The sequence below is a fragment of the Syngnathoides biaculeatus genome, chromosome 23 (genome assembly GCF_019802595.1).
Source record: "Syngnathoides biaculeatus isolate LvHL_M chromosome 23, ASM1980259v1, whole genome shotgun sequence".
Lineage (NCBI taxonomy): Eukaryota > Metazoa > Chordata > Actinopteri > Syngnathiformes > Syngnathidae > Syngnathoides > Syngnathoides biaculeatus.
In genome coordinates, this window is record NC_084662.1 from 4,871,541 (window position 1) to 4,932,488 (window position 60,948).

Below are 60,948 nucleotides of genomic sequence, written 5' to 3' on the forward strand. Positions count from 1 at the left end.
AGGATACTCAAAACATTAAATTTATGAATTGCAGTTCACATTAAATACAGTGCAGTGAAAATGTATTTATCCTTGGCACTTTTTGCATCTTCCACACAAAATGGTCTGAAATTATCAAACCAATTTTAATATCACTCAGACTCCCCCAAAAAACACAAAATACAGTTTTCAAATGACAATTCAATTTATGAAGGCACAAAAAAATCCAAACATTTCAGCCCCTCTGTGAAAAGTAATTCCACCCCCCCTCCCCTTGTTAAATCACAGTCACCACAACTAAACACTAACTAACCACAAATTTGGGAAAGGTGAGTTCAATATCACAAGACACACCCGAACCTGATTCATCCATAGTTGTTGAATCAATAAATCATGTAAATAGAAATAGAATAAATAAATGGAATCTGTCAGAGAATGTAAAGTAGAGTACAAGATGCAAGTGTGGAGGCCATTACATCTGGTGTAAAAATGGCACACCATTTAATAAAATGAACATTATGGCAACAGTAAAGCTTGGTTGTGGCAGTGTGATGGTCTGGGGCTGCTTTGTTGCCTGGGACAACATGATGTGACTGATGGAACAATGATTTCTGCTGTACATCAGAAAATCCTGAAGGTGAACATCCGGCCATCAGGTCCTGCCTCAAACTCAAGCGTTCTTGGATCTGCAGCATGACAACGATCCAAAACACACCAGCAAATCCACCTCTGAATCGCTCGAAGAAAATATTAAAGTTTTGGAGTGGCCAAGTCAAAGTCTGGATTTAAATTCAATTGAGATGCTGCGGTGAGACCTTAAATGGCAGGGTTGAAACAATTCTGCAAAGAAAAGCTGGCCAAAATTGATGTAAAAGTCTCATCGCCAATTATCACAAATGCTTGATTACAGTTATTGCTGCCAAGAGTGGCATAACCTGTTATTAAGTTCAGGGGGAAATTACTTTTTCACAGAGGGTCAGAAAGGTTTGGATTTTTTTGTGCCTCAATAATTTAAATTGCAATTTATACATTTGTAAAAACTGTATTTTGTATTTCCTTGGGTTGTCTCTGAGTGATATTAAAATTGGTTTGATAATTTGAAACCTTTGTGTGTGACAGATATGCAAAAAAAACAGAAATCAGGAGCGCTCCAAATACCTTTTCATGACACTGTAAATCCGTAAAATAATACAATTAAAATTCAATTAAACTATCCATCCATCCATTTTCTTTGCTGCTTATCCTCATGAAGGTCTCGGGGAGAGCTGGAGCCTATCCCAGCTGTCAACGGCCAGGAGGCAGGGTACACCCTGAACTGGTTGCCAGCCAATCGCGGGGCACAGAGAGACAGACAACAGTCACACTCAGAATCACACCTCGGGGCAATTTAGAGTATCCAATAATGTTGCATGTTTTTGAAATGCGGGATGAAAACAGGAGTGCCCAGAGGAAACCCACGTAGTCACGGGGAGAACATGCAAACTCCACACAGGGGGGTCCAGGATTGAACCCCAGACCTCAGAACTGTGAGGCCAATGCTTTGCCAGCTGAGCCACCGTGTCAATTAAACTAGAATCCAAAAATTGTTGTTTCATCTGATTTATTTGTATTATTTACTCCTGTGATCCTCATAAGGATAACCAGCTCAGAAAATGGATGGATGAATGGATGATTCATCCATCCATCCATTATCTTATCCTCACGAAGGTCGTGGGAGTCCTGCAGCTAATACCAGTTGTCATCGGGCAGAAGGCAGGGTACACCCTCAACTGGTTGCCACCCACCTCCTGAGTGAGGTGACGTGTCAACTCAAGCGAACCAAGCATTTTGATTGATTGTTAAACAACAAGGAAAACATTAGATTGTCATGAAAGTGCTACTTATTCCATTATGTCCTCAATAATTTCATCTGCACAGAGATTTAATGTTGAAATCAAAGGAGTCTACTTTAGTGGAACTATAAGCCAGCTGGAGCTCAATTGGTGGAGTGGTGATCCAGTCACCGAAGGATTGCTAGGTAGAATCCTAGTTCCAATTTTCAGCATGTCGAACTGTCCTTGGGAAAGACAATGAACTCTAATTTACTCCCAGTGGGCCTGGTTGTGCCTTGTATGGCAGATGTTGCCCATTGTTGTGTGAATGTGAGGCTTTGGGGACTGTGATTTTTGTCAATTAAGGGCTGTCTTTATAAGTGCATTCCATTTACCACTATATTTTAATATAATCAGACTGTGAAAATGAATGGCACAGTAAGTCTAGTAGTTGCACTATGCCTCACATCTGTGAGGTTTGGGGTTTGAATTTTGGCTCTGGCCTACCTGTATTGAGTTTTCATGTTCTCCTCAAGCTTGCTTTGGTTCTCTCTGGGTTCTCCGGCTCCCTCGCAGATTCCTGAACTGCATGTTAATACTCAAAATTGTCCATTGCTGTGAATGTAAGTCTTAGTGGTAGTTTTTCTATCCGTACCTATCTCTTTCACAAAGTCAGTTGACATAAACACCATCTCACCTGACTCCCACATGAGTATAAAGTGGAATAAAAATTAAATGGATTCTGGGGTTTTTGAGGACCCAAGTACAAGAAAGTAGGGAGGCAAGGCTGGAGTCGCAAAAAATGTAATGATGGTCAGCTTCTGTTGGCCTCATCAAAGTTTGATCTTCAACCTTCCCTGGAGTGGTTGACGTTGTGTTGTGGAGTGTTTACCCTGAGAATCATTAAGTCAGAGGCCATAGTTCTCAGTCACAAAAGGAGGTGTCCACTTCCCAAGTAGATGAATTTTACTATTTTAGGGTCTCTTCAAGAGTGAAGGGAAAATGAAGCACAGGATCAACAGACAGATCGGTGCAATGTCTGCATTGATGAGGCCTGAAGTAGTGAAGAGGGGGGTGAGTCAAGAAGCGAAGCTATCGATTACCCAGTCCATTTATGTTCCCACCCTCAACTATGGTCCCAAGGTGTGGGTCATGAGCAAAAAAGCTCTGATCACTGATGCAAGCAGATGAGACATGTTTCCTCTGTAGGATGTCTGGGTTATCCCTCAGAGATTGGGTGAGAAGCTTGACATCCAGGCTGAGTTCATAAAAGATTTGCTGCTCCTGGTGAGTTGCCAAATGAGGTGGCTCAGGTATCTGGTTAGATGCTTCCTGGATGGCTACTCATGAGGTGTTTCAGCATATTCCACTGGGAGGACCCCTTATGAAAGGCCTGGGACCTGCTGAAGAGACAATGTTTCCTGATTGGCCATTGAATGTTTCAGAAATTATCTGAAGAACTGGACGGAGTGACTCGGGAGAAAGTCTGGTTATCTCCACTTCGGCTCCTGACCCTGGATAAGTGGTAAATGGTGGATGAATGGATGAAGTACTACAATTATGAATGTAATATTAAATATAATTATGAAAAATCAACTGTTAGTTTCCTTTTAAAATCGCTGATGTTCAGATTTGTAAAATGTTGCTCAAGATCACACTGTGACCACAGGCTGTCCTAGTATTATACAGTAGATTTTTTTTAGATAATTCTTTATAGAAAAGGTTAAGGAAAAGGTTTAATGAATGAGCAGTTAGCCACATGAATGTGTTGACTGACAGGGATGTTTGCACTCATCACTATGAACATTGATTACAGTTTATCCAAATTAAAAGGCCTTAAATCAGAGTTCACTCTGTATATTAGGATTGTGTCTGCTTGAACAAAAAAATCATTATTTTAGGTACGTTTTTACAGTGAAATTGGACTACTGACACCTCCCATTAATTGGCAAAAACTGCTCTACTATAGAACAGTTGGGAAATTGTATGATCACAGCAACTGGTGAATTGTCTTGCTGAAACCTATTTATTCACCCATCCATTTTCTATATTTCTTGGCGTCATTACTGATGTGGGTAAGGGTAACAAATCTCAACATACTATAATTTCTCATATATAAGCCACAAAAACTTTCCAAATGTATTTTCAAAAAGTCAATAGAGCACATTATATTTAGGGATAGATTAAAAATAAAAACAAAATCACAGTGTATAGTTCATACAGTTAGATAGGGTGGTTAAAAAACGTACACATTTTGATTCCGATATGATATTCAATGTTTTATGTTACACACACATATATATATGTATATATATTACGGTAATGTGCGCCACCAACCTGAGATTGACCTGCTCAGATGCCGAAAATGTTTCCAGACAAACGCCATGGATGGCACATAGGATGACATGCTGGGATAACTTTTCATGATGCAATGCAGGAGGCACCGGAACTGGATCCAGTCATCAATGATGAGTCCCACAACGATGCACCAAAGGTAGCGACAATGGATCTTTTTCACAATGGAGATGAGTCAGATGCTTCTTTTGAAGGCTTGGCCAAGGATGAGTAATGTAGTGGATAAACTGCACTATGCACAAATCTTTAATGCAAAAAAATGTTTCTGCACAAAGTTCAAGTTAAATTGTGGTAAATTGTTTATTTAAGGCTGTAATACATGTCATCAACAGTATTGATAAAATGTTATGCCATCATTGAGCATTTATTGGTTGGTTGAGGGATTCTGTTCTGACAATTACAGGGACCACACAAGCGTGTCCTTTGGCCTGTCCCGAGATAAATATTACCACTATGCACACGCACAAAGATTATTATTGATACTTGTACAGACAATTTTTTGAAAGACAATACAAGTACAAATAATAAAATGGCTTCGGTTTATTTCTGAAAATATTTTTCGGAGCATTTCATAACCAGAGCTATTAATTATAATTAGGGTGGATGACTTCGTAAAAAAAAGGTTTCACACACTGCCTTAAACGCAATTACGGGTTTTGAGAAAGTGACCGAAACATCCAAATACACTTTTGCGAACAATTGAACGAATGCATGGAAGGATCTACGTTGTGCTTCTGTTTCCGCTGCATGAGCATTATTGACTGTGCACATACAATAACAAAATTGTAAGATGAAAACCTGAGTCAGGTTGGCATCAGGTGAATATCTGTTACAGGCAGAAGTTCTCGATTACAAAGCTTATAGTGTTTGTAACTTTACTTGGTAAAATAAGTTCAGAAATTATTGATTATTATTAATGTATTTTCAATCAAAAATTATATTTACAATATTTATGTTATTTATTGGCGCAGCTGTAGATAGTTGGCCTCACAGTTCTGAGGACTGGGGTTCAAGTCCTGGCCCCGCCTTTGTCGAGTTTGCATGTTCTCCCCGTGCCACTGTGGGTTTTCTCCAGTCACCCTGTTTTCATCCCGCATTCCAAAAACATGCAACATTAATTGGGGACTCTAAATTGCCCAAAGGTGTGATTCTAAGTGCTACTGTTGTCTGTCTACACATGCCCTGCGATTGGTTGGCAAGCAGTTCAGGTTGTACCTCGCCTCCTGCCCGATGACAGCTGCGATAGGCTCCAGCATTCCCACAGCCTTCGTGAGGATAAGGAGCTAAGAAAATTGTTGAATGGATGTTATTCTTTGAATTGTCACATCTCTTTAATTAAATCAACAAACAGTAAATGTTGGCGTAGTCTCATCAAAATAGCAATCAGAATGAAGTCTCAACTGCCAGGTGTAAAAGACAAATTAGAATAGTTTAAAAAAAGGGCATCTGGGCATGTTCAACCTAAATTATCTTGCAAACCCAATAAAAGAACATAAAATGTTATGTAAAAATAATGATGGCATGGGACCTTTAAAAAGAAACTAGGCCTGGCATGTGCAAGTTCAACCCAGCCAGCACGAGTCCCCCCACACAATCACCCTTGACGCCCCCGCCCCTCCCCCAATCACCACCTGCAGGGGGGATTTTACCACGCTTGCGTTACCTGTTGCTGCCACAGTTGCTTAAATAACCAGACAGCACCTCGACTCCCATCGCCCACACCCTCAAGTGCCACACGCTTAAACTTAAGAATATAAATAATTTGCCACCACTGGCGCAAACGTGTCGCGGCAGACAGGAGCCCCGCACATGCACACGCACATGCACACGCACAACCACATGCACAACCACATGCACACATAACACCGCGGCGACTCGTCGCTGGCGTGCAGCCGCCACAGTCAAGTGGACTCGCGCGGCTCCCCCCCGCCCGCCTCTTAGACACGGGCGGAATGGCTTGAAATGAGACGAGAAGGATTCTTTTTGGAAAGGGTGATGAAGGATGAACTAGTGACTGTTCGACTGACGGTGTGACTCTCCGCGTGTCTTGCGGCGAATTGCTGCAATGCTGTCTTTCCAGGTGTGTGTTTGTACGTGCACGGCGTTATTTCTCTTCCGAATTGGAGCGAGTCGGGAAACGAGAGTCTGATGTCACACGTGCTTGATCGGAGGAGACGGGGCATCTGCAAGCTGGATTTTGTGGAGGATGCTGCGGCAAGTGATACACAGAGGGCTCAAGGCTTCTTTCTACTGGTTAGGCTTATTCGTTAGCAGACACCCCGTTTTCTTCCTCACCGTGCCCGCGGTTCTCACCATCATTTTTGGATCTACGGTGCTAAGCCGATTCAAACCGGAGACGGACCTCGAGTTGCTGGTGGCGCCGACGCACAGCCTGGCAAAGATTGAACGAAGTCTGGCCAACAGCCTGTTTCATATCGACCAGTCCAAGCACAAACTGTATTCGGATTTGCACACACCGGGCAGATACGGCAGGCTGATCCTGCTGGCCAAGTCCGGGGGAAACATCCTGGAAGTGGCTGACCAGGTGCTGCAAGTTCACAAGCAGGTTCTGGATTTGCGGGTCAATTACAAAGGATTCAACTACACGTTCGCGCACCTCTGCGTGTTGAGCCACAGAGACAAGCGCTGCCTCCTGGATGATATCATCACCATCTTCGAAGACATCAGACAGGCTGTGCTTTCCAACAGCACTTTCCACAAGGTGCCCGTCAGCTACCCCAACACGACGTTAAAGGTGAGTTGGGTGCCCTGCAGCGCCACTAAAGCAGGCCCCTTCTTAACCTGTACTACCCTCTCGCCTCCAAAATATACTTGAGAGAGCGAGAGAGGGAGAGAGGGAGAGAGAGAGAAGAGAGAGAGAGAGAGAGAGAGAGAGAGAGAGAGAGAGAGAGAAGAGAGAGAGAGAGACTGATGGTGCAGAATTCAAATCTACGTGCAGTGCCACGATTTCTGAATGGATGCAGCATTTCGTGGTGGGCTGCATTGCTACGTACAGTGTGGCCACGAGGCAACCCTCTCCATAACCCAAACATCTGGAGGACCTTTTCTAGGTCTTCGCCCTTGCGTGTGCTCGTGGTGGTGAATTGTATCGGCTCCACTGGGTCTTCAGCTCTGCACACACGTACACACGCACAGGGATATCCTCTTTCTTTTTTTTTTATGCAGTGGTTCCCTCTTGCCATCTCCTGGCAACACATGCAGCATGACATGACTGCAATAGCTAATATAGACTCCATTAGATTTTTTTTTTTTTTGCTTTGTCCCCTTATGCTACACGCATGCAGCAATGCAATGAAGTCTGAAATATACAATTTATAACAATTAGTAATCGTCTCTATAAAAGACAGATTTTCAGAAGGCAGGAAGGAGTGAGGTTGCAGGGTGACTTGTGCGTTACTTGCTACAGGATTGTGCAAGCATTTCTTCAATCATATGGTCATTTTATTCACTTGTAGTTACCTTCACGACACATCTGATGTGGAAAAATATGAATGAGACAGTGCTACTTTCAAGTATGTGGTGGATTAAATACACGGCTGCATTCTATGTACAGTATGTGAGTAATGTTCTGATGATTTGAACAATAACGGAAAAGATGCATACGCAAAATAATCTAACTCAGCAATTTAGCTGTCTTGATTTTCGATGGGTAAACGTGTCCCATGCTGAAACAGTCCAGATGAGACCTATTTTCAAAGTATTATTGATGAGTCAAAACATTAGGGAGTCGTAGTCAAGGCAATCCTTATTCACATAACATATTATTGTGACTCACTAAAATGTTTTTCTTTAGTGAAGACAAAAGTGCATACCAGTAAATCGAAGCATCTTCGTAAAAATTACGAGTTGCACAATTTATGTGTTATACTTCAAAATCGAGTCTATAGATGATCCTACCTAGATGTTAAATCCATTCAACTTTTGTCTTTAAACAATCATAAATAATAACAGTTAAGACGGGCACGAGTGAATGAATGTCACCATGTTGGAATTGGAGCTTCGAAGATTCTCACACATTGAGAAAATCAGACATATTTATTCATACCTCAGAAATAAGACCATTTCTTTTTCTGTCTGTCTTACATATCAAAAATTGTAATAGTCTTCAGAAAATGTCACAGAGCATAACCCCTAAAACTGAACTGTAAAGACATGTTGAAATTAAAAGTTTGATTTTATTTTTCTTGGAAACGATGTTGTCCTTTTTATTGACAACAGATGCCAATAATTGAAATGTGCATAAGTAAAATTGACAAAAAATCTAAATTGATTGATATTCAAAAGAAAATTCATTCAGCCAAGTCTTTACATTTATGGCACAAATTATATGAAGATTAAGTAGGTTTAATAACAATCCATGCATTTTCTGAGCCACTTATCCTCACGAGGGTCGCAGGAGTGCTGGAGCCTATTCCAGCTGTCATTGGGCAGAAGGCGGGTTACACCCTGAACTGGTTGCCAGCCAATCACAGGGGACATAGAGACAGACAACAGTCACACTCACAATCACACCTGGGGGCAATTTAAAGTGTCCAGTTAATGTTGCATGTTTTTGGGATGTGGGAGGAAACCAGAGTGCCCGGAGAAAACCCACGCAGGCACAAGGAGAACATGCAAACTCCATACAGGTATAGTCGGTATTGGAATCGCGGTCCTCAGTACTGTGAAGCCAATGCTCTAACCAGTCGCCCCACCATGCGGCCGTGCCGCTGGTTTAATCACCATATGTTCTTCTTTTGGTCATATTGTTTATCAGTTGTTTATTAACAAAATCATTTGTAACTTGTGATTTGTGCGTCTCACACAATGGCATCTGATTGTAACTGTTGTACAGTGACAATTAATTATTCTTCAGTTCGCTGGCGACTAGTCCTGGGTGTCCATAAGTCACCAGGAATAGGCTCCAGATAATTTGCGACCCAAACGAGGACAAGTGTTACAGAAAATTGATCAAATGATTAATTGTCCTTCTGGTTGGGAATGTGATCATAATCTTTTGTTTTGGAATTAATCATTTTTTAAAGTCTCAGCTATCACAATCATATTGTTTTGACTTTTTGCTTGCCCCAACATGAGTCACCATAGCAAGTCACTCGCGTTATCTCCGTTGCAGTTTTTGCAGCATATGTCCATTCTAACGTACTACTGTACTTGCATTTATGAGGTTGGGGCAAGGAATCAAATTTGCGCTGTCGGCATGAAAGGCACAAGACCAGTGCCTCCACCTTGAAACAATAATATTCAAATTTTAAATTGGTGTCGTCTGTCTACTTTTGTATTTCATTGGCAGACCAAAAATTGATAAGAATATATAAATAAATAATTGTGTCCTTCTGCTAGTCAGCTAAAAGAAAAAAGATAACTAATTTGGTACATGCAAAGCAAACACATGGTGCACTGGCTTACTGTAATATTGCATTTGATACTGTCATGATACTGTCCGTTCCAGCGTTTTCATAGACTTGTGAAACATTGTTAGTAGTGATCTTATTACAGTTGGCTGTAATGAAAATATGAGAAAATACTCCAAAGACAGCATTTATTTTTGTAAGGTATAACAAAAAAAAAAAAAAAAACAAACAACATCACCAGTAGCTAATATACATACATCCATACCTTGCTTATATTGCATCATGTAATTTCGCTGAAGGGCAGCCATGGAGCAGCTGTGGAGGATTGGCCTCACAGTTGTGAGTACTGGGGTTCAAATACTGGCCCCGCCTGTGTGGAGCTTGCATGTTCTCCCCGTGCCTGTGTGGGTTTTCTCCAGGTGCTCAGAAAATGGATGGATGAATGGAATTTTGCTGAATCATGAAACGTGTTTGTTCTATTTCTGACTTAAGTGGTCTTCATTTTCTTTTGAATTAAACATTATTCATTTTCATTTTTCTTCCTAAACCACATCAAGAAAATCTTGACACTCTTTGTCGTCATAAAGCAACTATTTACTGTGATTTAGATTGTGATATGCTATTGTTTATTATTAAATGTATATTTTCCATTTTTTAATCTGAATATTGAAGACAATTTCCTACACACAAACTTAAAAGGGAGTTTGTAGTTCTAACACTGCTGGTCCATATTCACCCAAGTTTCTACCAAAGCCACGCCCCTTACAGTTGCTATACTGGTAGCATTACTTATTCGTGATAGAGTTACCATAACATGTAATGTTATAATTTGGAAGTTTTTTGGACTGGCAGGAGAATGGATTACTGATTAGAGCATCTGCCTCACAATTATGTGGACTGGAGTTCAAATCCCGGCTCTGCTTGTGTGGAGTTTCCATGTTCTCCCCGTATCTCTGTGGGTTTTCTCCAGGGAATAAGGTTTCCTCCCACATCCCAAAGACATGTATGGTAGGTTAATTGAAGACTTTAAATTCTTTTTAAGCGAGAATGTGTGTGGAAATTGTGTGGTATGTTTGTTGATACAGTATGTGCTTTGCAATTGGCTGGCAACTAGTACCCTAACCTCTTCCTGAAGATTCCTGGGAAAGGCTCTAGCACTCCGCGACCCTTGTGAGGATAAGGGGGTCGGAAAATAGACGATTAGATGTAGTTTATGTGAATCCATCCATCCATGCATCCAATGTCTTCCGCTTATACGAGGTCAGGTCAGGGCAGAGTATCTTTAGCAGCAAATCCCAGACTTCTCTCTGAACAGCCACTTTCTCCAGCTCTTCTGAGAGGATGTCAAGGCATTCGTAGGCCAGCCAAAAGATATACAGTAGTTTCTGCAGAATATCCCAGGTCGTCCCCAGGATTTTCTCTCGTTGGGATGTACCAGGAACACCTCATAAGGCAGGTGTCTTGGAGGCATCCTAAACAGGAACCTCATCTGGCTCCTCTTAATGCGAAGGAGCAGCGACTCTCCTCTGAGCCCTTACCAGGTGACAAAACATCACACCCTATCTCTTAGGGATGGCTCGGACACTCTGTGGATGACATTTGAGGAGGAAATTCATTTTGCCCACTTGTATCTAAGATCTTTTTCTTTTGGTCACAAACCACAGTTTGTGATGATAGGTCAGTGAAGGAATGTAAATCGACTGGTACATGGAGAGCAATGTTCCCTCGAAGCTGCATACCTGCGAAATTGTGCACTTGTAGCGCACGCACAGTGCACATGAAAATCGATCCAGCGCAGTGAACAACAGCCTGACTTTTTTTTTTTTTTTAAACATGGCAGCAAGCGGTCTCTAACAAGATGCTGCTCGGCCACACCATGCCAAACAGTCTACTTTCTTGTTTATCTGACACTGGCTACCTCCTGCTCTTAAAGGGGTACACTCATAATTACAGACACCACCCACAAGTTGTGCTTTATTTAGAAACACAGTCTGGGCAATGTAGAGCAAAGACGAGTTACACATGCTGCTCATGTCTGCTCAAAAGAAGAAAAAGAAATGCTGTTGCTTTAATGAATGTCGGAGTATGTGAATAATAAAATAAAATAAAATAAAACAATGAAGAAAAGTGATCAAACTGGACACGATTTTCTCTTTTTTTAGTAAAAAAGGTCTGGTCTGAAGCCAAAGTAGAAAGTACAGGATGAGATGTTGTATAATGTTAAAATCCCACATTACCCTACCTGATAGAGGATGAAAGCACAGACAATAGAGTGCACAAAAAGCTAATTTTGTAGTTTAAAAATAGGAGACCTCATTACATTAACCTTAATACTGTTTGGTAGCATTATTCAGCTTTCAACATGCATTGCTAAAGATATTCTGAAAACAATAATTCAGTTTTACACCAAGGTAAACAGACGGGGATATAATTGTTGGTTAAAAATAAATAAATGAAACAAAGTTGGAGGCAACATTTCAAATTTAAAGTTCATAGTTGGCTTGGTTAGCAATTTTTTTTTCATTTGTTAACATTCTCATAATAAGTTTGCAAAAACAGAAATAAAATTATTACAATTTTGTGATGGTAATGTAAATGCTGTAATCTGAATCTTTTTAATGAGGCATGTGATGCCAATGGATAACACCGATCTGACAACAGTGCATACGCCTGATGTTGCTCATAGTGGTCAAAGGGACTGCTCACCAGTTTAGCGTGTTTCCTCAGATACGTCAAAAATCAGAGGGAACTTTGATGGAGAATTTCACCTTTTGGCTTGCTCCTTCTTCATGAAATCGGACTGATACAAAGTCTGCATCACTGCAGATGCTGCACCAATCTACCTGTCAATCTTCCGCTCCATTCTTCCCCTCACTTGTGAACAAGACCCCAAGATACAGCATTCGAAATATCCCACTTAGCGGAGGATCTCATCCCCGACCTGGAGAGGGCATTCCACCCTTTTCCCACTGAGTACCATCATCTTGATTTAGAGGTGCTCATTCTCATTCTCATCCATCCATCCATCCATCCATCCATCCATCCATCCATCCATCCATCCATCCATCCATCCATCCATTTTCTACCGCTTCACTGGGTCAGGTTGCAGGGGAAGTAGCTTCAGCAAGGATGCCCAGACTTCCCTTTCCTCAGCCACTTCTTCCAGCTCTTCCGGAGGGATCCCAAGGCGTTCCCAGGCCAGCCAAAAGACATAGTCTCTCCAGCGTGTCCTGGGTCGTCCTCGGGGTCTCTTTCCGGTGAGACATGCCCGGAACACCTCACCAGGGAGGCGTCCAGGAGGCATCCAGATCAGATGCAACAGCCACCTCACCTGGCTCCTCTCAATGCGGAGGAGCAGCTGCTCACACTGAGTCCCTCCTGGATGACCGAGCTTCTCATCCTATCTCTAGGGCCATGAGGAGGAAACTCATTTCAGGTGCTTGTATCCGGGATCTTGTTCTTTTGAAAGAAATTACCAACAATTATAAATAATTTCTAAATGAAAATATAACGTATACACATATTATATCTAGAAATATAATCAGTGGTGTGGTCTCAGTAATGGTTTTGGTAGGTTGCAGGACGGCTAAAAGTTTGAACGATTCACCTCCATGAAAGGTTCCTTTAATCTATGACCATTAATAATTGATAATTTCAGCAGATGCTCTGCTGATTTATTTCTCATGTCATTTGTGGTTTCAGCAAACGCAAAGGGACCATGCACACACGACGATGTTCACGTAATCATGAAATGAAGCATTCACGTGTGTGCTTGCAAACTAATTCAAGGGTGCCTCAGACACACAAAACACCAGATATTGGTTGTAATAGTTCATAGTTTTTTAAAATTGGCCTCTGAATCCCATGATGAAGTAATCCTCATTTATTGAGGTGAAGAAAATCTGCTCAAGAAAACCCTGGAATAGATGAAATCAACAATGTGTTATCCAATTATTTAGTCCATATTTATGTACATTTCAAAGTTTTATAAAACTATTTTGATACTTTAGAAATGTCCATTTATTTATGTATTTGTTTGTCCACAAGATAGCACCATCAACATAGTTTGACGAGCACATGCCTTTAAAAGGTCGGTGTGCGCTGATTGACTGAGACAAAAGTCAACGAATTTACACATGCAATAAATGGGCAATTTGTTGGCATGAGGCAATATGCCGAATAGTGACTGTTGATGCACTGTAGGCAATGTAAAATATCATGCTTCCCAAAATTCCCTGTGATGGTCTTTAATTACAAAGTGTTTAAAATCTATCAAGGTTCAGGCGAGAAGTAGGAGAGACCCAGATGCAGATAGGACAGGGAAATGAGGTTGTGAATGGATATTTTCTTGTCACCAAAGTAAACCAAGGAATTTATACTACAACACTAGGGATTAAGTATTCTAGTGTGGAGAAGCCTGGCAGAGTGGGCTCCAGGAGATGAGCACGGAGGTGCAGGGATCCGGAGCAGATGGCAAACTGAAGACACAGAAAATCAGAATGAGGCTGAGAAAATGTCTCAAAGCAAGTCAAGATAGGGGGACTAGGCCACGAACGTGACAAGGTGCATTGATAGTTTGGCGACGAGTTAGAATCCCACGGTGTCTTAAAAGCAGTCGGGTGTAATTAGGATAACAAGCTGCAGCTGCTGTACTCCCACACGTCAACTCCTGTAAAAAGACTCATGACGCATCCAAACACACACACACACACACACATGCACACACACACACACGCACACGCACACAGGTCCCAGGGTGCTGGAGCAGCAGCCCTGCCAAAATCCAGCTAAACATTGCTCTTTACTTGCATTTGTTCCATATTGGTTTCCCAACTAATTCCATACTGTTCTCTATTATTATGAGGATGTGCCTTAGCTACACTGTACATCAGGCTCGGTTAATATTTGTGAATTTATTTCATGAAACTCTCACTGTGTCGTGTGTTAACCAGTGGTGTTCAGTTCATTTTCACCATATTATTAAGCAACTTGGTAGCTTACCAAGTGTGTGAGTTGAAATGCTTTCTGTTTAACTCATATCAGCTCTATGTTTACAGATGCAAAAATGAAGTATCCAAAGAAAAGAACACTGTACATTTTATGAAACATGGAGGACGCTGGGTTATGCTTTGGTAAAAAGGCACATTACATATGGTTAGTAGTGTTATGGCATTGTTAAAATGTTATCATGCATCACCATTTTCTGAAGCAATCATTTAACCATAGAGAGCATTTGCCAATATCTAACACAAAACAAATTAAACATAAGATGAAGAATAGTCAACCTCTTAACAAAATCAGATATGGTCAAGTGAAGTGTGATGTTAGTCTGGGGTTTCATCCAGCACACAGACCACAAGCGACCATCTTGCCACCTGGCCATCTGAAAACTAATTGAAATTTACCGATTAGTTTCCTCCAACAAACTGAACACATGGCAATACTCATGTGTGATTATCTGCTGATAGCTGTTAGGGCATTTTCAGAGACTTACAATTGAGGTCTGACAAGTACGCATGTTGACATTATACAACCTCATTAGCATGGTCTTTTTTTTTTTTTACATCATGTCATCCATGGAGGTGAAAAAAGTAATTAGCCTATTTTGACATGAGTAGAAATAACTGATAAGGGGTTTCAAATGGAAAGTAAAAGTAAAAATGCATAAAAATAAGTACTCTAATGAAGTACAGATACCTGAAAAATCTGCTTCTCACACGACCTGCTAGTATATTACACTCAGGTCAATGCTTGTTTTAGAGTGCGGCCCACAATTCTCTTTAAATGAATCATACAACAGAGAGTGCTATGCAGTTTCGGCAAGCAGCAGGTCAGTGACAGTTTAAATACTTGTGAGTAGAGGATGTGACTGAAAGATGGGAGAGTGGATGAGGCAGCAGCGCTGGCTGGTAGCTTTTAGGGTATGAAGGCCAATAAATGTCAGGGTCCACTGTCCATGTGCATCGAAGGCAATAAAAGCAAGTCAAGAGCAAATGAATGACTGGGCACTCAGTGGCAATAGCATGTGCATGATGCAGGTCATTCCAAACATGTTGCCTTGAAAAAGGAAACACAACTATTTTGTTTTAGAAAAGTGTCAAATATGTTGTGCAGTGAACATACTGACCTCTGCCTAAGGCAAAAGGCAGAAGGCGAGATTTTAAATGGTGAGTAAACTAATCAGCATACAAAAAGCAAAAATACAAAGAGGATCCTGTTTTTTTCCCCCTTTTCAATAGAGCTATTGAGGTAATCAAACGTAGACTTCAGTACAGTTCTGTCACTGGAAAGGACAACCACAATGGTTATACCTCTCTGATAGTGTAAATCTAAACTGTCCATTACTATTGTAAAGGCAGAATATTTGATATGTCTTGAATTGGATAGCATTTTATGCAATTGGTCAACATATTGTAGCTGGTTATTCTTCAATTCCACTTGTGCTCAGTGCTGAGGCGAATATTCCTTGCATATATTTACTGTATTCTCACACAGCTGGGGAGCGGAAGCTCCAAACTATCAGTGCAAGGGTTAAAAAAATATCTTTGTTCCTCTGAATGTTGTTATTTTAAATGCTGAATCTTGGATCCCCAAGAAGACAGCAAATATTAAGCAAACAAACAGGATTTACAGTATTAAACCAAACACGCCAATAACAAGCAGTACTTTGAAGCACATTCCCAAGAACACAAATAAACACACAGAATTCAATTAACACAACATTATAGGTACTAAATAACATATACTGTATTTTAGAGATGTTTTCATAAAGGGACAGACAATAAGGAGAGCGACATGACAGTAAATGGAACATGAGCAAAAAGAAAAATATATACCATAATACATGTCCTCATTCTGCTTCTGCTGAATCTAAATACCCAGCTGATCGTTATGATCAGCAGGTGCGGCACAGGAGACTCCACCCACCAGCACTCACCAAGGAAACAGAAAAATAGCCAAAACATTGGGAGAGAAACACAAACATAATAATATGACTATTAATATTCATTGTGATCTGCACACAATCCAACACCCTTGTGTCAGTTCCAACTCCCCCCCCCCCCCCCCCAAAAAAAAAGGAAAACAATACCCGCAGCTTTCACTTTATCCAGGACTCTACAGCATTGGGTCTCAACCACTATGCTACAAATTAAAAACATTCAAATTGTAAGGAATATATAGCGCACCATATTGCCGGTTAAACCTAGCTGCTCTGCAGTGCGGGACCCATTGAACCTGAGCAATTTTTTTAAATTGCCCAAGATCTATTGCGCTGTTGGTTGTCACAATAGACGACACAGTTATTCAAAGATATAATTCTATAGAATACCAGCTGAAAAGACCAGAAAAGATCGATGGGTTGCCGGTCAAACAAAGCTCCTTGGGAGTCGCTGAACCGGATCACATTTTTCCCAATGCCCGAGACCTATTGTGGTGTTGGTTGTCACAATAGACGAGACAATTCTTCAAAGAGCTCATTCCATGGAATACCAGCTGAAAATATGAGAAAACATTGATGGATTTCGGCAATTAAATGGGATGGATCGTGCTCAACGAAATACACATGCCTGTGTAGTGATCATTAAATTTCAGGTAGGAATTATTCTTCTCAATCTCAAATAATCAAGAAACATTTATAACGCTAAGTTGACTCATTTGAGAACAATACGTATTAAAAAAAAAGCTGTCGCAAAGAGGTTTATGCAGGTTTACATGTGGCCACAATACGCTGCCGTGTATGGAGGAGACGACTCCCTGTCCTCATGTTTTTATTCAGTCATAGTTAATGGATGCGAGTTTTTGTAAAACCGGGGGTCATTTATTTAAATATTCGAATTTGTGTTGAAAAAATCTGAGTGGCTCCATCAGTATGTGGGATTTATTCCTGATTGCGAACAGATCCAGCAATGAAGTAATTGTATGCGTCCAGACGTTTATATGCTTTCAAACTTTTCTGTGTAAATCTCGACGAATTACTCACCAGATACATGTGTATATCCAGTTGTCAAAGACAAGCGGAAGCCGATTAACAGTCCAATTTCTTATTGGCGAAAACATCGACTTCAGCATTAAATATGGGTTCTCTATGCCAAGTGTCTCTAATTTTTCCACGTACCTTTGTTTTATAACACCTTCTAAATGTCTAACGGTGTCAGACATTGTGCTATAAGGCATATTTTCTTTTCTTCTCAACGGAAATAACTTGCAACATTGCTTTTTTTGACCAGCAATATGGAGATGCCATGTGATTTTATGACGTAGGTGCACGAGCTCTATACAGTATGTGCAACCAACATCCGCATTCGCCAAAACAGTTTTTAGTCTATAATGTGTTTTGTTTTCCACAAGGTGTCATCATGGGCTACCAAAGATGATAACATCCGATATTAAGGCTTTCGTTCATGTTTACATAGATCACATATTTTTATAAATAATTGATACATACCTATGTTTAAATTTTCTCCAAAGACACGACCCCTAAAGAAAATAAAGCTATAAGGCTTTTAAACAAGTAGGACTTCAAACCATCATGTCATGAAATCCCATAACCTGTTTTTTGTGTTTGATCACGTGGTGTCTCGGATTGAGCGGGTTATTGATCTACTACAAATGTGAGGTGTAATGACTGGTGGAACAATTAAATGTTGTTTCTCTAGATGGCAGAAAATACAATTACCGTGTATCCACCTTTATGTTCCCTGAAACAGGCCCATATTTCAAACAGTATATATAAATTTGTGAAAACCGTATTTTCACGGCTATACGGCGCACCGTATTAAAGGCATCCTCAGATGCGGGTGAAATTCCATTATTTAACACACGGACAAGACGCACCGTATTATTAGGCCCAGGCAGGGTGGTGCTCGCAAGACAGTGAGGCCCAATAGCACCTTTATTTTTGTAAGCAGAATAACAAGGCTAGATTTTTTTCCCTCCACTACAAGCGGTGGAAGCGAGTCTTGAGTCAACACACCGTCTTCATCCACCGTTTCACACCAAAAAAAAAATCTTTACACCACAGTAAACACAACAGCACAACCAGCAGACCAAAAAACGATGAGCCAAGAAATAATTGACACAAAACATGCACGTCAAACGTTATTTACATGCACGTTTAGCGCTGCAAAGGATATAGCTATATAGCAACATTACCTTAAAGCATACGGGAGCATTCATGCACGCTATTTAAAAAGGTACCGGATAGGAAACCGAGTTCAGTGGTACACACTTTACTGACATATATATCCATCCAACAGTGTAAATCGTGAGTTCAGTTGTACTTTTCGTGAGTTCAGTTGTACTTTATTTGAGCATTTAACTATGTAGCTATAGAGTATAACTGTATAGAGATAGCCGAAACCATACGGTAGCGTGTATGCACGCTTTTTAAATACTTCAATAAAGTATAACCGAACTCGTTTCCTTTTTGAATAGCGTGCATGCAACCTACCGTATGCTTTAAACTAGTATCGCTATATTGTATAGCTACATTATTAAATATATTAATAAAATACAACCGAACTTATTGCGTATATGATATATCCCACGTTGTTCACAACTTCACTTTGCTAAACCTGTTCATGTCAATGTCCAGCGAATGTTGTTGCTTTTCTTTCACAGCGATTCTTTGTTCTTTGATAATTAATCCATTGCTCGTGTTGTTCTTCCAACTTGGGCCACCTCATCTTGTTTCCACGGAAATTCAGCTTGGTCTTCTCAACTTGGCAAACTTGGCTCGCTTTCCCACTTCCTCAAGTAGAAGCAGACAGATGGCGTTTAAGCTTGCTTGGCACCATGTCGCTGTTGGATAGCTTCTCGCCACACACCAGGCATAACGGAGTAGGTGTCGTCTCATCCCCGGTGAAAGTAAATCCAAACGAAAGATAGCTTTCACTATATTGCCTTGAGCTCACCGTCTTTGCTTTCTTTTTCCCACCACTTATACTAGGGCCTACATCTGGGTCAGAATCTTGTCCAGGGCCCACTTCGGAGTTTGCAGTTGTCCTTTTTGAAAACTTCTCCATGACTGTCACCACGGCCTCTCAGGTGCATCACTAATTCTCTTGGAGGAACGAGGCAATCAGCTACGTGTTGGCACACGGACAAATATTACATTACTCTGCCAGCCTTTACAGCACGGACACTGGACAATGACATAATATTTGCAGAAAATTATTCATAAATGTTAATTAAAAAAAGTGATATTGGATAATTTCTCACGGCACACCTGATGATCTCTCACGGCATACAAGTGTGCCACGGCACAGTGGTTGAAAATCACTGTTCTGGAGGGCTGGATCCAAAAAGTTTGGATGGTTTAAATAAAGGCTGTCCAAATTGTGAACATTTATTTTTTTTAGCAGCCCGCTGCATGGACTGAAATGAACATTTCACTTGCGGTCCTTTATAACCCCTATCGGAATCAAAATTATGAGATATTTTTAAATTGGAAATATTTATATATTATTCTGGATGTCCAGCTATCCATCCATCGATTTTATGCACCATTTATGCTCTCTAGGGTTGCAGGCACATCTTTTTATCTCCACTGTCTCTTCACCATGCCTTACAGTGCTGTGACTGTCTTTCTTTATCTTAATTATTCTTCATGCTATATGATTTATACAAAGTTTACTATGTAACAGCACATTGTGGTAGCTTCCTGTCATGTCCTGGCTGGGCGTGGCCAGCTGATTGGGAGGCGGACACCTGCGCCTCATACAATATCCTCTGCCAGATTGTCGCATCTCATGCCCCTGTTCCAGCACTCCCGTATCTCTGATCATGACCCCTTGTGTACCGACCTCCACCTGTTCTCCGACCGACCCTGTAAACCTGACTCCTTTGACACTTCTGCCTTCTTTGATCGATCTCCCGTGTACCGACCCTCGCCTGTCCCCTGACCACCCTTGTAAGCCTGCCACTACTAGTACTTATGCTCTCTTGGACTTACCTGCTGGTCGTCGACCTCAGCACAAATAAAGATCTCCTCTGTACTGCCTGCTTGCCTCTTGAGTCGTATATTTGGGTCTGCCCTCGAGCATCCCTCGTGACAGAACGATCTGGCCAAAACATGGACTCTGAGGCCATCCACCGGCCGCTGCAACTCCAGGGCAGACGCCTGGTCGACCAGGAGGCTGCTCTCCAAGTGACGAATCAGAAGCTCCAGGAGATTTGTGCTAGTCTCCCAAGCTAGCGTGGCTGCCATGCCGACGGTGGCCATTCCGGCTGCCACTACGGTTCAGCTCATATCACCTGCGCCGCCCGCTGCGGAGGTTCCACACACCTGCATTACACCTCTCTCCCGACCAGAACGTTTCTCGGCCGACTCGGGGAACGTCAAGCCCTTCCTTGCACAATGCGACCTCCATTTCGAATTGCTGCCTTCCGCCTTCCCAACAGACCGTTCCTGGATCACCTTCGTCATTTCGCACTTGACGGGCAGGGCGGAGGCGTGGGGAACGGCAGAATGGAGCCGAAACGTCCAGAAACGCGTCGCTCCTGGACAGCCTTCGTGTGCGCCCTTTCGCAGGTATTCCAGTACGGGGCGCCGGAACGCAGGGCAGCTGCGTCGCTCATGACCTTACGCCAGGGCCGGCATCGCGTCTCAGATTACACCATTGAGTTTCGGATCCAGGCCCTCCACGACGCCATCTTCCAGGGGCTCTCTCCGCAGATCCGCGACCTCCTCATCGCCGTGGACCTCCCCCCCTCATTGGACGCCCTCGTGTTGGCACTCAAGGTCGACCAAAGGCTCGTCGTCCAGGGACAGATGGACGCGTTGGCCGAAGAGGAAAAGGGGGCACCCGTTCCGACTGTTTCCTTGTCACCTACTTCCTCGACGGAACCCATGCAAGTGGAGACCCTCGGCGGTCCAGCGGAGGAACGCCTGCGTCGTTGGCGAGAGGGGCGTTGTTTTTACTGTGGATGTTTGCGACATTTAATCACCCAGTGCCTGGTCTGACCGAAGTGCACCAGCCTCAGGATTTCCACTTCGGTGAGTGTCCGGTATACCGCGGCGGAATCAACTCGTTCACTCCTTCAACTCACTCTCGGCACGGAGGGCCATTCATGTACTGTATTGGCATTTATCGACTCAGGGTCGGATGCTTATTTAATCAACCCCCGAGTGGTTGAGGCGTTGAGCGTGGTGACTTTTTCGACTCAGCGGTTCCACAATGCATACGCCACCAACAAAAAGTTTCTCTGCCGTGTGACGCTGTGTAATCAGACATTACGAATGACTTTTCCGGATGCCCACATAGAGTGTATCAGTTTCTATGTTTTTAATTCCAGGAGTAGTGATATCATCTTGGGAAGCCTGTGACTCAAGGAGCATAATTCACATATTGATTGGACTACGAGCCAGATTAAGGTGTGGGGTGAGGACTGCCATAAGCGGTGCTGCATTGCCTGGGAGGATGGGGGTATACTAGTCGCGCCTGTAGAAGTGGAGGAGCTAGGTACCACTCCAGAATTAGCTGCGGTACCTGCTTGTTATCATGATCTGAAGGAGGTTTTTTCGGAGAATAAAGCAAAATCGCCGCACTGCTTATATGATTGCGCCATCGAACTTCCTCCCGGCACCTCACCTCCGTGAGGGAGGTTCTTTTCCTTAACTGGACCAGAACACCAGCCCATGAGTAGTTACGTCAAGAGTCGCTGGCAGCCGGCTTCATCCGCCCGTCGTCCTCGCCAGCTGGTGCAGGGTTCTTCTTTGTGAAGAAGAAGGACACTTCGTTACGACTCTGCATCGACTACTGGGGACTGAACGACATCACCATCAAGAACAGGTATCCCTTGCCTCTGATTGTGATGGCGTTCGAACAGCTGCAGGGAGCTCGGATCTTCACCGAGTTGGACCTGCGGTTGCCTACCATCTGGTGTGGATCCAGGAGGGGGACGGCCCAGTTGCTGCTGGACGAGGTCTTTCGATACCACGGGCTTCCGGTGGACATCGTGTCGGACAGAGGACCGCCGTGAATCTCGTGTTTCTGGAAGGAGTTCTGCTCATTGGCACTTCGGCAAGTCTGACATCAGGCCATCACCCAGAGTCCAATGGCCAGACAACGAGGGTCAACCAAGATCTGAAGACCGGTCTTCACTGTTTAGCATCCTGGGACCATAGCACGTGGAGCCAGCACCTTAGGTGGGTAGAATATGCACACAACTCACTACCCTCCTGCTCCACAGTTATGGGTCTGTTCCACGTTGTGCATGGCTACCGCCCCTCTCTGTTCCCTTCGGTGCCCATGGACTCCGCGGTGCCATCCGCACTGGTGGTGGTACGTCGTTGTAAGCGGACCTGGGAGGCAGCACGCAGGAAGCTGCTGGGCATTGGCAGCGCCTATAAGTCTGCAGCGGACCGCAAGAGGAGAGGCGCGCCGATGCTCAATTTAGGACAGCGAGTGTGGCTGTCCACCAGGGACCTTCCGCTGCGGACTGAGTCCCACAAGCTGGCCCCCAGGTTTGTAGGTCTGTTCCCCGTCAGTAAAATCATCAACCCCGTCACCGTATCCCTGAAGCTCCCCAGGTCGATGAAGGTCCACCCGACGTTCCACGTGAGCAGACTCCATCCCACCCGTCCGTCGCTGCTGGTTCCATTTTTTTCAAACTGCAGGATAATTGATTATAAAAAGATTTTATAGTGATATCCCTAAATTAATTGGTTATTATTCAATTACGGTATTGCCAATAAAAGGTCAGAAAATAGGAAGAATATTGATCATTAGTTTCTAAAGTAAAAGAAAATGTATACAAAGATCAGTCTGCTTTCAAGGAGGACTATGGAAAAATTAAGAACGTGAAAGTCCAATAATTTGGACAATTTTGATCGCAACAATAATAATAATAAACTATTAATCAATTACCAAAATAGTTTCCCAATAATTTGATGTTTGTTGGGGTGGTTTGGTGAAACGGTGATTGATTACAAAAGTGTCTGCCTCACAGTTCTGAGGACCGAGGTTCACCTGTGAGGAGTTTGCATTTTCTATCACGTCTGTGCCTCTGTGGGTTTTCTCCGGGCACTCCGGTTTCCTCCCATGTCCCAAAAACATGCATTAATTGGGGACTCAAAATTGCCCTCTCGGTGTGATTGTGAGTGCGACTAGTTGTTTTCTGTGCCCTGCGATTGGCCGGTGACTAGTTCAGGGTGTACCCTGCTTCCTCCCTGAAGTTAGCTGATGTAGGCTCCAGCAATCCCACGACCGTTGTGAGTATAAACGGCTCAGATACTGAATGTATGGATTTTTAGATTGGCCCTTTATCTGCTGCGCAGTAATACTGGTTGGTAGAATTCAACAAGGTACAACGTTCTAGTTAGCATCATATACATCTGTGGTCAAACTTGCTGACATTATCACATACTCTCAAAGCATGCACTTCTGTATTGTTTCCCAACACCTAAATGAACTTGCCCTGGAAGGAGTACAATTGTAATGGCTCCATGCACTTGCTTGGTTGTGCAATCAAATAGTATTGCATTACATCTCCATTTTCCATACACATCTTTAATGAGTTAGTAAATCGGCACTAGAGAAATTTGAGATTTTATAACACACTCATCTTTTGCTGTTCAAAAAAACACTCAAATGTGAATCAGTCATGTGGTGAATGCTAACTCCTATGTCCTTCATACTGCTTGCAGGATGGTCGAGTGTCCTTCATCGGTCATCAGCTAGGAGGCGTGTCCTTCTCACCCAACAGCCGGGACCAACAGGTTAAGTTTGCCCGTGCTGTGCAGATCACGTACTACCTCCGCAACAATGGACCTGTGGTGCAGGATGCCATTGCAGAGCGCTGGGAGAATGAGTTCTGTGCCCTGGTCAATCGACTATCTACTGCTGAAACACCTCATGGACCAGACCAACTCCACATCCACTCCCTCACATCCTTTAGCTTGTGGCGAGACTTCCATCAGACAGGCGTGCTAGCCAAAGGGGAGGTGTTGGTTAGCCTTGTCCTGGTGCTTATGGCTGCAACCATATCCAGCTCCATGCGGGACTGTTTGAGGGGGAAACCCTTCCTGGGCCTCCTTGGGGTGTTGACCATCTGCATTGCCAACGTGACAGCTACAGGGATCTTTTTCATATCAGATGGGAAATTCAATTCCACACTCCTGGGGATTCCATTCTTTGCAATGGGTGAGTATGGGAGTGTATGTCATTTTATTTATGTTGATGTAATGATAGATTGAGGGGGTGAACCGATAATGTAAAAACAGGATTCTTGATACTGCTTCCATTCATCCATCCATCCATTGTCGACGGATTTTCTGGGTCAGGTTTCAGGGGAAGTAGTTTAAGCGGGGATACCCAGACTCCCCTTTCCCCAGTTACTTCTTCCAGCTCTTCCAGAGGGATCCCAAGGCGTTCTTAAGCCAGGCAAGAGACATAGTCTCTCCAGTGTGCCCTGGGTTGTCCCTGGAGTCTCTTGTCTGGAACCCCTCACCAGGGAGGGTTCCAGGAGGCATCCAGATCAGATGCCGCAGCCACCTCATCTGGCTCCTCTCAATGCAGAGGAGCAGCAGGTCGACACTGAGCCCCTCCTGGATGACCGAGCTTCTCACCCATGTTACTTGTTACTGCTTTTGATTTTCTATTTAGGAGTTGTTACATTATAGTTATGAACACTTGTGTATTTGTACCCTGTGATTAACTGCTGACCAGTCCAGGCTGTAACCAGGCTCTCCCCCATTTTCAGATGAAATTTGATTCCTAGGAATGATTTGAGCAGATGCAATGGTACAGGAGCTCATTCTGTTCTTTCTATCCATATATCTCCACCGTATAGCAAGTTCTTAGGTGATGATTGACAATTAAAAATAAAACAATGTAATGAAATAGTTCATGTTGACATTAAACAGCAACACTATGCATATCATGGGATTCCGAACTGTACTTTGGGCATCGGTATTGGTTATTATTGGAAAATGAATCATCCGCTAATAATAGTATTATTTTATTTAACAATCTATTCAAAGCATGTCTCTTCAACGTTCAGCTCCACTCAGTCATCTTCTATGACAGCTCATGTAAAGCTTGCAGTGCTTCCCATATGCCATTAAGAATGAAGGATCCGTTGAGATTTCACTTTAGTTCTAGTACAGAAAGAAGAAACGTGCCAAGAGGAAAAATGGTTTGTAATTTACTGGGAATAAAAACACTGGGGTTGAAATGAGAACAACATATAGCGAATGAAAAGGAGAGAAGAGGCAAAGCAATAGGAGACAGACAAAGAGATGGAGAGCACTTGATTAAGTCAATAATTTTATGTGACAGGACCTTAGAGACAGCAGATGTCCACCCTCCTCCCTGGAGCCCCAGACTGACATACACTCCTCCTATCACTGTATCAATGTCACATCATGGTTGACAACTGAAATTGATACGGACTTTCTTTTTCCTCGCTGGAAGGCCCAATCTGCTAGTGTGGAACCCCCACCCTGAGACTTCCCTCCATACTCCATGCATACAATTCTTATTTTCCAATTATGAGAAGGTGATACAGTGGAGCAATTGGTTTGAACATTGGCTTCACAGTTCTGAGGACCAGAGTTCGAATCCTGGCCCCACCTTTGTGGAGTTTTCATGTTAAACCCATGCCTGCACGGGTTTTCTCCATGCACTGTGGTTTCCTCACACATCCCAAAAACATGCATTCATTGGAGACTCTAAATTCCCCTGGGTTTGATGATGAGTGCGACTGTTGTCTGTCTCTATGTGCCCCGTGATTGGCTGGCAACCAGTTCAGGGTGTACCCTGCCTCTTGTTCAATGATAGCTGTCATAGGATCCAGTGATCCTGTAACCCTCATGAGGATAAGTGGATAGATGGATCGGTATGTCAAATTGCAGCAAGAGCTAGCTATTCAGAACATGTTGAATTTGGCCTAGTTTACTGAAAACAGCTTTTGCTTTTGTGTTAATGAGTTAGCCTGCAGCAACAGCAATATGTTTACTGTGATGGTAGAATTTTTAATTAATTTATTTATTTTTGTTAGCGCTCAGGGACACATTTGTTGGATTTACTCAGCATAGTTGTGTGATTCAGTTGTGGTTGTGAGGACTTCAAGAATAATTAACTCAGGATGTGTCCTTCTGGCTGTTTTGAAAGTGACGACTGACATGTCAAATGCTTTCACCCGACATTGTTTATATGTTTCTATCATAACTAACGAAAAAAATACACAATTTAGGTCACTCAATAAGTCACTTACTTTGTCATGCAACCTACATGACCACAGGGGCGAAGCAATGAGGTGGCCACAAGACACCAAGAATGTATTTCATCAGCAAAGCCCAGATTGTTTAAATTGACACTGACACCAGAATTTACATTTTGAAATAGATACTGTTACGAAAACTACATACAATATTATTCACTTCAATGTCTATATGGATGTATATGATGTCATTATTGCGCAGAGTTTCTGAAGTCTTACTTAACATCCCAGTGGTGGGGATATTGCCTGCAACGTCATTTACAGATGTCACACTGGGACAGTTGCCATTAGAAGACCTGCTATGGTAGATGAACAACAGAGATTTGGGGATTTTTCCGACACCCCTTCTGACTCGGAAGCTGTTTTCAAAGAGAACATCTCACAATCAGGCCATATTACCCCGAGCCATATTTAGATGATACGCGGATCACTTCTTACTAACAACAGCCTCCCCGACAGAGGATGAGGAACCTGATGAAATCTTCAAAATGACAGGCCTATAATTGTTCGATTTCCTAACTCTTTTACAAGACTTGTGGATGTAGCATACTCAGGAGGACCCATGCCGGGCGAAGTAACTACTTCAGAGGTGCCCAGAAACCGGTAGCCCCGCACGCGGCCAGAGCACCTCCCTGCCCGATCCAACTCTGCGATTGGATCTGCAACTCTCTCTAATGCTGGGGAACGATAACAACGCCGGCCACTGGCGAACGACAACAATGCCAGCCCGCGCAGATGGACACATTTAGCACCCCTGACTTACGTACTTTATGAAGTTATTATGACATGGATCTTTTGTTACATTCTGAGAGAAGGATTATGTCGTTGGACGTGGACGGAGCTTTTTATTATTGTTCCTTTTGGAGAAGTTTTTAGAATTTGGTATACGTCTAGTTAGCCAGTTAGCTCTTGTTAAACACTATTAAACTCTTTTTGTACTTCTATTTTGTTATTGTTTTATGTTGTATTGTATTGTGTGTGATTAAATTGTCTTTAAAAAAACAATACAAGTGCTTTGTTATATTTTGCTGGTTTGACCAAGGGGATTTATTCTAAATTATCATGTAACATATGCTATAAACTGAGACAAAATAGTCACCCCAAACTATTATTTTTTCTCTCGCCGGTACAATAGGTATAAACCAATATTAACACCCGACCCTGCAACTACAAAAAATATCACTTCCTGGTTCTTCCTCAACACGAAATCCTAGAAAGACATTCCCTGGGGGGAGATGAAAAAAAAAACAATATACAGCAAGATTCTGACCTGCACTGAAAAAAAGATGGGTCCATTCCAGATTACTATTTTGGGTTAAAAGCATACTAAATTTTATGTTTTAGGTGTCAGTGGCCCTTTAAATATTGTGGTCATACAAGTTATTTATGAGTGTTGAATGTCCAACATTACAATACAAAGACTTGTGGGCAGTCTTTTAACATACCTCATACCATATGTGAGTGAAGTCATCTATCCATTCATCTATCCATCCCGTAACACTTATTCTCGCTGGAGACCATCCCAGCACCTATCTTTAGGCGAGAGGCAGGTTACAACCTGAACCAGTCGCCAGCCAACCACAAGGCGCATATAAACAAACAACCATTCACATTCACACCTACGCACGATTGAAAGTCATTAATCAACCTACCATCCATGTTTAGGGGATGTGGGAGGAACCCAGAGTACTCACTCAGGCAGGGGGAGAACTTGCAAACTTTACGGAGGTGTGAGCAGATTTGATCCCAGGTCCTAAGAAATGTGAGGCAGACATGCTAAACAGTCTTTAAACGTGCTGTGAGAGTCAATGTTTATATTTTATTTATTTTATTTTCGCTTCTTTCAAAACAGTTACTATGTAATCAATCGTTCGTGCAGTTAAACTTTACAGTTAGGGAGTATGTACCTATATTCTCACAAATTTGTTTTGTTTTGAGGGTCGCTTTAATTATAGTGTTTGTGTAATGTGTTTAGTGTACACTATAGCATATATGTCAGTTTATCATACTTGCGATTAAAACAAATCTTGACATTTCAATGTGCATGAAAATTAATTTGTCAATCGAGTTGACCAGTGTCTGGATTTAGATGTGTTAATAAGTAGCTTTTCTACCAACCACTATAATTTCACTACAGATGTTGTAATATACTGTAATAGAGCTCGTGCACGTGACTTCACAATTTTCACGGCGCCATGTTGCCGGTCAAAGAGAGCTGCTCGACATTGTGGGAGACATTGAACCGGAGGAGAATATTTACAATACTCGGGACCTTTTGTGCTGTTGGTTGTCACAACAGACGAAACAGAAATTCAAAGAGATCATTCAATGGAATACCATCTGAAAAGACGAGAAAATATTGAAGGATTTCGGCAATAAAACATGATGGATGGTGCCCAACCAAAATACACACACGCCTGTGTAGCGATCACTTCATTTCAGGTAAGAATTATTCGTCTCAATCTCAAATTACCAAAAAGTATTTATAATGCCAAATTGGCTCTTTTGAGAAAAAATCGTCTGTTGCAGAGGTTTACGGAGGTTAAGTGTGACCGCAATCACTTCCATGTACATTCAATGGTAATCATAGTTAATGAATGCAAGTTTGTGTAAAATCAGGGGTCATTGATTTAAATATTGGAATTTGTATTGAATCTTCTTTTCATTTCGGCTTGTCCCGTTAGGGGTCGCCACAGCGTGTCATCTTTTGCCATCTTAGCCTGTCTTCTGCATGTTCCTCTCTAACCCCAACTGCCCTCATGTCTTCCCTCACCACATCCATAAACCTTCTCTTTGGTCTTCCTCTCGCTCTTTTGCCTGGGAGCTCCATCCTCAGCATCCTTCTACCAATATACTCACTCTCTCGCCTCTGAACATGTCCAAACCATCAAAGTCTGCTCTCTCGAATCTTGTCTCCAAAACATCCAGCTTTGGCTGTCCCTCTAATGAGCTCATTTCTAATCCTATCCAACCTGGTCACTCCGAGCGAGAACCTCAACATCTTCATTTCTGCCACCTCCAGTTCTGCTTCCTGTTGTTTCTTCAGTGGCACCGTCTCTAATCCGTACATCATGGCCGGCCTCACCACTGTTTTGTAAACTTTGCCCTTCGTCCTAGCAGAGACTCTTCTGTCACATAACACACCAGACACCTTTCGCCAGCTGTTCCAACCTGCTTGGACCCGTTTCTTCACTTCCTGACCACACTCTCCATTGCTCTGTATTGTTGACCCCAAGTATTTGAAGTCGTCCACCCTCGCTATCTCTTCTCCCTGTAGCCTCACTCTTCCCCCTCCACTTTTCTCATTCACGCACATATACTCAGTTTTACTTCGGCTAATCTTCATTCCTCATCCTTTCCAGTGCATGTCTCCATCTTTCTAATTGTTCTCTGCATGCTCCCTGCTTTCACTGCATATCACAATATCATCCGCGAACATCATGGTCCAAGGGGATTCCAGTCTAACCTCATCTGTCAGCCTATCCATTACCACTGCAAACAGGAAGGGGCTCAGAGCTGATCCCTGATGCAGTCCCACCTCCACCTTAAATTCCTCTGTCACACCTAAGGCACACCTCACCATTGTTCTGCTGCCATCATACATGTCCTGTACTATTTTAACATACTTCTCTGCCACACCAGACTTACGCATGCAGTACCACAGTTCCTCTCTTGGTACTCTGTCATAGGCTTTCTCTAGATCCACAAAGACACAATGTAGCTCCTTCTGACCTTCTCTGTACTTTTCCACGAGCATCCTCAAGGCAAATAATGCATCTGTGGTACTCTTTCTAGGCATGAAACCATACTGTTGCTCGCAGATACTTCTGTCCTGAGTCTAGCTTCCACTACTCTTTCCCATAACTTCATTGTGTGGCTCATCAACTTTATTCCTCGGTAGTTCCCACAGCTCTGAACATCCCCTTTGTTCTTAAAAATGGGAACTAGAACACTTTTCCTCCATTCTTCAGGCATCTTTTCGCCCGCTAGTATTCTGTTGAATAAGTTGGTCAAAAACTCCACAGCCATCTCTCCAAATTGCTTCCATACCTCTACTGGTATGTCATCAGGACCAACTGCCTTTCCATTTTTCATCCTTTGTAGTGCCTTTCTGACTTCCCCCATAGTAATCATTTCCACTTCCTGGTCCTTCACTCTTGCCTCTTCAACTCTTCCTTCTCTCTCATTTTCTTCATTCATCAACTTCTCAAAGTATTCTTTCCATCTATTTAGCACACTACCGGCACCAGTCAACACATTTCCATCTCTATCCTTAATCACCCTAACCTTCTGCACATCCATCCCATCTCTATCCCTCTGTCTGGCCAACCTGTAGAGATCCTTTTCTCCTTCTTTCGTGTCCAACCTGGTGTACATGTCTTCATATGCCTCTTGTTTAGCCTTTGCCACCTCTACCTTTGCCCTACGTCACATCTCGATGTACTCCTTTCGCCTCTCCTCAGTCCTCTCAGTATCCCACTTCTTCTTCGCTAATCTCTTTCCTTGTATGACTCCCTGTATTTTGGGGTTCCACCACCAAGTCTCCTTCTCCCCTTTCCTACCAGATGACACACCAAGTACTCTCCTGCCTGTCTCTCTGATCACCATGGCTGTCGTCGTCCAGTCTTCTGGGAGCTTCGGTTGTCCATCGAGAGCCTGTCTCACCTCTTTCCGGAAGGCCGCACAACATTCTTCCTTTCTCAGCTTCCACCACATGGTTCTCTGCTCTACCTTTGTCTTCTTAATCTTCCTACCCACCACCAGAGTCATCCTACACACTACCATCCTATGCTGTCGAGCTACACTCTCCCCTACCACTACTTTACAGCCAGTAACCTCCTTCAGATTACATTGTCTGCACAAAATATAATCTACCTGCGTGGTTCTACCTCCGCTCTTGTAGGTCACTATATGTTCCTCCCTCTTCTGGAAATAAGTGTTCACTACAGCCATCTCCATCCTTTTTGCAAAGTCCACCGCCATCTGTCCCTCAAAGTTCCTTTCCTGGATGCCGTACTTACCCATCACTTCTTCATCACCCCTCTTTCCTTTACCAATATGTCCATTACAATCTGCACCAATCACAACTCTCTCGCTGCCTGGGATGCTCAGAACTACTTCATCTAGTTCCTTCCAGAATTTCTCTTTCAACTCTAGGTCACATCCTACCTGTGGTGCATAGCCGCTAACCACATTATACATAACACCCTCAATTTCAAATTTTAGTCTCATCACTCGATCTGATACTCTTTTCACCTCCAAGACATTCTTAGCCAGCTCTTCCTTTAAAATAACCCCTACTCCATTTCTCTTCCCATCTACTCCGTGGTAGAATAATTTAAACCCTGCTCCCAAACTTCTAGCCTTACTACCTTTCCACCTGCTCTCTTGGATGCACAGAATAGCAACCTTTCTCCTAATCATCATGTCAACCAACTCCTGAGCTTTTCCTGTCATAGTCCCAACATTCAAAGTCCCTACACTCAGTTGTAGGCTCTGTGCATTCCTCTTTTTCTGTTCATGCTGGATCCGGTTTCCTCCTCTTCTTTGTCTTCGACCCACAGTAGCTGAATTTCCACCGACGCCCTGCAGGTTAGCAGTGCCGGGGGCGGGCGTTGTTAACCCGGGCCATGACCGATCCGGTATGGGATTCTTTAGATGAACGCTCATATTTGTTTGGCACAGTTTTTACGCCGGATGCCCTTCCTGACGCAACCCTCTGCATTTAGCCCTATGGGGGCACAAACCAGTGCAATCTGTAGGCCGGTCCCAATCTCACTGCTGTTCTGCTGCCCTCGCAAATGTCCTGTACTATTCTCACATAGTTCTCCCCCACACCAGACTTGCGCATGCAGTTCACCTCTTGGTACTCTGTTCATGGGCTTTCTCTAGGTCTACAAAGATACAATGTAGCTCCTTCTGACCTTCTCTCTACTTTTCCATGAGCATCCTCAAGGCAAATAATCTATCTGTGGTACTCTTTCTAGGCATGAAACCATGCAGTTGCTCGCAGATACTTAATTCCATCCTAAGTCTAGCCTCCACTACTCTTTCCCATAACGTCATTGTGTGGCTCATCATCTTTATTCCTCTGGAGTTTCCACAGTTGTGAACATCACCTTTGTTCTTAAAAATGGGACAAGCACACTTTTCCTCCATTCTTCTGGCATCCTCTCTCCCGCTAGTATTCTATTGAATAAGTTGTTCAAAAACTCCACAGCCACCTCACCAAATTGCTTCCATACTTCCACTGGTGTGTCATCGGGTCCAACTGTCTTTCCATTTTTCATTCTTTTCAGTGCCTTTTTAACTTCTCCCTTACCAATCATTGCCACTTAGCGCTCATTCATACTTGCCTCTCCTACTCAACCTTCTCTCCCATTTTCTTCATTCATTCCCTTCTCAAAGTACTCTTTCCATTTACTTAGCACACTACTGGCACCAGTCAACATATTTTCAATGCTATCCTTAATCACCTTTACTTGCTGCACATCCTTCCCATCTCTATCCCTCTGTCTGGCCAACCTGTAGAGATCCTTTTCTCTTTCTTTCGTATCCAACCTGGAGTACATGTCGTCATATGCCACTTGTTTAGCCTTCGCCACCTCTACCTTTGCCCTACGATGCATCTCAATGTATTCCTTCCTCAGTCCTCTCCCTGTCCCACTTCTCCTTTGCTAGTCTCTTTTCTTGGATAACTTCCTGTATTTTGGGGTTCCACCACCAAGTCTCCTTCTCCGCTTTCCTACCAGAACAAGCAGGCCACATATAATAGACAATATTAATAATCAACAAAAAACAGAGAGACAAACAACAGTCGCACTCACGATCACACCTCAGGGGAATTTAGGGTGTCCAATTAATGCATGTTTTTGTGATGTGGGAGGAAACCGGAGTGCCCAGAGAAAACCTTTGAAGGCAGGAGGAGAACATGCAAACTCAGTTATGAGTCAGTCATGCAGTTAGGACTGGGATTGAACCTTCGTCATCAGAACTGTGAGACCATTGCTCTACAATTGTACCAACGTGTCAGCTTCCAGAAACATTATTTTCTTTATTCACTTAAATGACTTCATGGAGAAGCTGTTTGCCGACCAGACTCAGTGATTGTGGAACACCGAAGGATAGAGCTAATGTAATTTTGATGTGCTCGCAAAGGCATGTGGTTTTGTGTCGTTTGGTGAATTGGAGTCAAATGACATTAGTGATCTTGTTTGATTGGCTCAATGGCCACCCTTTGTCAAAGTCAAAGATGAAGTCCAAAAAAAACGTGCACGTGCCCAAATTATAATAATAAAAGTACCAAACAGCATATCAATCATTCTAACAGAGTAAAAGTATGGATCCTTCTTCACATAAATACGCAAAAGTTAAAAAAAAGGGCCTTGAAAGTAAATAGTACGGTACATTAAAGTACTCTGTAAAGTATAGTTTCTCGAAAATGTTACTGGAGTAACAAAGTAAATGTAATGCGTTACTCCCCACCTCTGCTCAGCAGGCCTAAAATCAGATCGTCTTTCAGCCACCAAATGTACAATCCTCTAGGCTCATGTCAAAGGACACACCCTTGCTTTGCTCAGCCTGGGGGAGACCGGTCACCCAGACTGGCAAAAATATAAAATGAGTCTTGCCCCTGCATGAAAATCAGGATTTGTCAGCATTTGTGCTACCTCCCAGTTGTGCTGTCTGAAAAAAATCTCTTTGCAAACCTGTACAGCGTCCGACATTAAGCTTTTTTTGGTGGTGGCCCTGCTTGAACTGTACTGGCCCCCTACATTCATGATACCATATGTTTAAGTTTTAGTTATTATTTCGTATGGAAGGTCTTTATATTCAAGTATTCAAGCCCCTTTAAAAAAATAGCATATTGCATTTGTGGCCATGTGCTAGCTTCACTAAAATTAAGGTATTGCAATAACGCTTCAAATAATAAACAAGTTACAAACTTATTAAAATGTTGTGGCTTGATGTTCTGTAGACTATGTACTGTATATTATGTGTTAATAAATTTCTACCAATACATATATATCATGAAATATAGGTAGGTTGGTGGGAGGCCCGTCTTAGAGGAGCGTCTGTATGCTTAGTACCTGTAGTGGGAGTTTAATTTACCTTTATTCTTTACATTAGTTATTATACAGTATGTCTGTGTTAAAAAGAGAACCCCCTTGAAAATGAGATAGGCATCCCATGGGCTATCCTTGAATTAAATAAATAATGTACAATATTAAATAGCCGTAATATACAAAGGCACTGATCCCTATACTTTTTAATGATTTTGACTTTCATGCGAAAACAAATGATTTAAATATTCCATATTACATGAAGTGATAAAAACTGCGGTAAAGTGTCACGATGTTTTGCCGCACATTGTTTTAATTTAATGATGAATAACGTTCTCGTTAGCATACAGTTGTTGTCCACACATTTTTGGACAATAATCAGCCAATGAAGCTTTATTTTGTGGCGTTGCTATTTTTCCTCGCCGCCATTCCATGGTCTGGCTGCAGTTGCTGTAAGGCTAATGCTATTTGCGTCATTAGCAGTGGCTACCGATTTGAGGCTAATTCGTGGGTGTTTATCCCTTCGGGCAGGCGACTGTCACGGATTATCATTGTGTCATTACCAAATTCTGTCTCTGTGCTAAAAGGTATTTCAGTCAATAATGGAAAATATACTTTGAATCAGTTTTGGCAGGCAAACATTTTCAGTGGCAGAAATTTCTACTTCTTCTCAGGCGGGTCATTGTCTATACGTGTAGTTGGTGGTACCCCAAGATAACAGTGTAGTAGCCCAGGGCCATCACTAATGTCAAACCTGCTGTATGCGTGTGAACTGGTTCTAAAGTGTGGCGTGCATCAGAAAGTATACACTTGAGTGAGAGTTGAATTTTCCTATAAGGGAGAACATTAAGTACATGAACTGCTTTCACTTTTTTTTTTTTTTTTAGCTGCATTACTTACTTGGCACTGTACGTTTCCACACAATGACCGATTTTCCTCTTAAAAAGAAAAATGCAACTGTGATTTTTTTTTTTCTGGGTAAAATGGAAGTTCACTGGATATACTGTCTATTATCAGAGCACCAACTTTTTTTTCGTTTTTAGCTACTAAAAAGTGTAAAAGGGGAATGAGTGGTTTGCAATTTGCATAATGATCATGGTCAGCTCAACAGGCATATTTTTAATCTTTTGAGAATATGAGAGCATGTATGTAATGTGTAATGGGACTGCTGGCAATGATAAATGGAGACTTTGCTAATATATATATATATATATGTGTGTGTGTGTGTGTGTGTGTGTGTGTGTGTGTGTGTGTGTGTGTGTGTGTGTGTGTGTCTGTGTGTGTTAAGCTCATTCAGTCCTGTGCTCTTCCATACATAAATGAAGGTGACATATTTAGAGAGAAATGTGTATTCCAGTCTTTTATAGAAAGTACAATTTTAGACCAATCCTTCAAATTATGTACTAGAGCCGGATAAATTGATAAGGCACCTCACCAAAAAAAGAACATTGAGTTAATAACTTAGATATAGTGAGAGTGTTGCTCAAATTTGTTAACTGATCATCACTTCTTCCCATGGAAAATGTATTGGGGAGTGAGTGTTGATGCCCCACCAACCCTGTTTGGATGCTCAGTACTTCCTAGTATATATTAAATGGGGTGCAGTTCAAGGTGCTTTGCAACATTGTCTGATTCCCCTTTTCAAACAATCCCTCCACAGACGGCAGAGGTTGTGATGCAAGGTTCTGTGCAGCACATGGAGTGATTAGTGGTTTGGGGAGTTATTAAGGAGTCGAAATACTAGCCACTCTACCTTATGAAGCATGAAAGGATTTTGTGTCGACCTATAGATGGATGTTGTCACTGCGCTCAGTATCACAACTTTTAACGTAATGAAACCAATTTTAATTTGAGAATCCCGTACTGAGTGCTCGGTGGTTTTCGTTTTGTGGTTTTGTATGCGCCGTGCCAGAATGAATTACACAATAATTCAAATGGATGCATTCTGTTGTCAATCTATAAGAGTTTAGAGCACAGACATAAAAGTATCTCAACACTCAAAGCAGAACAGTAAAACAAAATAATTTATTTTCGTCATTGAACAGAAAGAGAAAAATAGTGCTGTCTCTTTCTCACATTTAATATGAGCTGATTTCACAAGAAATTATTGACAAAGCATATTAAAATAGCCCATTAGAACTCAAATTTGGAATAAGCTTGATTGGCAGTGAGTGTTCCTGACTCTTTAGAAATGCAACTTTGTCACTCCTTAGATGCTATATTTAGCGATATTTAATCCTTATGAGACACCGCTTCCTTCAACATGTCTCATTAAAAATAGATTATTCTCAACACACCTTTTTATTGACACCCATGGGTGAACGCATTGTCGCTTTCATCCCAATATAGAATATCAAAAGGGAATATCAAAGAGAAGATTTTGTATCTGAGAAAACTCACACAGCCACAGGGAGAACACAGGCAGGCCAGGATGTGGATTTGAACCCACAGCCTCCGATCTGAAAGGTAGGTGTGTGAGCCAGTTGTTCACATAGACAACTACACTCTTAAGGTATAGCTTGTAAGGTAAGACTGCCTAGGATTAGTTTTACAGCAGAGGGGCAACAAATGGTAGGGGCCACAAATAATCTTCAGCACTTCAAGGGATCCAGGTTGCACTTCCTAACCAGATATATAACACAAATGCAATTTTTAATATCGACAAAATCAGTATATCAATATCTCGATTCCTGCTCAGTGATGGTGGTGATATGTGCCCTGTGACTGACTGGCGCCCAGTTATGGAAGTAAATACTCTATGTGCCACCAGGATTTGAATTTGAAATGCCACAGCAAACAGGATTTTAATGTAAAATGTGAAGTGATCACATTTTCAATAGTTGTATTTCAGTGTAACTTTTCCATGTTAACAATTCAACTGGCTACAATTCAACTGTCTGAAATTAAACCGGAACAATTCAGGTTAGAACCAAACGGCCAGGCAATCCAGTTACGCTTTCTTAGAATGTGACGTTACGTGACTAAGAAAGCGTAGCTGCAATTTGCTGGGTGTTTGGTTCTGACCTGAAGTAACCCTGCCTGGTAGCACGGACGCTGAATTTTAGACAGCGAATTGTAGCCAGTTGACATTGAAAAAGGCCTAATGTCGAACCCTTAGTGTATTTTGTTGGAAAACAGTTGGGTACCGTTGGCGCAAGTAAATCATTTTTAAAAATCTGTAATTAAGGAAAGAAATTACACCACTGGCGACACGGTGATGCAACTGGTTAGAGCATTGGCCTCACAGAGCTGAGGACTAGGATTCAAATCCTGGTCCCGCCTGTGTGGAAATTGTTTATTCTCCCCATGCCTGCGTAGGTTTTCTCCAGGCACTCAGGCTTCCACTCACATCACAAAAACATGCATTCATTGGACACTGTAAATTGCCCCTACGAGTGATTGTGAGTGTGACAGTTGTATGTCTCCATGTCCCCCACGATTGGCTGGCAACCAGTTCAGGGTGTATCCCACCTCCTGCCCAGTGATCCCGAGTATCAGGCTCTAGCATTCTCGCAACCCTTGTGAGGATAAGCGGCTCGGAAAATGAATGAATTACACCACTCATAAAACATTTTATTTTAGTGGTGAAAAAAATGAATGTTAATTTCTACTTTGATCAGCAGAGGTTATTACACTTTCTGATTTCCTCACTGAAACTGAAACAAAATAGTGTATCAGTCAGCAAAAAGTATGCTGACAGTAAACTACAGTATTTAATTCTAACTGTTACACAGACATAAATTCCCCATTACCATTAGTCTTACTAGACAAAATAAACAGGTATAAATTGAGATTTGTAACATTTATAGTTTTTTTAAAAAAAAACAAAGTTAAAATAATGCTATGCAGTTATTTGACCTTTGACAAGAATATTTTATCATGTCAATCTGATTCTCGTGGCATGTAACATTCAAATAGAAATAATATGACACAATGGATGGATGCACAGTTTGACAGTTTACCAGATGCCGTCCTATTATAATAGATTGAAATTAACATTCTGTCATGCTATGACAAGCACACTGATGCAGAATTAATTATCATATAGGGACACATGTGTCTGTCTGTGTGTGTGTGCGTCGGCGTTTGTGTGTCTTGGGGGGTGTCTGTTATCTCCTAACCATGCTGCGGTGACTGTAATGTGAAGATCAATATTGCCTGACATTATGGGGAGGAACCACTGTGTTCTGCAAAAGTGTTGTGTAAATTTCAAGGTACAAGTTACAAGGTACAAGGTATGTTTATTGTCAATTCTTCATTATGTTTAACACATACAGAGGATTGAAATTCAGGCACTCAAGGAGCCCCCGCCGCTAACCCTGCTACAAAAAACGGTATAAATAACATCAATATAAAAGCTAAATCAACAAAAGTAATTAATTGAATGCGCAAATATCAAAGATCAAGAAACGTGTGAAACTTAGTCAGAGTCAGAGAACCAAGGCAAATACGCTGACATTGCTGCGACCGCTGCTGTGACCGCGAGTCTGATGTGTGTATGTGTGTGCATCTACATGTTTACGGAGCATCACAGGACAGAAGAGATAGAGGGGGCAGAGCGATCAGAGTTCATATTCCTGACAACCTGAAGAATAATATTTGATCGGCTAGCCCTGGCCCACTGACTCCGCAGTCTCCTGCCTGATGAGAGCAGAGTGAAGAGTGTGTGACGGATGGTCGCACCTAGCTTTGCGAGTGAGGCCGGTACTGTAAATGTTCTGCAGGAAGGGGAGAGAGGTTTCGATTATCTGACCTGCCATCACTATGCCATGGAGAGTTTTGGGACAGGATGCGCACCATACCAAACATTGATGCAGTTGCAGCTTTTGCAGTTCTCCGGTGGGGGTCTATAGTCTGTAATAGTCTGAATACAGACTCCTGGTGTCACTGCTGTCACTGAAGCAGTAGGCGATCTTCCTGGAATACTCCCTCTTGGCCTCCCTGATCCCATGGGACAGATCAGCCTGACTGTCTTCGGCCCTACTCATCCCTAGACCTAAAAGCTGTGTTGCAGACTTTTCAGTAGTAGAACTTCCCAGTCAGTCATCCCTTCTGACGGGCATGGGCACAGATTGATTTAGTGGTGGGGATATCATCCATGCACTTGCCGATGTAGGCACTAACAGTCTCTGTGTACTCCTGAAATTCTGTGATGTTGTAGGTGCAGCGTGTTCGAACATTGTCCAGTCTGTGGCAGCAAAACAGTGTTTAGGTCCCTCAAAGGACCCTTCTGGCCTGGGTTGTACCTGTTTCCTCACTGGTTGGGAGACTTTAAACTATGGTGTTTAAGATGGCATGAACATAACAGTGAGTCTGAGGCATTAAAGTGGGGAGGGAAAGGGCCTAGTCGCTTCCTCTCAGAGGGTTAAAAACATTGTCTAGAGCAGTGGTGTCAAAGCTATTTATGTCAAGGGCCACAGCGTAGTTATGATTTCCCTTGGAGGGCTGTTATGACTGTGAACCTATATGAAGGAATTACCACCTCATATAATTAGACATACACAAAAATTTGATGAATAACCAGTTTTAAAATAACCAGCCTATAAAAACATGTTCTTAACTACTGTAGTTCTTTTAAAAGTAGTATTGATGACAAAAATACTTGCAATATCTACATTAACATTGGAATGCAATTAGCAATGTTGACTTTCGCGTGCCACAAAAATAATGTGGCCATCTGGATCTGGCTCCTGGAGCACCATTATGACATCTATGGTGTAGAATGTTATTTCCCTGTGTTGGAAAGTCAATGTTTGAGTCGAGTTTCGGAAACACAGCCTTGGGGTCAGCATTGTGAAGGTCCCCAGCTGGAATGAGAAAAGCATCTCCGTGGGCCTTCAGCTGTTAACTCATATGATACTAATACACCATTTTGATTGCACAAAATCGAAAAATCATAACCATGACAATCACCTGACAAATTTCCCTTGAGACACATCTCGGAGCAACCTGGCACTATTCATAATACCTGGTCAGCTGAGATTCCCCCTGAAGAGCAAATACCACCACCAAATCAAGCACATTCGTCCTTGTAGCATTTATGACATGCAGAAAGGAAGGTTGTAATGGTTCAACAATATATACAAGTACAATCCATACACAACAGTACAGTGCAGATGATACGAGGCTAAAAGAAAAAATAAAACAAAAATACAGGGAACAAAAGCAACCTTGAAATGTTCCTCAAGAGTACAAATAAAACTGGTGTTTGCATATGCACAAGCACTAATAAATAGATAGTTTGGGTCTGTTGTGGTAAAAGCCCGAGAACTGTCATTCATAAGTGTTGTTTCTCAAATATTTATTTTTATTGGAAGATTGATTCTATCGTCACATGCATTCATCTTAACGTTCACTCTGTTCATGCGGTTTTATTGAGTTTCAATCTCGTCTGCAGTCCAACATCCCCCTTGCAATATTGTCTCCCATGTCATTCCAGCAGTAATCCTGATTGGAAGACTGTACGGTGGGTGGGAGGAGCCGCCCTGCTCTCTTGCCACGTGATGGATGTGTTTTTGGAGTGTGGAAGCTACAAAGGTTTCAGTGAAGTGATTTAGTTTAATGACTCAGTGGCATTTTGGTGTGGGCCAAGGGAGGAAGGGAGGGCAAATGCATTCAAGGCTTCCATTATTGTCGTGCCGCGATCAGGCTGTGGGATTATTGAACAAAGACGCACATACACAACACACACCTTGTCTCATGGTAAAATAGCCTGTTGGACACCCGTTGACAAACTGCCCTCCTCCAATCCATTCAGCCCTGAACCTGCAAGTGGGATAGGATTTAGGTGCAATGCCTGGTATCTCTGCCTCCTTTCATACTCAGCTATAGTTTCTTATCGTTCTCTCACTCTTTAGCCAATCCTGCTTTCTGACTAACTGCTGCAGTGGCTGCCAGACAGCACAGGTTGTCCCTTACTCAAGGGAGAAGGGTAGGTGGATGGGGCTTTGCAAATGGTTATGAAGGCCATAATTAGTCTATTCATCATGATGCGGGAGAAAAACAGAGCAATAGTACTGAATAAAATTTGCTTAACAAATTTGAACTTCTATTGAAAACAGTGTTTCAACATCAGCTACAAACAATTTATAAACTGACAATTGAATTCTGTATTCTGTCAATCTGTTAATTCTGGTGACATCTCCAAGAGGCAGCATGTAGTTCAAGAAAGGGTTCTAGAGGAAATACCACAATCGTAACAAGAGAAGACTACATCAACATCAATAGCTGCTTCCATCTTCAGGAAGCCAATCCATAACCTATAAAAGGGTAATTTTATGTGTTCACTTCATTCAGTTCTTGAGAGTAAACTGAGACCACGCTCCTCTCAACAAATCTTTTTGTCTACTCCCTGTGAGACTTGTCAGTGTAGTGAATTTGATAGTACGCTGCAAGACGTTCCTAAAGTAAGTGGATCAAAATCTGCCAATAGAACTAGTTTGAATTGACTTGATTTATTCATCCATCAATTGTATGTACCACTTATTCTCGCTGGGATTGTGGGTGTGCTGGACCTTATCCCAACTATCTTTGGGGAAGAAGCGTTCACCCTGAACTGGGCGCCAGCCAATCACAGGGGACATCCAAACAACCATTCACATTCATACCTATGGGCAATTCAGAGTGTTCAATGAGCCTACCATGCATGTTTTTGGGATGTGGGAGGAAACCGGAGTGCCTGGAGAAAACTCACACAGACACGGCGAAAACATGCAAACTCCACACAGGCGAGACCTGACTGAAGGTCCACGAAGATGCTTTTCTCATCCCAGCTGGGGACCTTCACAATGCTGACCCCAAGGCTGTATTTGAACTATAGGGTCCTCAGAACTGTGAGTCATATGTGTTACCCAGCTGCACCACCATTCCGCCGAATTGATTTGATATGAATCTTAAAATAAGAGCTTGTATTTTAAAAGAACGTTGCTGAAAATTTTGAAAAAAAAATCAAAACAGTATAAAAACAAGGAGACCTAGATGTTTGTACTAGAATGAAATTCAGTCGGTGAGATTTTGTGTTTTTACGGAGTCAATGAAATATTTCATAGAGTTGAGGTCGCGATTGACAGTATCTCATGTAGCATCCATGTTTTGATGTTAGAACATTTGTTGAAATATCAACGATTTCGAATATAAAATACAATTTTGTGAAATCTTAGGTGAAGGACATTTAAGAAGTCCTTATTTAATTCAGGTAACAACATATTAATCATAACAAGAGAGTGAATCATTCATAAGATGGGCAGATAAATGGTGGGCCACATATGGCCCTACTCTGTTTTCAATACAGTCCACAAGGATTTACATGATTAAAAGTCCTGTAATAATTGTTGCATTAATTGAATGCCTTTTTTTCTAATATCAGTTGATCAAAATGTCGTCATAATTTTTATTAATTTATCTCACTATTAGTTATTTATTGTTAATCACATTAAAATATTGTTAATAATAACACATGGATGTATGTTTATGATTACTATTTTTTTTACATAAACTTTGAACTTTTTTTTACCTCATCTACAAATGATCTTGACCATCTGTCTATCCATCTGTTTTCAATATAGAATGTGGCCCTCGAGTACAAAAGTTTGAACTACTGTACTTTATATTATAAGCAGGTGTGTGCTGTAGGTCACATGATTGCTGAAGCTCAGCTAACTGCCCACTGTCTCCACCTTATTTTATCTCACCTCCCTTCACAAACACTGTGTCACCCTTCTGCCATTCTGGTTGTGCATCATTCAGTATTCATACATTCAGAGAATTTCCAGTGAGCTCTAAAGCTGATTAGCATTGAGCACCAGTTTGCCTCAGAGCCACAAATTCCTCCCCACATTTCGCATCAGCTTCACAAAAGGTCTATCTCCGGCAACACTGACCAGGCAATTTTTCACAACCAACTGCACATTTTACTGTGTACCAGTACTGTAATTTGCAAGTGCATCACAACTATTTATCAAGATTTAAAATTGGACAACTATTGGGCATTCAGCTTCAGAGGTTTCGCAACTTAATGCTCTGTTTTCTATGCAGTAATCCCTCACTATATCGCGGTTCATTGATTACTGATTTAGTGCAGAAAGATTTGTTTTTTTCAAGGTCAGTGTTGTGCAAGTACTGACTTGCACATCTTTGATTCAGCTTCTTAGGCTAATTGAATTAAATGTGTCAGCAATGACTCAGAATGTCTACTTGGCTCTTTTTCTGAGTCCCAAAAAAAAAACTTACTGTGTACCTTAGTGGTTTAAAACACAACTCACAACGAGTTTTCTGAAAAAATAATTAAAAATATTAACCTTAGACTGACGATTAGCTTAAGCCAAACTCCTAATGTTGGTGATAGAAACAAATGCAAGTAAAGGGCAATGTTGAGCTTGATTTTCTACAACTACAGTCCTGTGGTTTAAAAAAAAACCCCACTACAATAAATTCTTGATACCCATAATGCATTTTGCAGACTAGATTGCCAGGACTGTGAGTATGAGGAACAGTGCAAATAGTTAACCTAGGAAATCGTCTGTTCGCATGGTTCTTGTTCACAATGAAGCTGGGTATCCCCAAAAGTCCTGTGCTTGTGTTGTGTAAGTGGATGGCGACCTCACGTGGACAAAAAAACACCTACACCTCTTTTAAAGTGCTATATGAAACTAATAAATGTATATATAGTATTCCAATTAAAAAAATGGTTTCATTTACTCTGGGTATTTTCTGGAACCTGACTCCAGTGATAAATTGAGGTTTAGTGTACAGACAGTACATAATGTTTTATTGGTGTCCTTCTCATGTGTTCTATAGGTCATGGAACCAAGGGGGTGTTTGAGCTGCTGGCAGGCTGGAGGAGAACAAGGGAAAACCTGCCTTTTAAGGAGCGTGTCGCCGATGCATTTGCTGATGTGATGGTGTGCTACACGATGACCAGCTCGCTCTACATTATCACCTTTGGCATGGGAGCAAGCCCTTTCACTAATATTGAGTCAGTGAAGATTTTCTGCCAGAGCATGTGTGTCGCCATCCTGGTCAACTACTTCTACGTTTTCTCATTCTACGGCTCCTGCTTGGTGTTCGCTGGGCAACTGGAGCAGAACCGCTACCACAGTGTATTCTGCTGTAAAATCCCTTCAGTGGAGTATTTGGACCGCCAGCCCACTTGGTTTAAAACGATGATGAGTGATGGCCATGACCTCTCAACACACCATGACAGTGTCCCATACCAGAACCATTTCATTCAGCACTTCCTTCGTGAACACTACACAGAGTGGATTACCAACACCTATGTCAAGCCCTTTGTGGTTATTCTCTATCTCATCTATGCTTCTTTCTCATTCATGGGATGTTTACAAATCAGTGACGGTTCAAACATTGTAAACCTTTTGGCGAGTAACTCTCCAAGTGTTTCATATGCACTGACTCAGCAGAAATACTTCAGCAACTACAGTCCTGTGATTGGGTTCTACATTTATGAGCCCATTGAATACTGGAACTCGACAGTGCAGGAGCATTTGAAGACACTTAGTCATGGCTTCAACAAGATCTCTTGGATTGATAACTTTTTCCACTACCTACGGGTGGTGAATGTGAGCGCATCAACCAAGAGTGACTTTATCAATATCCTCAAAGGCTCATTCCTGCGGAGCCCTGAGTACCAGCACTTCACAGAGGACATCATATTTTCCAAGAACCGTGATACCAATGAGTATGATATAATTGCCTCACGCCTGTATTTGGTGGCACGGACAACAGAAAAGAAGCGTGAGGAGGTGGTGGAACTTCTAGAGAAGCTTCGCCCACTAATGCTGATAAACAGTATTAAATTCATTGCCTTCAATCCCACATTTGTGTTCATGGACCGTTACAGTTCCTCTGTCATTTCTCCAATCCTGACCTCAGGCTTTAGTGTACTCACCATCCTTATTCTTACTTTCTTCCTTGTCATTAACCCCTTGGGGAACTTCTGGCTCATCCTCACAGTTACGTCAGTGGAGCTTGGCGTCTTAGGTTTGATGACTCTTTGGAATGTTGGTATGGACAGCATCTCAATCCTGTGCCTTATTTATACCCTAAACTTCGCCATGGATCACTGTGCACCACACCTATATACCTTTGTGCTGGCCACCGAGCACACGAGGACGCAGTGCATCAAATTGGCACTGGAGGAGCATGGTGCGGCCATCCTGCAGAACACATCTTGCTTTGTGATTGGGATCATACCTTTAGTGTTTGTGCCTTCCAATCTGACCTACACACTGTTCAAGTGCTCACTCCTCACAGCCGGCTGCACCTTGCTTCACTGCTTCGTCATCCTGCCTGTCTTCCTCACCTTCTTCCCACCATCTAAAAAGAGACACAAGAAAAAGAAACGGGCTAAGCGGAAAGAAAGGGAGCGGGAAAGAGAGAGGGAAAGAGAGAGGGAGGAGATCGAGTGCATAGATGTGAGAGAGAATCCTGATCATGTGACAAATGTCTGAGTTGTTTGTCATTTTAGCAGTGAATGTTCGTTGGATTACATAATGTTATAAAACAACTCTCAACATAGAGCGCAGTAAAGACGTCTGTCACCTGTGTGGTGAGCACTGCTTACTCCTGGCCCGTAGAAACTAAGCAGCCCGTAGTAGAGTGCAGTCCCTTTGGAAAACCTTTTGCTATATGTCCTGACAGTATCTTTCAATGGTACCAACCACAGCATACTCATAGTACTACTACTTGGTACAGTATATGTGAAACTAGGCTATCAGAATTGTACACAAATTATTAATATATAGTAGTTTTTGCTCTATTTAAATATTTGTAAGTCGGACTTTATCTCCAGTGGCCCTTAACTATATGAAAATGGCGCAAAGCAGTCTGTTAAGCCAAGAAAGCGCAAGCAGGCTAGAGGAAATTGAATCCTTAAGAAACTACCAATAAATAAGGGGTAGTTCATCCATTGAAAAAAATGATGCTGTGTTTTATACACAATGAGTGAAAAGGACATGCATTCATTTGTTTGTGCATGTCAACTGAGGACTTGTCCGTTTTGCATTAACTGAAAGGTTACACTGAGCTGAAAGTAGCTAGACTTTTATCAGAAAACTGAATCTTCTTCACAACTTTTATCAACATACTTTTTGCCAAATGAAAGGGTGTGCTTACATAAAAGTAAATATCATCTGCATTACAATGTTCTTTCTTTTTTTTTAACCTAAAATTGGTTTTGTGGAGTAAATCACGGTGGGGATTTTAGGAGGAAAATATGCCATTTAGGAAGAATACAAAGAAAAGAAACCATAAAGTTAAATTATCAATATATAAGTGTATGTTCTTCATTTGAATTTTCCATAGAATGAATCTGGGCTTAGTCCAAATCAGTTAAAATCTTCTGTTCTTAAGTGCCAAAAATCGGTGGGCAATCTTCAGTTTGCAGGTGGTACTACAGTCCACATTCATTTTACCATATTTTCTGGACTACAGGGGCGCTGGATTATAAACTGCGCCCACTCTGTGTAGAGCTTTTTTTTACATACATTAGTCTCACCCCACTACACGTCACGGCTATATACGTACATTGTGAAATTACATATTTACACAGAAAGACTTTGTGTTTATTCACATACCTTGTTTCTAAAAAGTGACTGTAACATGACAGTAAAATAGCTCAGCAATAACAGAAAATTCAATCACAGTCATTATTCATCTTCCTCCTCTTCATTGAAACCACTAAAGTCATCGTCTTCAGTATCTGAGTTGAAAAGCCTCAGAACGTCTCCGTCACACTGCATTTCAGTCATTGTTTCATTAACACCAAGTTTCCGCACAGCAGTCCGATTTCCCTCCTGGATGACAAGATTGATGGCTTTCAACTTAAAATTTCATCATACACTTCATACATGTATGTCGTGCTGCATTTTGCTTTGAGCCAAAAAGTAGTTTTATCTTCTTTTTACGTGCGTTGGGAGGAGATTCTTCTCCACGCTGGAGGCATCTGTGCATACCCAAACCCCAGTGCATTATCGGGAATGGCCATGTTTTATGCATTTAAACATGCTTTTGTTGTATGTTTCAACTGATAGCACCTAGCAAGAAAACAAAATCATAGTTAGATAGGATGCAGGGTTCAGAGTGCAGGAAAAAAATAGCGGCTTAATAGTCTAAAAATATGGTACTTTTGCAGCACCATTGCAAAGTTACCCTATTCCCAGGCAAAAGCAAAGTCAGATAAGTGATCTTTTGTAATCAGTGTGATCAGCTGTTGTGCAATTATTATGTATATGTTCTTTACAAATGGGTCATTATTTAAAGGGAAATACAAGCTTTCCCAGTGTGGATAAATGTAATATCAAGAAACATTCGTACAAAAGATTTCTTCAGCACAAAGTTAAAATCTAAAACACATCATATATAATGTTTTAACTAGTTGCAGTAATGCATGGATTCAGTTAGTTTTCTTTCATACTACACATTTTCCCAACAGAATTGTTACAGAGTAAAGCCACAAGGTCCTCTTTAAAAAAAAAATGACATAGTCATAAAGTTTAAGATGCTTGAATGAGAAACAAAGGCCAAAGAACATTTTACCCCTGGATTGAAATTAAAAACAAAACAGGAAGTCAAGCCCAAGAACCAAAAAGTATTCCAACTCAAAATGTCACTACAGTGGAGGCAATTCTTTTGTTTTTTTGCTGAAAAAAGCTTTGTTTGTCATCAAAAGATGAATACAAGACAAGACTGTAACAGTTCAGCTGTTTCTTTTTTTTTTTTAGGTATTTACATTTTTTGTTTTGATTCACTCATTTTCCATGTGAGCAAAAGTGTAGGAACACAAAGAGGGAAATAATATTGAAGATAGAAGCTTGAGGCACTTTCAGGGAGTAGGGATCCTTAATGCGGCTTCCCAACCAACGAATCTCCCCCGTTAAAGCCAGTTTGCAACACTCATGTTTTCCGTCTTTCTGGAAGAATCAACAAGCAGAATCATCCAGCAAGAAAATCAACGATTCCTCGGAATCAAATTACTGATAAAATGCACAAAGAACAGTTTTTTTTTCCAACTCCACCAGTTGTTTCTTTTCCAGGAAATTCTTAATGATTGTATTGGCTGAGGGCAATGTTTTATGTAACTGCTCTGATTGAGCTGATCTTCTCTCAGCTTCATATCTTCTCTATCTGTCTTAGACAGTGATCATGTTGTTTGCACCCGTAACCACTACAAATACAAGCCAACAACACAAATCGGAAACTGAGCATAAAAAAAATCACTGTTGTTTATTATTTTGTTTAATCAACGTGATTGGAAAATCCTGGACAGTAAAAGTGTCATGTTTACGACAGTAGATTTGCTCACATGAAAAATGGGTGAATTCAAAACAAAGGTGCAATCTTTTAAGTTGTGTACAAGGTTCAGATGTAAATCCCTGGACATAAAAAAAAAAATGAAGCATCGATTTCTTTTGTTATTCATCTTTTGATGTCTCTGGAATTGAGATTTATGTCTGGGAGCATGATCATTTATTGTGTGAAAGTTTCAATATACATTATGTTAACTATGTTTGAGCTTCATCCACGTTTTGAGTCTAAAAAACAAACAAACAAAAAAGTACTGTGTACTCCCCTATTAGAGGGCCTTTTTCATTTTCCTTTAAGATTTTCTCCATTGTTTTCTCGGGTCCAAAAATGAATGGTTTATAAAAATACATATAAAACCACAGTATATTGTTTCAAACTTTACATAGAACAATAATTTGGATAATGTCACTTAGTGAATAAATGAATACAATTAAAGTAAAACAACCTCAACAACCTTAGCCTTATTTTACAATTTACTTTCATTAACATTCAATTTAACATTTTTGTTCATTAGCAATGGGTTTCAGAAGTGTAAAAAAAGATGCTTGGCGTCACAAAAATGTTTACCCTTTTCTCAAGTTCCCAGCAGAACATTGTAGCATTTTAGCAGTGTTTGATTTAATTTTAAGTCATTTTGACTTTCCACCTTTTTTTGAAGCAGCATGATGTATTTTTTTAAGAAAGGTTCATAAATACAGTAATTTCTTAAATAAAATAAAATAAAAACAACACAACAAACTTACAGAAAGTTTCCACAATATATATATATACAAATGTAGTTGAAGCTATAGGAGCAAATACAGTATGTTTATGTGTAGTAGGTCAAGAAACTATTTAGTCAGCCAGCAATTGTGCAAGTTCTCCCACTTTAAAAAGGTGAGACAGGTCTGTAGTTTTCATTCCAGGTATACCTCAACTTAAAGCGACAAAATGAGAAAAAAAAAATCCAGCAAATCACATTGTCTCAATTTTAATTTTATTACCAAAGTATGGCAGGAAATAATTATTAGGTCAATGACAAAAGTTCATCTCAATACTTTGTTACATACTATTTGTTGGCAATGACAGCGGTCAAACGTTTTCTATAAGTCCTCATTAAGTTTTCCCACACTGTTGCTGGTATTTTGTCTCATTCCTCCATGCAGATCACCTCTAAAGAAGTAAGGCTGTCATTGGGCAACACAGACTTTCAACTTCCTTTGAAGATTTTCTATGGGTTTGAGCTCTGGAGACTTGCCAGGCCACTCCAGGACCTTAAAATGCTTCTTATGAAGTCACTCCTTCATTGCTTGGACGGTGTGTTTGGGATCATTGGCATGCTGAAAGATCCAGACATATTTCATCTTCAACTCCCTTCCTAACGGAAGGAGGATTTCACTCAAAATCTCACGATACATGGCCCCATTCATTCTTTCATTTCCACAGATCAGTCGTCCTGGTCGCTCTCCAGGAAAACAACCTCAAAGATTCATATTTCTGTCCCCATGCTGCATAGTAGTGTTAGTGTTCCCTGGATGCAACTCAGCATTCTTTCTCCTTCAAACACAAGTTTGGTTTTTACGCCAAAATTCTAATTTAGTTTCATCTAACATATTAAAATCTCCCAAAGCTCTTCTGAATCATCCAAATAGTCTCCAGCAAACTTCAGCCTGATCATGTACTGGCTTAAGATGGGGGACAAGTCTGGCACTGCAGGATTTAAGTTTCTGGCTGCGTACTGTGTTACTGATGGAAACCTTTTTTTACTTTGGTCCAAGGTTTCTGGAGGTCATTCACTTGGTCCACCCATGTGATTCTGAGATTTTTGCTCACCGTTCTTGTGATCTTTTTGACCCCATGAGATGAGATCTTACATGGAGCCCCAGTTCGAGGGAGATTATCAATGGTCTTGTATGTCTTCCATTTTCTAATAATCACTCCCACTGTGGATTTTTCACATTCAGTCTTCTCAGCATGGTGCAGGTCTACAATCATGTTTGTAGTGTCCTCGCAGTGTTTGGACTGTAACTGTTTGAGGTTGTGAACGACTTCACAAACTCTATTCTGGTAATACAGGTAATGTGTGGAGGACAGAGGAGCCTCTCAAAGAAGAAGTTACAGGTCTGTGCAAGTGACCAAATACTTATTTTCCACTCTAATTTGCGTATGAATGCGTTTAAAATCAGATTGTGGTTTTACAGAATTTTCCCCCCCCTCATTTTCTTTCCCATAGGTGAAGTATAACTATAAAATGACAGCTATCTCTCATCTTTTTTAAGCAGGAGAACTTGCACAATTCGCGGATGACTTTTTTTTTTTGCCCCACTGTGAGCGATGATCAAATGGTGTAGTTTATATTTCTTTTTTTTTTTAATGTAGAAAAGGTTCTTCGCTATCAGCATCAATTAGCCTGCTAGGGAAAACATAAGGAGTCAAATGGCAACAAAACACAGTATAGATTTGTCAACATGGAAAAATTTTGTTTACTTGTTTCTCTTGTATTTCTCTTATTGCTAAACAAGGTATATTATGAATAGTCTTCTAGTTTTTTTTAGAAAAAGGTCATTGCAAGACAAACTCTATTATTGTGCATACCTCTTAAAAATCATATAATGAATGGATCAATTACCACAAAGTCAAACAGAAGTCAAATTATTAGTATAAATTTGTGTGGAGCGATAAAACAGCTGTAATACCACAATAACATACGTTTTTTGCAGTATTTTAGGAAAATGAGTATAACATTTTGAGCATAAAATTAGAATAAAATGTAATGTTGACAATGAACTCATAAAAAGTGGAGATCTTTGTCACATGCGAGAGGATTTTGGAGGGAGGTCTAATGTTGGTTTAGGAAATATATAATTTCATACTGGTTTACCAAATCAATATTATATTTTCATCATTATCTTAGTTTGTCACATTGGAAAAAATATCTACACTTGAAACAAACTTTTTTTCAATTAACTTTTTCAAGTTGGAGATTTTAGAAGCAATATTAAAGGGGAACTAAATCTGAATGTGAATGTCATTATGTCGAAAACACAATTTGACTCCGGGCGTTGGAGCTAATCAAGTATGAGTCATTTTGACAATTAATAATTTTGAGACATAAAAATCAGAAAAACACAAGGTTACTTAGCCTTAAGGAAGGAGATGGAAGAAGTGGTGACCAGGATGTGGGGGCTCCAAGAGGATTTTGGATACCCTTGTTAGTCTACCCGTTTTCCGGTTCGGTTACATAATGTTTTCAAGCAGTTATGACATGAATTTCATCAACAACAGGTGGCGATATTGCTAAACATACTAACATGAGAGAAGTATTTGGGCATATTAGAATATGTCAGTATTCTCACTGTCGAATCACTATCTTGAAAATTCTGACCCTATTCTAATAATATTGGCACTTTTTTATTCCCTTGTAAAATAAAGATTTATTCTTGCAGTAGTAGTTATTTTTCAATTAAAAGTTCTTACTCTCAGAACGTCAAAATCTGATTTAATGGTCAAGTAGGCAGATGGTGCCTCCCTGGTACGACATTAATGTTGATTTATACCTGAAATTAGATTTCTTTTATTAATATTATTATTGACATTATTTTATCTTGTTATTCTTTTCTTTTTTAGTATTCACAGAAAATTATTTTAGTTCACTTCTTTCCTAAGAAACAAACTTGAGGTCAAAGGCTTCTGTAGGCGACCAGTTTTTCAATGACATCGTTCAATGAGATCAGAGGCAAGTCAGTGCATCATTTCAGAATCGTCATGGAGGAGTTTTCCTCGAACTGTTGGTGGCAAACTAAGTACTTTACACACAAACAGTCATGTGTCTGCCTCTGTGTGTATGCGAGTGTGTCTTGCAGAATGATTGCACAGTATGAACTTTGTGAAAGTATAGAACGCTGCATGTGAATTTGAGCAACTATTTCGTTTCTAGTTACAGTTGACAGGAAAAGGCTCTTCTGAGAAGTCAGTGTTGAACTCTTGCATTTACATCTCAACGATCAGACTTTGCCCTACTTAGAAAAGAGCAGTAGCAGGAGTTGAACAACACATGATGGACAAGGTTTCATATTTGTATAACAAGAAGGCATGAAGTGTTTTGGGGAAAAGGGGAAGGCCACAAAGTGACTGTTTGCATGGCACTGCATTCTATGTATGCATGTATGGAACTTGGTTTATATTCTTTGCAAAATTTTCTTATGTATGTTTGTTCTTTCAATGCATATTCTGTAACACCATCAGCTGCGAAAATAAGAAAACGACTCATGTATGAGCTTAAAGAAGATCCAGAGGTTATTCCAAGTGTAAAATAAATGTACAATACTATTTTGTATAATTTCTAAGAAAATATATAACATGGAAAGATTTTTATTGAGAGGATTTTCTTAAAAAATATGAAAATGGGAAAAACTTGAAGACAGTAGACCAGTAATAAACAGTGGGAATGTTACCAGTATACATCTTATTCCTTGCACAATTGCACTGTAAATTTTGTTCATTCACATTTAAATGGGACTCAGTGGCCAACATTTTGTTTCCTTGTCTTGACTCCTTTTTGTCCTCTCTCTGGGCTTATTCAACTATCTAAGGGAATTACAATACAGTACGTACATGCGCCTGAATTGTATGAAATAAGAGAAAGTATGCTAATGATACAAAAATACCCCAAGTGAACCCCAATTGTCTTGCTGTTTGGCAGCAATGCTGATCAGTGGTTGGTTAACCATAAGTTGCTCTATTATGACAGTGATTCTCATGTCTGTGTTCATCACTAATTTTAAGTTTTTCAGACTTTCCTTTTCACTGACTCCTTTTTTTCACGCCAGACAATGCAAACTAGTTTATACAACACTGACAGACTTACTTTTTTTCATTGGACTGTTTTATGATGAATGAGGTTGTTATAAGTATGCTCTAACTATTTACTCTAGTTATGAATTTACACGTGTTTGTGTCACTGACACACATGTGGCAAAACAGACACGATTAACAATAAAAACAAGAGGTGCTTTGACACCTGGCTATCTCTGATTCAAATTAGTAGATGATTTTGAAAAACATCATATTATTTTTACATTAACATGACATTAACATGTACATTTTCCACTCTGGGCACCCATATATACTCCCCTTGTATCTAACACAATCAACAAAAGCCCCCACTTCTTATGACAATTAAATCTCCTCTGATTGATCAACCCACACAGGACAGCGTTTATCTTGACATAAATTCCACTTCGTACCTGGTTAAGTTGAGAATGTCATCACTGGTCTGTAAAATAATAGCCATAGTTTTGCAGCCCTTTGTGCCCTTTGCTCAGCACCCCACCCCATTTTAGTCTCTCTAAGCCTGATTTATAGAAACTTAAATGCACATTTAGTTATTCCTCTTACTAGTCTGCCCGTTATGAAGTGTCAATTTGTCAATGTCGATGATTAATGTCCTCTTCAGATGGACGGAAAGTCAGTATTCACTCCCAGGTGGAAGTTGGATGTATTTAACTGGGAAAGGTGCATATTAAAAATGTAAATGTATACCGGTCGTTGGATTGTAAACATTAATGCAGCAAAATCAGTTAATCAAGGGAAAAGAAAACATCTATTAATTAGCTAAATGAGCTTCACCAACCTTCGCTGTCAAAACCCTTTGTGACTTTTACCACTCACATTCCACAGAGTCACAGCGATGCCAAACAAACCACCCTAAAATACTTCACTTCAGATTTACAAAAAAAGAAAAAAATGCTTTCCAGGTGTGTCAAGGTTTTGAGTCACCATCCTACTAGCTAATCACTGAACCCCACTTTATCTATTAATTAGAATAAGGGTGTTATTCAGGCAGCACGGTGGATCAGGTGGTAAAGCGTTGATCTCACAGTTCTGAGGTCCCTGGTTCAATCCTGGACCCGCCTGTTTGGAGTTTGCATGTTCTCCCCGTGCCTGCGTGGGTTTCCTCTGGGCACTCCGGTTTCCTCCCGCATTCCAAAAACATGCAACATTAATTGGACACTCTAAATTCCCCCGAGGTGTGATTGTGATGCGGCTGTTTATCTCAATGTGCCCTGTGATTGGCTGGCAAACAGGTCAGGGTGACCCCACCTCCTGCCCGTTGACAGCTGGGATAGGCTCCAGCACTCCCCGTGAGCCTCGTGAGGATAAATGATGAAGAAAATGGATGGATGGATGGTGTAATTCAGACTAAAATTACTAATGAAGACTAAAACTACACATTTTGAGTCATTTCCTTTTTTATGACACCATTCAAGTACACACCCAAATAAATTAAGTCATCCAATTCAGAATTCGTCAATACATATTTTTCGGCGGCATGGTGGAGCAGCTGTAGAGCGTAGGCCTCACAGTTCTGAGGTCTGGGTTCAAATCCCGGCCCCACCTGTGTTGAGTTTGCACTTCTGCCAGTGCCTGTGTGGGTTTTCTCCGGGCACTCCGGTTTCCTCCCAAAAACATGCATTGTTTGGACACTCTAATTGTCCTTAGATGTGATTGTGAGTGTGACTGTTGTCTGTCTCCATATGCCCTGCGATTGGCTGGCAACCAGTTCAGGGTGCACCCCGCCTCCTGCCCGATGACAGCTGGGATTGGCTCCAGCTCGCCCGCAAGGAGTTTCTGCTGTCATGTTGTGCTCCGTTGCTATGTTGTTGCGCCAAGATGCCTTGGCCAAGGATATTTTGGTCCTCCTCCACTTCTTAATCATGTTGTGTCCCTGCAATGGATTATACTTTTGCTACCTCACCTCCTCCTCTTTCTCACTCTTCTTGCTTTTTAACGTGGTTTCAATTTAATGCTATAATAGTACAATGCAGGTTTGATCTGAGTGTATGTGCCTAATCAGAACTCTTTTTTTCCCATTTCGCAGGCTGTAATAGAACATCTGCCCTGTTCTCCACACATCCGACAAATATAGAAGTAGAGAAGGCCTTAATCACGTTTAAGAATTTCCTTCTCTCACTATTACTGCGAATGCTTTTCTTCTCTATTTGAATGTCATCTGGGTTCTCTCCTGAGGACTGGTGTGATAATTACTTTGAAATACTTTTTAAATCTTTCTCCATCTTAAAGTATTAGTTTTTTTTTTTCTTTCTGAATAACGTTCTACCTTATATCCTTAAACCTAAACCTTATATCATACACACAGTATCTTACTGACAGAGTAAATAAATACTCGTTATTAGGGTTAATAATTCAGCTAGGCACAGCCAAAATACCTTAAGAGAGTGAGGCAGATCCTGAATAGTCAGCTTAATGGCAAGAATAAGATCCAGGCCATGAACACCAATGGCCTGCAAGCAATCCGATATCTCACTAGCATAATATGGCCACTGGAGGAGATGCAAGACACTGACATTAAGAAAAGAAAGTTCCTTACAATGCATGGAGGATTACACCCCATGTCCAGCATCCTGAGGATCTCCACAAAGTGCAAGTGGGGGAGGCTAGAGAGCGTCACAGGTACTTTCCAGGAGGAAACAACAGGTCTGCGAGAATACATCAATAAGATGGCCCCCAGGGATGAACTACTAGATGAATAGCTAAGGCAAAGGAAGCCCAGAGCAGAGATGGAGCCAGATGGACTTTCATGAAAAGACAAGCCGCTGCACTGCATGTACCAGTGACAAATTGAAGAAGTGGCTGACAAAGAGCAAACATACCAGAGGCAGGGCTGAAAAACGCATGGTACTAATCATGGCACCACGAGAACAGGTTTTAAACACAAGCTCAATAGAGGCCAGTGTCTACCGCATCAAACAGGACCTCTGAAGCAGGTTCTGCAAAGAAACAAGAGACAGTGCAGGACATCAGAGCAGGGTGTAAGATCCTGGCAGGTAAAGCATACATGGAGCTGCATAACCTGGCAGCAAGAACAGTGTTCTGGAACATCTATACCATCATGATGCCAGACAGCAGTCAAGGTGGTTGAGAACAACTAGGCCAACATCTTGTGGAACTGACAAACTAATTGTGGCCAACCAGCCTGAGATTGTGGTAATGGATAAACACAATATGGCTATAGTCATGATTTATGTAGAAATCACAAGTGATAGCAACATTTTAAAAAAGGAATATGAAAACAAGCATGAAAATAACAAGGGTACAGCAAAGAACTAGAGAAAATGTAAACAGTGAAGGCAATAGTGGTGCACGTAGCGATCAGCGCATTGGGGCAGTAACACCTCTAAGATGCACTGATGGCTCCAACAGGAGCTGCCAGGAACAACATATGACATCACCAGAAAAACCCAATACTCTGCAGAACACTCAAGTTGCCAGGATCCCAGGACTCAAGCTCGAAGGAGTTACTGGCCAGGTGAGCAAGAAAATGAATGTGAGAAGCAGCGTATACCCTGAACTGGTCGCAGCAAATCACAGAACACAAACAAAGAACCATCCACTCTCATATTCCAAACAATTTTGAGTCTTCAGCAAACATACTCTGTGTGTTTGTGAAACGTGGGAGAAAACCAGAGTACCTCGTGAAAACCCACGCAAGCATAAGAAGAAATTGCAAACTTCACACAGGAAAGCCACTTTTGAGCCTGGGACCACAGAATGGTAAGGTAATTCATAAATCACATTATTATAATGTTCTAGGCTTGTGAGAAAAAAAAAATTGGCTTAGGTGACCACAAAAATTGGTCAACAAAAATTTTCTGCTTCGATGCAATCAAACATATTAATAAAAGCAAATGTACACCGCCCAAACCACTTGACCATTGTCCATGCTTACGGAACAGACATACTGTTGCAGACAAGACACACTGTTGGACCAGTTGAAAAACACTGCAGAAAGTGACACAGGAGCATCGGTAAGTGACTTTTAACACACTAGATGTGTAATGTTTGTAAAACGTTGTATGAGTGTGCTTATTGTTAGTTAGCTTTTTTTTTTTTTTTTTTTTTTTAACCTTAAATGGTAATTGCTGGCACACTAATGCCAATTCAGAATGCTAACTGTCTGGCTAGGGCTATTTTTGTTCTCTCAAATTCTTTACAGAGTTTATACCATAAATGAGACAAGAATAAAATATTTGATAGTAAAAATAAATAAATTATTTTTGGGGGCATTTTCTGGGAGGTTAAGACAATTACTCAACTACTCAACTAAATATCTATAAGATAAAATATAAACATGCTCAAGCAATACGTGTTATTATAGCAATTGCTAAAAACCTTACCTTTCCCCTTCTGTTTTTTTTTTTTTTTTTTTATGGACTACATACATTGACACATCCTTTGGAGACCTGGTTGGCCTGGATGAGAGTGATGGTTGCGGGTCATACCCACAAGTCTTCTCAATATTAACGGTACAGAAACAATGGTTGCCGTTCAGGGGCCTGGCAAGAATAGTAATAGGGTGGGTGGTAGACATTCCTATTTCTCTTGGCCTGACTTTTCGGGCCTGCCCCCTCTGCCAATCCCCCTTTCAGTTGTCCTGGCAGGCCCCACCTTTCTCTCCCCTCTCCTGATGCACTCACTATTGTTTGCAGCTGGGACTTGATGTAGGCTAACTGTTGGTGGGCTTTTGCCTTCTTGGGTGGTAGCTGGGTCCTGTTATTGGTTGCTTTCCAGGAGTGGTATTGGTGATGGAGTGTGCAAGCGCCCTTTTCCCTGGTCTCCGTTTGGGTTTGGTTGGTGTGCTTGGGTTGGCTGGGGGACCAATCTGTGTCATTTAGATTGGATAGCATCCCCCTCACCGATTCCCCAAGATGGCTCTGTCCCTCATTGTGTCAGGTTTAAACAGCCTAGTACATTTAAATTGAAATTATCAAGGAAGGAAGACAAGAGGAATTTCTGGCTCGCAAGGAGAACGTGGGAAGTGTCTCTTTCGCAATCTCCAACCCGTTCTAATCACATCTTCACGTCTCCACTTTTTTATTCCTTAGCGTGGTCCGCATCACACAAAGCAAATTGTGACAAACAAAGCAACCGTAAAAAAAATAGTCCATGTGAGTCTTTGCGATGTCTTCACCATCCTCTGGATATCGTTAGTCTTTGTTGTCTTCTGCATCACTGTCTTAACCACCCAATGTAAAATGATTGCATCACATTGTTAAAGTACATCATAGCAAAGTTTCCATAGCCCCTAATGTGCCTCATGATTGCATTGCATCACATAAGCATTAAAAACCAAAGAAAGCAAATATGAGATAACTTAATATCCAATTAATCCAACATAGACGCAGATAGAGAATACAGCAACAACCACACAAAGTCAAAATAGCTGCGAAAATCGCAATGGAATTGAAATAGATGAGACAAGTGTGTTTTATTTGCCGAACACACTCATCCATTTGTCCTACATGGAGGTGTCAACACCAGAGTGCTCATTCACCTTACCGTCAAGGACCCTAAGGTCTTTTATAGCCTCGGTCAGGCCACCATCAGCAGCCATACGGTTCAGGATGAAGATGGATCACTTCCCAAAGAGAGCGCAGACACCACATTTTTCAGCCAGGTGCATGTCCATGGCTATTTGGTTTTGAAATGGCATTAAGTGGCTCCAAGTTGTTCATGCACAGCCTCAAAAAAACACTTTTGAGTCCAATTTCCCAATTTTGACATTGTGGTGGATGTAGTTTATTCTCTCCACGTTCTTGTTGGTTGCACACCATCAACACACAAAAGATTCAAATCCAGTTGCCACTTGGTCAGCCAATTTACACTCGGAACACCACTGGAACATCAATGCGCAGATGTTGGCTCGTTTTATCCTTGGCATTCAGCTGTTCTCTTCTATGCCATTGTTCAAAGAATTCTCAATCACCAAAATGATTTTACACATCATTGCTGATAAATTTCCCAATTTGTTTCTGGTTCCTAGCAAATGGACCCAAGTGAAATACCCGGTGAGAATCAGAAAACAATGTTTTTCATTTTTCAAAAAAGTCAATGGATATACAGAATCACAATTTTTGCATTCATTATGAGGTACTGGTTTACTCACAACTACCAAAGTGCAATTATCTGGTAATAGTGCTGGTATAATCTGTAAAAGTGGTCTGGGACCCATGCAAACGACTCAATCTTTTGATAAAGCTGTTGCTGCTTGTTCCACCATAAGAAGACTATTATTATTTTGTCCCAAAATGACTGTTATTACATGAAACCACTCATCAACCTTTAGCTTTTGGATCACCCTTATCTTTTCTAATGTTGCTCTAGGAGAAAGGGTGTTAGCTGTAGTTTTCACAAAGCATCAAAGTGAAGCGTAGATTACCAGAGATGTAGACCCAGAGGAAAAAGCCCCAACATGGATTTGCTCCTTCATTATTTTCATTTGTCACCAAAGTGTCTCAACTCGTATGCATTCAGATTATTCATCATATACCACTTAATTTGACTAAACACTGCTACTTGTTCCCCTATCTGTCGGACTTGACCATGGGATTATTATAAATTAAAATTTGGATCATCATCGCACGGATGAGAACCCAATTGTGGATGATTTAGGTTTTGGATTGCCGTAGGTTTTTTGTGCATGGCATGATAACATTACGACACCCCACAGATCTCAAAAGAAGGAAGAATGTTACGATCGTTACGACCACTCCACAGCATCCTATTTCGGGACCTAACCACTTTAGGGTAGGTATTTCATTTAGGTATCCCTATAGGTTCAGTGTCTTTAAAGTTCTTCACTGGCCGTCAGCTATTTTGAGAAACTATAAATCTCCACCTATCTTATTAACCAGTCTTTAGCTCACCTCCCCAATCGGATCCGAGACTGAAATTACCTTTCTGGAATGTGCCAACTGAATCCAAGTCAACCTAATTTTTACAGCTGTGAGTGTTCAACAAAACCGTTCAACAAAACCTGAAATG

The 60,948-nt window shown here is 41.3% G+C and overlaps 1 protein-coding gene across 1 annotated transcript; it reads left to right on the forward strand.

Moving 5' to 3' along the window:
* Nucleotides 1-6,315: 6,315 nt before the first annotated feature.
* Nucleotides 6,316-46,271, forward strand: ptchd4 (patched domain containing 4). The gene is made up of 3 exons (XM_061812398.1): nucleotides 6,316-6,900; nucleotides 24,168-24,663; nucleotides 44,602-46,271. The coding sequence occupies exons 1-3, from the start codon at nucleotides 6,352-6,354 to the stop codon at nucleotides 46,269-46,271; spliced, it is 2,715 nt and encodes a 904-aa protein (XP_061668382.1). The 5' UTR covers nucleotides 6,316-6,351.
* Nucleotides 46,272-60,948: the final 14,677 nt, after the last annotated feature.

What these genes read in the sequence shown, in the direction of transcription:
- ptchd4 (XM_061812398.1), top strand. Translation starts at nt 6,352, where the DNA reads ATGCTGCGGCAAGTGATACACAGAGGGCTCAAGGCTTCTTTCTACTGG. An exon ending in ACCCCAACACGACGTTAAAG is followed by an intron (nt 6,901 to 24,167) that starts GTGAGTTGGGTG and finishes TACTGCTTGCAG; the next exon opens with GATGGTCGAGTGTCCTTCAT. An exon ending in GATTCCATTCTTTGCAATGG is followed by an intron (nt 24,664 to 44,601) that starts GTGAGTATGGGA and finishes TGTGTTCTATAG; the next exon opens with GTCATGGAACCAAGGGGGTG.